Here is a 72,089-nt window from a genome sequence, read left to right as displayed (position 1 = left end):
TCTGCCCTAGCGTTTTCTTCTCTCGGTACCTGTGTAATACTAAATATTTCAATGGATTTCGACAATTCTTTCACAACATCTAAATATTTCATTAGTTTTTTACCTTTAACAGCGTAGGAGCCGTTAAAGTGGTTAGTTATCAATAAAGAATCTACATAAACTTGAAGATACCTGATCCTCATGTTTTTTGGCTAATTGCAAACCTGCGATTAAAGCTTCGTACTCTGCTTCATTGTTTGTTGCCTAGAACTCACAAGCTATAGACTGGGGTAATATGTCCCCCTGTGGCGATTTCAGTAGGATCCCCAATCCTCTCCTCTCACGTTGGATGCTCCATCAGTGAAGACTATCCAAGGATCCTTGATCTTCTCCAGTTATTGGACTTCCAAATTAGCTTCTTTTTGTAGATCGCTAGTGAAATCAGCCACAAAGTCCTCTAGTGCTTGAGATTTGATTGCTGTTCTCAGGCTCGTATTGGATATCATATGCACTTAAATTTACAGCCCACTTAGCCATTCTACCTGATAACTCTGGTTTTCTAAGAACATTCTTTACAGGATAGTTAGTTCTCAATATAATAGGGTGAGTTTCAAAATAATGTATCAGTTTAGTAGAAGCCATAATAAGTGCTAGAATTAGCTTTTCTAAATGAGAATACCTGGACTCCGCATCTAAAAGACTTTTACTTACATAGTATACCAGATGTTGTTCACCTTTATGATCCTTTACCAAAACGGCACTTACTGCATTTCCTGAGACAGCTAAATACAGATACAAGGATTCTCCATCCACAGGCTTCATCAGAGGCGGTGCTGAGGATAAGTAATCCTTCAAGGCTGTAAGCGCAGCCTCATGCTTTTCCGTCCACTCAAACTTCTTATTCTTCCTAAGGATGTCATAGAAGTCCTTGCACTTCTCAGAGGATCTTGAGATAAACCTATTGAGAGCGGCTATTCTTCCTGTCAGCCTTTGGACATCTTTAGCATTTGCAGGAGACTTCAAATTGAGTATGGCTTCAATTTTCTCGGGGCTTGCTTCAATTCCTCTTTTAGTCACCATATATCCCAAAAACTTTCCAGCCTTAGCACCAAAGTGGCATTTTGACGGATTCAGTTTCATGTTGTACTGATCAAGGATATTGAATGCTTCCTCGAGGTCTCTAAGGTGATCCTCAGCTTTCTTTGATTTTACCACCATATCATCTATGTATACCTCCATAGTCCCAACTGATCCTTGAACATCATATTGACCAATCTTTGATATGTTGCTCCTGCATTTCTTAGCCCGAAAGGCATAGCAGTATAACAGTATATGCCGGTAGGAGTCATGAATGTTGTATGCTCTTGATCAGATGGTTCCATCTGAATTTGTTGGAATCCAGAGGAAGCATCCATAAAGGTAAGCATTTCATGTCCTGCCGTTGCATCCACCATGGAATCTATATGTGCTAATGGGAAAGGATCCTTGGGGCATGCCTTGTTTAAATCAGTAAAATCGACATACACCCTCCACTTTCCATTCTTTTTAGAAACAACAACCACATTAGCTAACCATCGAGGATACTTAACCTCTCTGATCATAACCGGCCTTAAGAAGTTTTTCAGTTTCTTCTTGTATGATCGCGTTCCTCTCAGGAGCGAATTTTCTTCGCTTCTGATGGACGGGTTTAATAGATAAATCAAGGCCTAATTTATGAGTAATTACCTCCTTTGAAATACCTGTCATGTCTGAGTGCTTGAAGGCAAAGCTAGATTTTCTTCGCCCTAAGAAGGATATGAGATCCTCCTCGATCTTGCTAGGTATATTGGATCCTAGGAACACCTTTATCTCTGGATCCTAGGGGTCCAAAGATACTTCTTTAAGGTCTTTCTCCCGAGCTTCCAGCATCTTCCTAGGATGTTGCTGTAATTGCTATGCTATAGTTTGCTTGGTCGTTGGCTTCATCGATGAAGAATAATAGTTCTTGGCTTCTTCCTGATCACCAACTATCTTCACAACTCCCCATGGAGTAGGTAATTTGATGCATTGGTGGTAAGTTGAGGCCACCGCCTTCATTCCATGCAGCCATGGCCTGCCTAAAATAACATTGTAACAAGAAAGGTTATCAATAACACAAAACTTTTGATATGAATTTAACCCTTCAATATAGATTAGGAGGTTGATGTCCCCTAATGTCTTCTTGGTTTCTCCACTGAAACCGACTAGCACTAATGTTCTAGGAATGATCTCCGAATCCGGTATATTCATCTTCTCGAGGACATCATGCTGGATAATGTTGACCGAGCTCCCACCGTCAACTAGGATCCTGCGTACATAATGGTTAGCAATAAATAAAGTAATAATCAAACCGTCATGGTGAGGATCCTGGATGTTTAGTTTATCTTCCTCATTGAAGAAGATCCTTTTATCTGTTGTTAAGGTGGTTGACACTATTGGACGATCCCCGTTATCCATCTTGATCTCTTTGGCAAGTCGTTTTGCTGCAGAGAAAGAAGTTCCACATATGTCCGATCCTCCAGAGATGAAATTGACCGTTTGCATATCCAGCTTATCCTGATGAGGATCCTGGATCCTTGAATTGAAAAAGATTCTCTGATCAGTCACTTGAGTAGTGGGGATGAGCGGTCTTCTCTCATCGTCCAACTCGAATTCTTCTACGGGACTTTCTTCTATAGCACAAGAATCTTGAAATAATTCGTAGTCTCTGGAGACAAAGTTGATCACATGAGCATCTGGCGGTGGTGATGTCGCTTTCTGTGGAAGGTCTTCAGGATCCTGGATCTTGGATTTCTTCCTTCCCAAGAGTTCTTTAAAGTGACCCTTGCTCAGGAGGTATCCAATTTCCCTCCTTAAGCCAATGCACTCGTCTGTCATGTGGCCAAAATCTTCATGGAAGGCACACCACTTAGACTTGTCTTTGAAGCTAGTCGTCTTCTCATTCTTTCGAGGCCACCTTGCTTTTTCTCCCAGATCCTTCATGGCACAGATCAGGCCATGAGTATCCATAGAGAAGCAATAGTCGGAGATGCAAGGATAGTCTTCATCGTTGTTTCCTTCTTCAACCGCTCGTATGTTCTGATTGTTGAACTTGGTGTACGGCTTCGAATTGTTGTTCCTGTTCCAGGATCCTTTATTCTTTTCGGGGGTTTCTTGTTTCGTTTGCCCCCCAAGACGATCCTGGATCCTTTTATCATCTTCTAATCGGATGAATCTTAACGCCCTGTTCCTGACTTCATCTAAGGTCCTGCGCGGAGTCATCTCAAGATCGTCATAAAATGGGGAGCCCCTTTGAAGTCCCATCTTGAATGCTTCAACAGCCGTAGCCATATCAAGATTAGGTATTTCTAGGGCTTCCCTGCCAAACCTTGTAAAAAAATACCTTAAGGATTCATCACAAGGTTGGACAACTCTATATAAATCACTAGTTAACTTCTCAAATTTCCTACTACAAGAAAATTGGTTGTTGAACAAGTTAACTAAATGTGAAAAAGATGTAACAGAATAAGGAGGAAGACTTAGCAGCCATTTAAGTGCAGATCCTGTTAGTGTGGATCCAAAACCCTTGCATAGACAAGCTTCCTTGAGTCTTTCAGGAATTGGATTGATCTCTATCCTTTCCCTATACTGAGCCACGTGTTCTTCCGGATCAGTGGTCCCATCATACACCTTCATGTTGGGGGTTTGTAAGCGTTTCGGGATCTCCGCATCGCATATCGATGGAGCAAATCTGGACAGCTTGTGGCTCCCTTCTGGTATTTCAGGAATTGGACGGACCACTCCTAGCACGCTGGATATCATATCCTTAAGCTTCTGAAGTTCCCTAGCCATAGCCTGATTGATACCTGTATCCTGCATAGAGCCAAGGTTAGTGTCTGAGGATATGTGATTATAGGCGTTACCTCTTGGTTGGTTGAACGTTGGCATCCCAGAAGTGTAGTTAAGATAAGAGGCATCTGCTACAGTAGTAGGTCCATCAGAGGAGATGGTCTGCATGGGATTGGTGTCCCCTTCATGGACCTCAGAAGACCTTTGATGGTGAATTCCTGAGGATCCTTGATTCTGCCACAACGATCCTTGAGGTTGAGGGTTATAGGATCCTGGTTGAAGGATGGGTGATCCTTGTTGGAACAAAGAGAATCCTTGAGCTTGTGGACCCATGGACCCTTGTTGAAGGATAGATAATCCTGGCTGAAACAGTGAGGATCCTTGAGTCTGTGGACCCATGATCCTTGAGTTTGTTGACTCGCGGACCCTGGTTGAAGGATGGAAGATCCTTGCTGAAGGATCGGGGATCCTTGAGTATGTTGAGCCACGGATCCTGGAGTAGTGAAATCCAGTACCCTAGGCATCAAGGGAGTCTGATCCTCCGCTGGCCTCTTTCTTTTCTTGAGATCTTCAATTTCATGTAGGATCCTCTGGTTGGTTTTGTTCTGCTGCTCCATGTATGCCTTAACCTGTGAAAACATTGCAGAAACATCATTGTTAGATTTGACCACCGAAGTGGCAGCAGTGGTTTTTGAGCTCTGAAAGACTGGATTTTGTGTCTTGTTTCCAGTCGTGGTGGTCCTTGGTGCTCCCGTAATTAGAGGAGGCATCGGCGGCAAAGTTCTTGATGAGAGAGAAACCGAAGATGACATGGTTGATGAAGCAGAGGTTGATTGAGAGGCCATTGATGGTGATATGGGTATGAAAGGTTGAATATTGATATGGTATCTTCTTGATTATAGCACCAATTGCCCCACAGTGGGCGCCAAATTGTTTTGGACAAAAATATACTAAGGATCCAGTATCCAAATTCGTAAATGTGAGGTAAGGTGCTAACTCGACAATGATGAGTGTGTAATCGTAATCGGAGTGAACACAATGATTTAGTAACGAGGGAAAAAACCCTTAACCAAGATAGTCTTGCTTTTGGTCAAAACTTATCGAGGCAAACGTTGGTAAAATGACTCTGGTCAAGGATTAACAATATAATCTTTGGTCGAAGTATCTTAGTCAATGATCGACGGGATAACCTTTGGTCGGCAAGTATATGGTTATCTTGATCTCCGGCACAAAAAACCCCCGGACGGTGAAAACAATCACCGTCAAAGTTTATTGATATCGAAAAAAAGGTTACAAAGGTTGTGAGGTTGATGATCAACGAATACTATGTGTGTGAGTACAGGATATCTTAGCAGCTAGAATACGTGTGAATGTGTGTGTTCTAATGTTGATCACAGTCCCTATTTATACAAAAACATAATAACTCAATGGAGTTATTAATATTAAAGACTATTAACTAAAATCCCTAAAAATCCGCCATTGCCTCCAATAGAATCGTAACTTCCACTTTGACCACGTGCTCCATCACTCAGGCTGCGAAAAAGAGGATAGACCAGGTCTTCTAGCCGTTAATGTTGATAAATATCAACATTCATATGAGAAACAACCATTGTCAGCATCAAATATCGAGGATCCAAGATCCTGACATAGCTCTGGAACTCTTCAGAAGGATAATTGATTCAAACACGTTAATATCTCCTTGACTGCAAGTTAGTACATAGACTGAGTCTTATAATCGTTACACCTGCTAAATATAAGACTACACATGAGAACAACCGTTAATAAATAATAAGTATTGTGGATACAGGATCCTGACGAGATCTAGAACACACGATAAGGATAACAGATCCGAAACATATGCTAGGATAACATATCCACAGTGTCAAATTTCCGTGCACTAACAAGCATATTTCTCAAGGAAGAAGAGAAGATCAGGGAGAGTATGTTATCTGCCCAGATCTTGGTCTGTTTATGTTTGTGGTTAAGCCTTTCTTATATAGGAGAAGAGACTTAAGCCTTTCGTCCAGTTGTAACTAAACTAGTTCCCCTCCAGTTGGCCTAGAGAGTTGACCTTTGTGGGCGGGAAGGTTTGGACCGCTGGTCTATAATTAAAATAATAATACTTTGTCTTAGCATGTCCTTTGCTCAGAGGGGACAAGGATGTGAACAGTGATTTGACATCGTACTTAGCACGTGGGTACTTGTTTATATAAGTTTGGGCGGGAAATGAAGCTTTTAACCTTTTTAGCGCTAATGTGTTACAGCCATATTGTTATTTCATTGGTCTACCCCCGTCATCAACCCCTCAAGTCAGAGCTATTTGAGAGGTAAGCTCAAGGGCTTCTGAATTTTGTACACATTTTTTTATTGCTTAAAGGCTGCGAGGCTTGTAGGCTTCGAGGCTTTGTTCAGTTTTGGTTGTTTTTTGAATTTCTGACATGACAGTTGATGTGATGGTAACTGCCAGATTGTGGTTCCCAATAACTGCTTTTTCATAAATAGTTATTAATAAGATAACTACTCATTTTCTTCCCTTTTTTCTTTAAAGTTTCCACAATAAACATATTCAAGTTCCCTTCAATCCTCTATCAAGTTAGTTTCGATCCTTCATCTTTTCTTCAAAATTATGGTTGTCAAAAAGGATCTTTCGGTAAGTTTTTCTCGATTAACTCAAGAAGAGGTTGAATCGTTTTGTATTGAGTGGGGAATCGGTTTAAAGTATAAACCGGTCTCTTCGCCGGTCGATTCTTCGATCGATCGTTGTCCGGCGGGCTTCATTGCTCTATATTTCCGTCATTTTGAATTTTCTAATCTCCGGCACCCTTTTTCGGTTTTTGTTTTGAATGTTTTGGAGTATTGCCGTATATCGTTCAGTCAAATCCATCCTTTAGGGCTTGCTAGGGTTTTGCATTTTGAGGTTTTGTGTAGAGCCCTAGGTTATGACCCTTCATTGTTGAGTTTTCGCCGTTTCTTTCGCTTAGCAAAGAACGGCGATTGGTATACTTTTAAACATACTAAGGTCGATACGTGTTTGGTTTCCTCGGCGGTTACAACCCTTGGTTCATGGAAGGACCGTTTTTTCTTTGTTTCCGACTCTATCCTTCCATTTAAACCTGTTTGGCGACAACCCGAGGCTGTTTTAAATGAACCGGAGCCAGTCGAATCGGAGTTAAATGAGGCTTTCTTGAAATCGATTAGAAAATGTCCATCACGTCTTCGTCCTTTTCCCGAACACCTTCTTGTGTTGTTAGGAATTAGCAAACTTTGGGATAAGCCTAATCGAGATCCCGTGCTTATGAGGGATAATAAGGGTATGCATTTGTTTATCCCGTATTTGCTTTATCTTGTTGATATGTTTGTTAATGGGTTTCTTTTGTGTTTGCAGTCATGTCGGCTTTGGACTTTTGAAAGAGCGATGATACTTCTGATGTTGGTTTTACTGATGTTGCGGCTATTGTTGGGGATGATTCGGTGGCTCGGGGGAAGGATGGTCGGTTTGAGGATGCTGAGTATGTTGGGGTTGCAAACGTTAAAGGGTTCACCAAGACCGTTATTCTGAAATCTTCTACTTGTCGTTCCACACGATGTTTGCTGAAGTCTGTTGGCACCTCATCTTTTCATAAGCCAGTTGAGGTTAGTGATGACATTCAGGTTGCTGAAGACCAAGGTCCAACTATGGAGGGTGAAAAGGAGCAAGGGTTGGTGGTTTCCAAGAAGGGGAAATCGGCTGGGAAGAAAGCTGCCATGTCTATGGTTCAAGGGTTGGATGGGTATGCAGTTTATATGCCAGAGTGGAGTGTCAAGGTTGGGGATAGCTTCAAAGATCCCAAAGTTTGTGCTGATGTGTTAGCCAATTTCGCTCCTCCAGGGGTTCGTGATACTATCTCCAAGTTGGAGGGTGATTCCCTGTTGTCCAGGCTGATCTTGAATTCTTGTAACGTTTCTGCCCTTTTGGCAGAGGGTATCACTCGCTTTCGAAAAGGGATGGAGGAGTATGAGGAATTTATAAAGATGAAGGAAAAGATGAAGGCCTCTATGGCGGCCATGAAGAAGGAGGTTGAAGGTTTTTCGGAGAAGGAAAAGGTATATGAGAAGAGGATTAACGAGTTGTCTCGTGGCCATGAGATTGATATGGCAGGTTTGAAGAAAGCCATGGAGGCTGATAGGGTTAAGTTGGATGCTGACCGAGAAGCCTTTGAGGTGCAGAGGAGGGCCTTCGAGATGGAGAAAGAAGGCTTAAAGGCTTCAGTCTCCCAGACCTCTGATGACAACAAGTGGCTAATTGAGCATGGGTTTCAACAGGTTGTGACTTATTTGCTTCATTCTAACAAATTCAACTCGGTGTTGGGCGGTGTGTATACGAAGCTGTTGGCCCATGGTAAGCATTTGGGCTTCGTTGCAGGCTTTAGTCATCATGAGTCTGGCCAGCCTATAGAGAAGTCACCCTTGTTCAACCGTGAAGCTTACTAGCTTTTCATGGATTCAGCTCGTTCAATGGAAAGGCTCACTTACCCTTATGTGGGTGAAGTGTCATCATGCTTTGGTAAGCCTCTTTCTGTGTTGCAGGGTTTGAAACCAGCCGGTCTTGATAAGAAAGTTGCTAAAGAGGTGCTCGATTCCTTGTAGAAGAAACGCTCCCGTTCTGGTGACAGTGAAGAAACTATATCTGGGGGCAGCGACGGATCTCATGTTGCAGGCCTCGAAGGCTCGACTGTTTCTGATGTTGGCCCGCAAGTCAAGAAGTCCAAGAAGGCTAAGGGTGGTAAGACTAGTACTTCAAAGCATGTTTATGATGTTTAAACACTTGATTCGTAGCTTTCTTGGAACATTAAAACAATGTTATGTAATCCTTAAACAATGTAGGTTTGGCATGGAACTCTTAAAGTTTCTGCCTTGTGGTTGTGTTTGGCCTTTTTGGCCCTTTGAACATTTTCTTGGGAATCCTTGTGATTTCCTTGTTTAGCCTTAATTGGCTTATTATGTATGAATGCTGTTAGTTATGGCCTTGGAATGGGCTTGTTTATGAACTATGATGTTCTATGTATTTGTGTGTTGGTTGCTTGTCTTGTTAGTTTGATGTGATTTAGCTAACTTTCATTAAGAAGTTTTTGTGCTGCAGTCACTTTAGCTTCAAGGCTTCATTAGGTAAAAAGCACATGTTGACTATCCTTTGTATCACTACTTAGTGTATGTTTTTGTTTCGTAAACTTTTTCTAAGTTTAAGGAACGAGTTGGTGTAGGCTGTTCAGACCTGTCTATGAGACAAGTTTTAGTTGAAAAAATTTTCTAAGTCTCATGGAGTTGAATTGATATAGGTACCCCTTATATAGGTCCATTTAACCCTTGAACCTATTGAGTGATTTGGCCTGAGAGCTCATCCCCTTACATGGCCCTTGCCATGGAGTTTCTTGCTAAGTTCTCAACCTGATTATAGGATAGTAAAGACAAGTTATGACAAAAAGTTTATCATTCATTCAAGAGGTTGTTGTTCACAAAAAGGAGAATTATATATCTCTTGAAATAAATTTTTAGATTTTGACTAGGCATGGAACCTTTTAAGGGTCTTGTCGTTCCAGTGTCTTGGAAGCCTTTTGCCTTCTGCGTCGGCTAGCTTGTAGGATCCACCCTTGTGAGCTTCAAGGATCGTGTATGGTGCTTCCCACTTTGGGCCAAGTTTTCCTTGATTTTCTTTCTTGCTGGCCTCATTGTTTCAGAGTACGAGGTCTTTAGGCTTGAAACGTTCATGTTTCACTCTTGCATTGTAATAAGCTTCCATTTTTTGCTTGTACTTAGCCTCTTGTATTGTGACTTGATCACGAATTTCTTAGAGGAGTTGCAAATTCAACATGGTCTCATTGTTGTTTAATTCGAGGTCCATGTTGAGTGTTCTTTGAGTCACAACTCCGACATCGGCTGGGATTACAACTTCCGATCCGAACACTAGGCTGTAAGGTGTTCGTTTGTGGCTTGTCTTCTCGGTTGTTCTTATTGCACATAGAAGATTTGGGAGTTCTTCAAGCCAATTGTTGTTGTGCCTTCCCAGCCTTGTTTAGATTCCTTCCACGATGGTTCTGTTTGTTCTTTCAACTTGGCCGTTGGATTGTGGGTATGCGACTGAGCTGAACACTTGAGTGATTCTGAATTCTTTGCACCATGTGCTAAAAGGCTTCTCAGCAAATTGTTTCCCATTATCCGTGACCAACACTCCTAGAAACCCATAACGGCAAATGATGGTTTCCCATACGAAGTAGATGACTTGTTTGCCCGTTATTTTTGCAAGTGGTTTGACTTCAGGCCACTTGGTAAAGTAGTCCACGGCTACTAACAAAAATTTTACCCCACCCTTGGCTGGTGGGAATGGACCAACAATATCCATTCCCCACTTGTGAAAGGGCCAAGCCGAGGAGAAGTGGACTAGATCATGTTTAGGGCTTTTGGGAACCGGTGCATGAATTTGACAAGCTTCACATTTCTTGAGTTGTTCCGTTGCATCTCGGTGCATGGTGGGCCAGAAGTATCCGAGGTTCATTAATTTTGCAACCACCGTTATTGTCCCAAAATGAGCTCCACATATCCCCTCGTGAACCTCTTTGATCAGATATTGACTTTGTTCAGGGCCTACACATCTCAGTAGTGGTGCAAGGTAGGCCTTTTTATAAAGTGTTTCTCCTTGCAACACATACTGTCTTGATTTGATTCGAACCCTTTTAGCCTCAGTATGGTCCAAAGGTAACTCACCATTTTTGAGGAACCTTTCTATGGGAGTCATCCAATTGGGACCTTCTTCAGTGATTATATCTTGAACCTCCAATTCTTGAATTGAAGGAGTTTTCAGCACTCACCAGTACTTTCTTGGTGAGGTGTGCAAAAGTGAGGGATGCTAGTTTTCTCAGGGCATCGGCTCTTTTGTTTTGTAATTTTGGGACTTGTTTGATGGTACATTCTTGAAACGTGGTCATCAACCCTTTTGCCTTTTCACGGTACTTCTTCATGTTGGGCTCTTTGGCTACATAGCTGTCATTGACTTGACTTGAAACAGGCAACGAGTCTGTGAAGACTAGTAGCTTTTGGATCTTCATTTCTTTGGCAATCTTCAGACCATCGATCAATGCTTCGTATTCAGCTTCGTTGGTGGTGGTCTGAAATTCAAGTTGAAGAGCATATGTAAATTCTAACCCTTCAGGGTTGATTAAAACGAGCCCAGCTCCTGACCCTTCGATGCTGGAAGCTCCATCGGTAAAAAGCTTCCAGGCTTCAGGGTCAGAAGGTTTAGTGGCAGCTCTATGTATTTAAGGAATGACTTGCTTTGGAATTTCTACAATTAAGTCCGCCAAGACTTGAGCTTTGATAGCTTTTCTTGGGACATAGGTGATGTTATGTTCACCTAGTTCCACAGCCCATTTGGGCAATCGGCCTGAATTTTCTGGTTTTTCAAGCACACTTTTGATTGATTGGTCCGTAACCACTTGTATAGGGTGTGCTTGAAAGTACCTTCGAAGCCTTCTAGCCGTTTGAATTAAGACCAGAGCAAGTTTTTCCAAAGGAGGATATTTGACCTCTGCCAGTTTTAGTGTTTTACTAAAGAAATAAATGGGTACCTGAACTTTGTCTCGTTCGATGGTTAGAACCGCGCTTAGTGCTTCTTCAGCGATTGAGAGATAGACAAAGATCAGTTCTCCCATTTCAGGGGCTACAATAGCTGGAAGTGAAGCCAAGTGTTGCTTCATTTGGCTGAAGGCTTCTTCTGCTTCTTCTGTCCACCTGAAATCTTTCTTATTGGCGCAACCCTTTAGTGTTTTGAAAAAGGGTAGGGACTTCTCAGCAAGCTAGGAGGTAAAACGCTTTAAGGCTGCAAGCCTTACATTCAGACTTTCCACTTCTTTTTCTCTTTGTGGGGATTTTGTTTCAAGAACAGCCCTGACTTTGTTGGGATTAGCTTTTATGCTTTGTTTTCCCACGATGTGCCCCAAAAACTTGCCTTCTTCGAACCCGAATGAGCATTTTCCAAGGTTAAGCTTCATGTTGATCTTTCTTAAGTTTTGGAAGGTTTCTTGTATGTCTTCAAGCATTTGATGCTCGATTTTGCTTTTGATTACCAGATCATCAACATAAGCTTCTAGGTTTCTGCTAATTTGGCTAGCAAATGCTTTGTCGATCAAACGCTGATAGGTTGCACCGGCATTTCGTAGGCCAAAGGGCATCTTTTGATAACAGCAAATGCCCTTATCCATGTGAAAAGCGGTTTTTTCTTCGTCTTCCACTTTCATGAGAATTTGATGGTAACACTTGTAAGCATCGAAAAAACACTTAAAGGGATGGCCGGTTAAAGAGTCAACCTTGAGGTCCATCTCGGGTAAGGGATAGCAATCCTTTGGACATGCTTTGTTTAAGTCTTTGAAGTCAATGCACATCCTCCAAGACTTGTCAGGCTTTTGAACCATGACTGGATTAGCCACCCAAGATTGATACTTGACCTCACTTAGGATCCCAGCTTGTACAAGCTTCTCAACCTCTTGACATGCTGCCAAGTTTCTTTCATGAGCTAGGCTCCGTTTCTTTTGGACAGCAGGCTTAACATCGGGAGGTATTTTGAGCTCATGCTCTGCAATGCTTCGAGGGATGCCTGTCATGTCTTCCGGGCACCAAGCAAAGACATCGCTATAGTGTATCAACACCTTTTCAAGGTGTGAGAGAGTTTCTTTGGAAAGGCTTGTGTTAACCCGTACCTTTTGTTCGGGGTATTTGGGGTTTATGGTCAAGCCGTGCTCTTCGTCTTTGCTTTTTGAGCTTTCCCCTTCAACCTTGTAAACCTCTTGGGTGGGTTGAAGGGTTGCAATTCCCATGTTGTTGGGAAACTTCACAGCACCTTGACCAACCGAGACAGCCATGTTGAATACACATTGCCCTGGCCTTCCTATGATCACATCATAGTTGGAAGGTGTATTGATAACCACGAAAGTGAGTGGTTTGGTTTTCTTCATCTTGCCTTCACTATAACAGACATCAAGGGTTAGTTGGCCTAAAGGCTTCAAGGGTACGTCGACGATACCTGTTATAGATGACTCAGAGGGTTGAAGCCTTGAACGCTCTTCCTTGCTCAGCTGGTTGAAGAATCTTTCATACATGATCTCTGTGGCCGCCCCTATGTCAATGTAGGCTTTGTTTGTTCTGAGTGTTCCCACGTTCTCTTCCACCGTTAGAGGGTTTGAAAGTAAGTCACCTTGAGGTGGTGGGAAGCAGACGCATTGAAGCTTCCAAGCGTTGTCGTTTGTGGGGAACACCTTGGTCTATATTCACCATATTCACTTCTTTGCTTTTTCTTTCAGCCATCTTGTCTTTGACTCCTTTCACCAAATGAGCCAATTCTCCAGACTTGACAGCTTCCTCAATTCTTCTCTTCGGTTGAAAGCAATCGTTTGTGTGGTGACCTTTTTCTTCGTGGAACTCACTGAACTGGGTGGGGCTTTTGTTCTTCTTGCTTTTGGGCAAGGGTCGAGGAGGTCGGAAGTTGTGTTTCACTTCCTCAGTGGCAAGGATTTCCTAAGGGGTTTTGGTTAAGGCTGTGAAGTTCACAGTCTTCTCTCTGCTTGGAGGTTCCGGCCTTCAGGCCTTCGTTGATCTGAGCTCCTTGGATATTTGTCATAGGGATTGTAGTTCCCTTTCTTTCGGTTGGGGATGTTGTCTCGCCAACTAGGAGCTCTCTTTCTTTGCTCTTTGAAATCAACGGCCTCCTCGCCTCGGATATGAGCTTCAGCTCGTTCGAGAGCTTCTTCAAGGGTTTTCGGTAGGCACTTGTTAAAGTCCCTTGTGAGTTGTTTGAAGGTGATGACGTTCATGAAGCCTACCACCCTCATTTTTTCGTCAGCCCCCACATATTGTAACCCTTCTTTCTTGTACCTTTCGATGAAGTCTCGAAGGCTCTCGTAATCTTTTTTGCTTTATCTGAAAAATGATCGTGGCGTCCTTGACGTACCTTCTTTGTTGTGAGAAGTAAGCCAAGAAGCCCTTTCTCAGATCGTCGAAGCTTCGAATTCTTTGAGCAGGAAGGTCGTTGAACCATATCCTTGCTGATCCAACTAACGTTTGCATGAACATCAAACAACATTCAGCATGGGACCATTTTCACATCTGGCCGCCACAGTGAAGACCTGGAGGTGGTCTTCGGGATCTTCAGTCCTATCATACATTCTTATATGGGGTGGCATCTTGATTTTTGTTTGAAAGCCATAATCGGCGATTTGTTGAGAGAAACAAGATAGGTTACCGGGCTTGTAGGGTTTTGCAAGGTCTTCTTCTTGCCTGGTAACGGGATTATGACTTGATGTTCCTTGGTGAGTACCCAGTGCTTGGTTGATGAGCTGGGTCCAAGGGAAGTGTGCCATAATTTGAGCCATCATCTAAGGCATGAGGTTAAAGCCTTGAAGGCTTTAAGGGTTGCTGCTATTTGGTTTGTTCCCATGGGAGGGCTCATTGCTGCGCTTCGAGCCAAGGGCAAGACCGACATGGCCTGCTCCCAGGTGGTGGCTGTAGGAGGAACACTTGAAGCTGGTGACTGCCATATTTGGTCGAGAGTGGTCTCGTGACCAAGGGGTTGTGAAGTGAACAAAGGGAAAGCCGTTGGGCTTGGTCTCCCATAGGTGTAGGGAGATGGGTTAAAGGGTTGACAGGTTACACTTGGACCAGCTTCAAAAAGAGAAGCACCCGGTCGTGAGCTGGTTAGAGGGGAAGGTAGACGTCCGAGCGACAATGAGGGCTCTGATTCGTCATAATCTAGCCTTATTCTTACCCCATTTTCTCTTTCTTGGCTCACGTGTTGGTTAAGAAGATGTCTTAGTTGCAAGAAATGTCGTGATACCCCTTCCATCGTCAAGTCAACACGTTCCGGGGTGTTCGTGACTCCTGCATGAGGGGAAGGAACTCCGGATCGTGAAGGGGTTGGAGTTCGAAAAGGTGAAAACTCGAGGAACAAAGGTCCCGTCGAAGTTCCTCCCGGAGTGGAAAAAATCGAGGTTGTCGTCGGAGTTTCTTGGCCGGCACTTGGTGTCGGTGTTCTTGACACTTGATTGACTTCTTCGGGAGATTCACCTTCTGACATAGTGATTTTAGTGAAAATAAAGCTACACTACTGGTCTTTAAGATAAAGTAAGCGGCGTAGCCCCACGGTGGGCGCCAACTTGTTGCTACAACAAAGATAAGACCAACGATAGTGAATGGCCTGGTTAGGCTAACAGGCTTCAAGGGTTCCGATTATCCTAACGCAGGTCGTAGTGTCCCTCTACGTTTGCAAAACGTAAAAGGAAGTTCACTAGTTTGTTGTTAGTTGTTATAGTTCACCGAAGATCCAAGACCGAGATGTTTGGAATCGGTTTTTGTATGATGTTCTTGATGAAGCTATGAAGTTATTGAAGTAAGAAAGAAATAAGCTAAGAGCATATTTCTCAAGGAAGAAGAGAATATCATGGAGAGTATGTTATCTGCCTAGATCTTGGTCTGTTTATGTCTGTGGTTATGCCTTTCTTATATAGGAGAAGAGACTTAAGCCTTTCGTCCAGTTGTAACTAAACTAGTTCCCCTCCAGTTTGCCTAGAGAGTTGACCTTTGTGGGCGGGAAGGTTTGGACCGCTGGTCCATAATTAAAATAATAACACTTTGTCTGAGCATGTCCTTTGCTCAGAGGGGACAACGATGTGAACATTGATTTGACATCGTACTATAGCACGTGAGTACTTGCTTACATAAGTTTGGACGGGAAATAAAGTTTTTAACCTTTTTAGCGTTAATGTGTCCGGCCATTTTATTATTTAATTGGGCTACCCCCGTCATCATCCATAATCATAATTTGGAAAGGATGACCATTTGTTATAGGTTGGGACCGTTGGGTCACCTATAAGTTTAAATTATCTGACTTCAACAACCACATTATCTTTTGGGACAATTTTGGTGGATGTGCCTAACTCCTTCACGATTGTGTAGTCCCAACCAACTTGACACATCTTTCAAAATCAGTAACAAGCTACTAATCTTCGCGATGCAACTACCAATACACAAAAAATTAAACAATACACCCCATTTTCCTATCTTAAAATATTTCTTTTCACTAGTTGACAGAAACTTGAATTACCTCGAAGGCATAGCTGACCCACCTTTTGTTGCCTTCCGTCGAAAGCGTACACCACCTCTGCCGACCGTCAAAACCCTCTCTTCTACTATCTCATGCAAATTCCCTCCCCTCCATAAACGTGTGGTAAGAACACCAACTATTATAAGAAAACACCGCACCTTGATTCACAAATCTTCTCCACGTCAACACAACGCATGTCACTACCGTACTATAAGACGAAAAAGCTCTAATAAGTAAAATATTCTTTTGTACTATTTAATAAATTTTGAAAACCAAATTCTCTACTTAAAATCCATCGCATAAGAGTAAGGCTGTAAACGAACCGACAAACACGAACAAGGCCTTGTTCGTGTTCGTTCATTAAGAAAATAATGTGTTCATGAACGGTTCACGAACACTTACCGAACGAGATTTTATGTTCGTGTTCGTTCATTAAGAAAATAATGTGTTCATGAACGGTTTACGAACACTTACCGAACGATATTTTATGTCCGTGTTCGTTCATTAAGAAAATAATGTGTTCATGAACGGTTCACGAACACTTACCGAACGAGATTTTATGTTCGTGTTCATTCATTAAGGAAATTAATGTGTTCACGAACGGTTTACGAACACAAATAAAATCGGCAAGGCCTAGAGATTAAGATCGATGTATTCATCAATGTGAATAATGAAAACATGTAAACGAATTGAACGAACACGAACAAGGGCATGTTCATGTTCGTTCAACTAACTTTAAACAAACACGAACACTTAATCGAACAATTATTTATGTTCATGTTCATTTATTTAAAAAATGAACATTTGTGTTCTTTTAAGTTTGTTTGTTTAAAATCTAAACGAATATAACTAAACAAAGATAAAGAACATATATGAACATAAACAAACATAAACTAATATAACTAAACAAAGATAAAGAACATATATGAACACAAACGAACATAAATGAAAACACTTAAATGAACCCAGATTAACAAATATAAAACTTTAAGTAAATGACTCATTCAAATAATATTTAATTATTTTTTATTAAACAAACATAAATAAACAGACACAAATGAACATAAACGAACGTTCATGAACATAAATGAACGAAAGGAACATGTGTTCATGTTCGTTCGTTTAGTTAAACGAAAACAAACTTTGTGTTCATGTTCGTTCGTTTATTAAATAAACGAACATAAACGAACTTTTCGCCGAACATTTCACGAACAATTCACCGAACGTTCGGTTCGTTTACAGGCCTACATAAGAGGTCGGGGTCAAACCCCACATTATGCAAATATTTTGTAAAAATTTAGAAAAAACAACAATATTAATTTAGAAAAAAATTAAAAATCCTAGTTTTCATACCGCTTTAAACTTTAAAGTACACAATATAGGAAAAACAATAATATTAATTTATGGTTGTCAATATATAAAGAACCAATCAAAGAACTTCACTTCCAGTCCTAGGAAACTCAGAAAACACAAAACGAAAGCATGGAGATGGAATCTATGGCTTCGGCAATCGGAGTATCCGTTCCGGTACTCCGATTCCTTCTCTGCTTCGTCGCCACCATCCCCGTCAGCTTCTTCCACCGCCTCGTCCCCGGCGGCGCCACCGCCAGACACCTCTACGCCGCCCTCACCGGTGCCTTGCTCTCCTATGTTTCCTTCGGGTTCTCCTCGAACTTGCACTTCCTCGTACCTATGCTGGTCAGCTACGCCTCCATGATTGTTTATAGGAAACGTTGCGGCGTCATTTCCTTCGTGTCGGCCATGGGTTACCTCATTGGATGGTAAGTATGCTACCTCTTTAATTCATTACTTAATTAACTTGATGACTTTGTGAAACTAGGGTGGTTAGTCAGGTTCGGGTTGGCGGGTTAATGGGTTGAAATATGTGGCATGAACGAACTGATATTATTATTTGTGTCAACAAGTTCAACCCGAACATGACCCATTTAACCCATTTATCAGAAAAATAAAGACTTAAGAAAAAACAAAATCAATATAATTTAGAGTATGTGCAATATTAATAACCTTCTTTTTTTGTAAAATATTTAAAAAAAAACCTTGAAAATGGATTGGAAATTGCAAATGCATCTTCATAAAAAACAGAAAACGGAAAAAACAAAAATAAGATGCTGTTGTAATAAAAGTTTTTTGAAAATACTTAAGTGGGTTAACGGGTCAACCCAAACCTGCCCCCTTTAAACGGGTCATGTTAGTTGACCCAAAACCTTTTTTATAGGGTTCGGGTCGGGTCAATAATCGCTTCCCCTTGTGCTTGGCATGCATTTAAGTATTACTGTTTTTTTTTCTGCATGAATTTAATTAAAGTTAAGGTTATTATTATCTGTTAAATAATAATTAGTTGTTTAGGAATTTGTTGAATTTAAAATAATTGTGGAAAAGCACAGAGTTAGTTACTAACTTTATTCTGGTTTTAATGGTCAATTCAAGTGAAAACACATTAATTTCTAACCTAGTATCATTCAGTATTTGTCCTTTTGCCTATGTGGAACTCATAAAATGGAAACTCACAACTTTGGGGTGACCAGATATCTGTGGACCGTACAACCTAAGATTTGCCTAAGGTGCTACACATATACATAGGCTTGTATACAATTGAACATAAACATTAAATGAACGGATTTTTCTTATTCGTGTTCTTTAGTTAAGAAAATGAACTTGTTCATGTTCTTTCATTAACAGTATAAATGAACATGAATGGTTCACAAACGTAAACGAATGAACATAATTGAGCTAAAAACTAGTTAAAAGCAAATCTGAAGAACAATGTATTGGGCTTAAAAAGTTACTAAAACTACACTAAAATGTTATGGGGAAACAAAGGAAAAGAATGTATTAAGTTATTAACAAATGAACTTAAGCAATTTTAAAGTAACAAACATAAATGAATGCAAACGAACGTACATAAACAGATTTAAATGAACAAAAATACACGAACGTTTATGAACATAAATGAATGAACATGACAAGTGTTCATGTTCGTTCGTTTAACCAAATGAACAAAATTTTTGTTCATGCCCTTTCGTTACTACACGAACTTCCTACCAAACGGCTCATTGAACTTCCGTTTCATTTACATGCCTACATATACATTTCGAAGGGGTTGGCTGATCATATCATGTATGCTAAATGTATCCCTAGTGTAAAGTAGAGAGACAACCCATTCTGAATTATGATCATTTTGTGCGATCTTGGAAAGTCAAATGTTTTCTGGATTTGTAAGTTTTTGTTCAAAATGAAGATTAAGATTTTAGGATCTATGTTTTGTTTTTCTTTCGAGTCTAGGAATGCTCTTTTCTTTTTAAAAATAATAATCTGTAATCGGGAAACTAACTGCTAGTAAACGTGTAGCCATGTATACTATATGAGTGGAGACGCATGGAAGGAAGGAGGCATTGATGCTACAGGTAATTACTCTCATACTTATTAATTATCATATTTCATGCGTAATTCAGAGTATTCTTGTTTAAATTAAGGGTTAATGGCGTGACAAGTCATCGGGCTTTCAGTATTTTACGTCTGTAGTTTTAAGTTTTAACTAACCTTGTCTTAACTAGAGGTTGCAATTTCCAACTATTTGACTATGAATGTGCTAGTTTGGGTTTCGTTTGATTCTTAACGGATCAAATGGACCACACTAATCAAACGATTGGATATTACCATAAATGTATTTTTAATGCTTACAACCTCCTAAATTGTTCAGTTTTAATAAGTTAAAGTGTTATAATCCTAACAAAGTTCATATAATTTCATTAAGCACATTAAGTTATAAAACAAATGGAATAGGCTGTTTCCAAGTCACCTGTTTGACCAGTTTTGACTCGTACTAAAATAGCCCATTGATTTTTGCATGAAACAAGGAGCACCATGAGTATAAACATAAAAATAAATTAAAATATTGAGATTCAAATACAGTTTCTAACATTTTGAAGATCAAACATATGTTTGCATCATTTCTTATCCGATAAACACTCGTTTTTATGCAACTAATTTACATATAATGTTTTATACAGGATCTCTTATGGTGATAACATTGAAAGTTATTTCATGTGTGATTAATTATAATGACGGGTTATTAAAAGAGGAAGATCTTCGTGAGTCCCAAAAGAAAAATCGTTTACTTAAGTTGCCATCTTTAATCGAGTATATCGGATATTGTTTATGCTGCGGTAGTCATTTCGCTGGCCCGGTTTATGAAGTCAAAGATTACTTGGATTGGACCGAAAGAAAGGGGGTAATAATTAATATAAGATATAACCCTGTTTTATACTCTCTTTTTTTGCTATAATTAATAATCTAACAAAAAACATACTATTAATATTTCAGATTTGGGCAAAATCTGAAAAAGGTACACCATCACCACTCGTGCCCACACTAAAAGCTCTACTTCAAGCGGGCTTCTGTATGGGCTTGTACCTATATCTTGTGCCAAGTCATCCACTTTCACGATTCAGTGAGCCCGTATATCAAGAATGGGGATTTGTGAAGCGTTTGAGTTATCAATACATGGCGGGCTTTACGGCCCGTTGGAAATATTATTTCATTTGGTCCATTTCAGAAGCTTCTATTATTATTTCGGGCTTCGGGTTTAGTGGCTGGACCGATTCTTCCCCCCCCTAAGGCCCGTTGGGACCGTGCAAAAAATGTTGATGTTTTGGGTGTCGAGTTTGCAAAGAGTTCGGTTGAGTTACCGCTCGTGTGGAATATCCAAGTCAGCACATGGCTTCGTCATTGTGAGTAATTAACTAATTTGTTTTGTTATGTTTTTACAGTATGTTATATATTAATTTTTTTTATGTGTTATTAGATGTTTATGACCGACTAGTCCAAAAAGGAAAGAAGCCCGGGTTTTTCCAATTGCTAGCAACACAGACGGTTAGCGCTGTCTGGCATGTAAGTTTAAAGTTAAATTTATTTTTTATCAATTAATTTATTATGATTTTAACAAATCTGAAGTGAGTTTATTATAATGACAGGGATTATATCCAGGATACATGATATTCTTTGTTCAGTCTGCTTTGATGATAGCCGGGTCAAGAGGTAATAATGGAGTCAACCAGTGTCAATCGTGTCGGTTGGCAGGTTGATGAGTTGAGTTGTCCAACCCGAACACAGCCCGTATTTTTATTTGTGTCAGAAACATCGACCCTAATCCGTACACATTTAAAATTCTGTAACCCAAACACAACCTGTTTAATCCGATAGCCTAAGCATGTCAAATAGGTTGGCGGGTAAAAATAAGCTGTAAATGTGTTACTCGGGTTGGTGGGCTGTAAACAACGGGTTAGTGGGTTGACTATTATAACTAAACAAGTTGGCGGGTTGACTTGTTTAGTTAAACGGGCTAAACAGGTTTTGTCAAATCAAGACCCATTTAATTGAACAGGTCAACCTGAACACAACCTGTTTTTAACGGGTTAGACACGCCAACCCAAAATCTGGTTATTTCAAATGAATGCCACTTCATTTTCTTACAATTATTCTTATTTGTCTACGAGCAGCCATTTACAGATGGCAGCAGGCGGCCCCACCAATCGTGAAGAAGATATTAATGCTCATGAACTTCGCTTACACGCTTCTTGTTCTAAACTACTCATGCGTCGGTTTTATGGTTAGTCTGAATTTCAGTTTATTTGTATTACTTTTATTATATATCCAAAATCCAGACTGTTAAAATTCGAGCCGGGCTTTTATGTCACAGGTATTAAGCCTAAACGAAACACTCGCTGCATATGGAAGCGTATACTACATTGGAACCATCATCCCAATAGTTTTGATCCTCCTTGGTAACATAATCAAGCCCAAACCAGCTCGATCCAAAGCCCGGAAAGAACAATGAGCTTATTATTGTTGATCATTTTTTTTCCTTATTTTTGTTTTAGTTATCATGTAACGTTGTCACAATTTTGTTATGTGTACTGTATGATAATTAAAGATCATCATTATGAAACATATGTCATGTCGTCTCTTTCCTTTCGGCATGTTAAGTTCTTTCCCGGGGGGGCATTATTGTTTGACAAGGGGGGTGCACCCGACCGGTTATATGTGGCTCGTGGTCTGCTGGGGAGGCACATTCCCAAAATAAAAGGTGACTGGTTTGAAAACTTGTAGGGTCTTTATTCCTTGCTTATTTTTGGTCTTTTGGTTGCACTTATTATTATTATTAGTATTGAAGAAGGCAGCTGGAATACTGTGACCCAAATTATTGAGAAAATGCCATTTTTTTGGTCTCACTTCATTATGGGCAACAACCATCATGGTGTGGTTATATAGCCTGTTTTCATATCTTTTATGAGTTGTTAAGAGTTAAGACTACTTAAATCAAATATTTAGAGGTGCTAATATTGTTTTGAATCAATTGATTTGAGTTATTTGGTGCTTTTAAATCTCAACTTCGTTTTTTCTTTTTTAAACGAGCAACAAATTTTTTATTAAAACTATAGCAAGATGCTAGAAGTCACCAATTACAACCACCAAAAATGAAACGTGGACCAAAAAGAACACACCCAACCACCTATAACAAAACAAAAGGGCAACATACACCGAAAAGATTACAACACCCGAAAACTACACCAATCCTCCCAAGTTAACCTAACTGTCTTTGACCTATGTTTAACCCAAAGAAAGCCAAGCATTTTTATCTCTTTCAACAAACTATGTAGTTGTATCGGTGCCTCTTTATGTATTAACGCATTCTGCCTCTTCCAAAGACCCCATATCGTAATCAAGCAAACCACATGAAAAGCTTTAGCATTTTTTTAGTAAACATCAAAAACTTACATAACTCAACAAATTCGGAACACTAAAAGCATAAATAGAAGGTCTAATGCATGACCTTTTGTTAAATGAGCAAAATCATCTAAACTTAATGCATAATGCATGTAACCTTTTGAAATTATGCTTTTTAAAGATTTAGAAAATTGGTTTTTATTGGTCCCAACTATCGTCTTTTGGTCACTGTCGGTCCCAACTAACGAATTGGCTGCTGACGGTATCAACTATTGACGTATTTGTTCCTAACAGTCCACGACTAACAGAGTTCTAGCGTCGTTAGTTTCAGGTCGCCGGAAAAACATTTTTTTGCCTGAAAACACATAATTTTTCCCGAAAAATCAACAATTTTGTCTCAAACATCATGGTAGCTTTGTATCGTACATTTAGGAACCTTTTTCTAGTAAAAGCCTCAATTATTGAGGTCGCCAGAACCTTGGAACTATCGTCGGAATCAGTTGATGGTGCTTAAGTGATGGTGGTTGGTTGGCGGTGAGTCAATTGGTGGTGACGGCGGTGTTCAGGTGGTGTTTTCCGGCAAAAATTGACTTTCCCGGTCACAAATGTTTTTCGGCTCACTGAAACTAACGACGTTAGGATTCTGTTAGCCGCGGACCGTTAGAAACAAATTCATTAAAAGTTGGGACCATCAGTAACCAATTCGTTAGTTGAGACCAACAATAACTAAAAAGGTAATAGTTGTGACCAATAAAAATCAATTTTTCTAAAAATTTAGATTGTAATAATATAATATCAGGACGATTCAACTCATTTTTTCCAAGATTTTTATACTAGGCTTTGTTAATAATAAATTAAATATTTAGTATTAGGTTTGTCATCTTGCCAATAAAAAAATATAAACTTCAAAAACCTTTTTTTGAAAGATATCACATGTAACATTGATAAGGTAATGAATGTTAAAGAAATGAGTATACAAAGACGAAAGAAAATGATTTATGGTGCTTCTCTGTCACACTTGATGTTGCTCATAATTCTTTTGCTCCTTTTCGGTTATAAAAATATTTGTTACAATTATTACAAATATTTTAGAGCTTTTTTTCAAATGTAATGAGCACGGTCATGTGATTATAATTTGCAGATTTACTTAAAAAATCTATATCGACAAAAAAGAAAAGTTGTTATTGGACCAGAGAAACCAACATTGCATGTGTTGGTTGATCCGTACACAACCCTTTAACCTTGCTAATCTTGCAAAATTAACTAATTTTGTTAACTAATTAAATATTAGGCGCCTTTGGTTTGGAAGTAGGGATGAGATTAATACCGTACGGTACCGAATTTTTTAAAATAACAAATATCATAGTTACTCTATCGGTACGATATTGGTATGATACTGGTACTCGCTACAAAATATTCATCTCTATATGGTATGGGTACCATGCTGGTAGAGATAATACCGATATCAAATTTATGGAAAAGTGGACACCAAAGATTCGGTACGTACCGGTTTTTCGTAGTGTGAAGGAGCCGGTACCAGATGACAGATGTTCATCCCTATTTGGAAGTATCCTATTAAATGCATCTTTTAACAATACAGTTTGTTTGAAAACCAAAGAGATCAAAGGTTTCATGATACCTAAAAGAAGTTGCTTTCATAATGATGGTCAAAATCGAGTTCGGGTTTGGATTTGGATTTGGGTTTTTGTAATGAAGCAATTATTGTAGGTTAGGTCTCATTCTTGTTCGACTGTATATATGGTCCCATAGCCTAGAATCAATTGTAAACCCACATGTAGTGTTCCTCCTTACTCTATATAATGATCTACCATTTTCTTCACCAAAAGTCACCATTTTGGGGTGCCAATCATACACCTTCAATTCAATTTCTTCATAAATTATCTTCAATAATAATAATAATAATAATAATAATAATAATAATAATAATAATAATAATAATAAAGATCATTAATGTTCTTTAGTAATTTGAATGACCTAAGGAACTATACTATATATAAGTTATTATGCACAAGATGTTTTTAGTATGCAAAGTGTATAAAGAAGATAATTAATGTTTTTATATGCCTCAATGTAGATCCGTGCCATAGTAATCACGTACAAAATTATGCGACGCATATAAATCATTGCACAATTTATATAAAATATGCATATTCGCTAACGCTCTTCTTTTAATAAAACTTTATAATAATATTACATTCAAATTAAAGATGACTAAATTCTCGATTTAAAAAAAATGATAGAACTAAATAAAAATCAATAATACTTTTCTTAGTTCGCCTCTCCTATCCATTAAAATAGCCAAATAATTATAGGTGCACAAGTCATTTAAAACTCAAAATCTGTGTAGGTTGAAACTAGTTCTGTTTGATCAATAAAAATAAAAATCGGTTTATTATCGGTTTCAGTTCGGGTTAAAACCGGTTTCTTGACCATGTTATGGTTGGTTTCGGTAGAGTTTTGACCGGTTTTGCTCTGTTTTGGCCGGTTTCGGTTCAGTTAAGCACTTTGGAACCGATTTTGGTGGAGAAAAATACAAACAGACGGTTCCGAACATGTGGTTTCAATCGGTTCCAAACCGGTTTCTATATAATTAGTTTCAAACCGGTTTAATTTTCAAGCCGATTTGATTAACTGGTTTATTTGCCCATCTCGCTCATTAAATTCCTTAAATCAACTTAAATTAAAGAAAATAACCATTTATTTTTCCGATATTAAGATAAGATTAATGTTTTAAAATATAAAATGTTATCTTTTCATTTGTCTTTATTTAATTTCAATATATGAAAACGTAGTTTGGTTGTTCATTCTAAAAGTTTCATTTTCATGAATATAATTTACTATTGATGTAATTATTGGCATAATCTTTTAAAAGAGTAATTTGAGTATAGATTTTTCATATTCTTCTACAATTCAGAGTTTACTCACATATCAAGTAGGTTCAAAGACATATTCGAAAACATTTTGATCGCCGATCAGAATGGTTTGTCGGTTCCGAACAGCTAGAGTGGTTGAACCACCAAGATAGCAATTACAACCCAAGAAGTAATATCCACTTGGCCGTGACTTGAAAAAAAAACATATATGGTAGAATCATAACCCTTGAATACTACCCGAAAAGAAATATATACATTTCTCTTATACACTATAGGGATGGTGAGACGGGATATCTTTTACATCTCAATGGGCCTATAATTGAAGAGATCTCAATGTTTTTCATACGAAAGTTTTACAAAAATGGAAAATTCCCCATCTTTAAATGCGGTTAGAACTATTGATTTACGAATTATGAGCATAAAATTTCCAAACGACTGATAAAAAGGTGGGCATACCCCCACCCCAATCTCTCTCTCAAGTAGGTAGTTCAAATCACTCGTATTGATAAGATATTTATTTGCAACCAACTCTATATAAACATAACGCCATGCTTGCGTGCGCACATATAATGTACTTATGTGTGAACTCTTGGGTGGGCAAAAGTGAAATTGCACTAATTTTGACATTATTTTACTAATACGTGAAAATAACGTTAAAAGGGCGGAAGGTTAATCATGCATCGTGTGGTGGTGTTGATAGCCGAAAGACAATGGTACATGCACCAATCATCCGGTGTCCCGATGATTGAGTGCTGTGTCTTATGTCCAAGGCTTGATGCAAAACTACTATCGAGACGGGGGTCTCACCGAATGTACATCTCTATCCCTAGGGGGTAGAGGTAAGGCTGCCTACATCTTACCCTCCTCAGACCCTACTTAACGTTGTTATTGATGGGATATACTGAGTACGACGACGACGACGACGATGATGATGATGATGATGAACTCTATATAAACATAGTGGTTATACGTGAAAATATGGCACTCCATACCGGGGATCCAAAAGTTTATAAAACGTTACATGTGTAGGTAAATTATACAAATTTAAAATAATACATAAATAAATTGGTATGATTTTTATTCTATCTATACTATATATAATATATGAGATAGGGGTAAATTTAAACACTTGATTTTAAGAGTTTTATAACTTCTAGTGCATAAAATCAATGTTATTGAGACTGGACCGGACGGGATTCGGTCACCGACCGGTCCAGTTCTATACAATTCGCTCAGCTCCTAGGGTTCCAGCCGGTCCGAACCAGTTTGGCCAGTCAGACCGGTTGAACCGGCAGGCCGTCTGGTTCGGTTTCCGGTCCGGTTATAAAAACATAGCATAAAATACATGTGTGGAAAAAGTGTAAACTTTTCTTTTAAACATAATTCTCCATACTTACAAGTTCGAAGTTTGTCCTCATTATAACCATATCATGGTTCTAATTTGAATTTTAAACAATTTCCCACCCACGATTTTTGAACAACTATAACTTTTTATACGTTAATATTTTTGTAATAAAATTACATCATAAAAACGAGATTTTATTCTCTTTAGTTTGAGTATAATATTATTATATTTTTTTCAATTTAAAGAAATAATATGTAACGTAGGGGTGTCAATGCCAATTTTGATGGTTAGTGCCGATTTTTTTTGTCCAAAACAAAAACTAAACCATTGAAAATGGAAACCAAACCATTACTAACAGTTGCGTTCGGTTTAGTTTCACAGTTTAAATATTGATAATAAATTTTATTTAAAATGATTATTAATTTAATTATGCCATTAATTCTAACTAAGTATCAACAAAATATGACACTTGAGAGAATTATAACATGAAGAACAACAATTTTAGCTGCATAAATGGTTAAACATTAATGGAAGACTTATAAGGCGAAATAAGAATAAAGATAACAAAAACTCATACTGAAATTAAGCTAATTTAAAGTTGTAATAGTCAAGTTTTCTTGTATTAAAAAAATACCTTGTTTATTTATATTTTAACAATATTTCATATATATAACTGATGTATATAAAAATATACATCTTTTTAGCATCAAATAATCTCTAAAAACTGCAACTTCTATCGTATAATATAGTTAAAATAACTACTTATCATGTTAAAATGTATTTTCAGGTGAATCCAAGCCTCAAACGAAGAAACGAATGAAAAACCAAAGAAAACAGCAGAACATAGGGCTGTGCTTTAGGAAACATGGGGCTGTGCTTTCAGGAAACATGGGGCTATGCTTTTGGAAACACGGGGCTGTGCTTTCAGGAAACATGGGGCTATGCTTTTGGAAACATGGGGCTGTGCTTTCAGGAAACACGGGGATGTGCTTTTGGAAGCACGGGGCCGTGCTTACCTTTCAGAAACGACAAAAAGAATTAGCACATGTCACTAAAAAGCACGGGGGCGTGCCTCAGGAAGCAGGGGGCCGTGCTTACCTTTCAGAAACGACAAAAAGAATTAGCACATGTCACTAAAAAGCACGGAGGCGTGCCTCAGGAAGCACGGGGCTGTGCTTACCTTTCAGAAAAGACAAAACAAATCTGGCACATGTCATAAAAATGCACGGGGGCGTGCCCATCAAGCACGGGGCCGTGCCTCACACTCCAGATTGCCTATAAATAGCGGCTCATGTTGCACTCATTTGGGGTGCCTTGAAAAGAGTTTTATCCGGTTTTCTCTTATAAAAACACACACTAATACTCACAAAGAAGATTTAGTGAAGAGTTTGAAGGCTTGGAGATCATCACCTTCAACCATCATCATCAACCATCATCACCATCATTAAGAAGGAAGATTCATCTACATTTGGTTAGATCATTCCAAGTTTAATCATGTATTTGTTATCATCATTCATCTTAATGTTTATCATTATGCTCATTATGAGCTAAACTCCATTTACCATCTAAAATCTATGAAGAAGCTTTGTTTTACTTGATGATTATATAAAACATGTGGTTTAGTTTGGTAAATTACATGGTTATCTTACAATTATCTTTTGATGAGAAATGTTTCACCATCTTAAAATACTAATTCAAAGTTGGTGATTGTCAATTATATTGGCAATCGTTCATGATCGATTCATGTTCTTGAAAGATAGAAATACAATGATACATTATCGAAATATGGATCCTTATATTGTACTTAGAAATGATGAGATATAAGTTATGATGTATTTCTCTAAGTTTTGGTAATCCGAAAATGGCTTTGCTTAGGATATCATGCTAGTTAAAGAAATCATATGTTAACGGAATGTGTAATTATAACCTACATAAATCAACCAAGGGGAGGTTGTGTGAGTTAATTACAACCACTCGAAGTTGTTAGGATTGGTGTTTGAGAAATCGAAGTCAATTCTAATAATTCTACTTTACCAACTACTTGTCTACTTAAATTGACATTCTCGGGGTAGCATGCTATTAAGCATAGGATGGACTTGAAAATATGCATGCTATTATTCATTATATCATAGAATGTGTTCACTCAAAAATGAGGATCATAATTCTATCATATATTATTAGGACAAGTCTATCACATGTTTAACTATTAATCATCAAGGAACAATGGAGTGGATTCTAGATATTAGATGGTAACCTTCGCATAATTGAATAACTCGTTTAGAATTTCTTGTCTTGGTCACCTATATATTATATATAAGTATTTATATTTTATAAAAGTTCAAAAATTAACCCCAAAATGATTAAAACCTCCGATTAAAGTAAAGCAACGATTTATTATTAGAAACCTTTGTGTCCGCGGATCGATACTTGGTTCTAACCAATACTATTCTACATATACGATATATACACTTGCCTATTTTGTGTGTGTTAGTCTTTGTAGAAATCACTTTTATAAATTTAAAACACGATCTTGTGCAAAAGCAAATCATCCAATCCTTCTATATTTTATACGACACGCACACACGCATCAATAACAAAACATATCTAATAATAAATAATTAAAAAGATTCAAATGCATTCAACATTTACAATATGGTATGGTTTCATATATAGCTGGTTTTCGGTATACCAAACGATTTGCTATGGTTTGAAATTTTTGAAACCAATCAAGCGACCGAAAGTAAAAAAAACTAACCGTGGAACCAAACTGATGACCGATTTAAATTGTTTCAAGGCTTTAAACTGAACCATGAACACTCATAATTGTTATGCGATTAACAGTGCCTGCATTCGAATACCCGCCGTATCACGTGGAAACCTGTCTAGTTATATGCAAAACCTATGAAGTTTTAAAAATGTAAATTAACAATAAACATATTAAGCAATTGTTTTGATCTTACAATAATTTGGCCCGTTCACTCTAACCGGTTTTTGGCTAACTAGTATTTACATCTCTACTTCTCTAGTGACACTTGTGGATTAACAATTGGCGTCCGTCTTTGGAATTTGATTAACTCTCATCAATTATCTATTAGATATATAGATGGATATTATAAAAATGAGCATCGAATGTTATAATGCATAAACTTTCTTTTTAGGAGCGACTTCTTTATATTGGGATTTTAAGTGTCCTTAGAAATATCTAATCAGTCGAAGCCATGACATGCAATAGATCTGTGATTAGTCTTAGATGTCCCACTCGGGTTCAGTTACGAATAAGCAAGAAACACAGATTTCAACCATAGGGTGTTAGACCATGTGTAGTCATAACTTTCTACATGTGGATATTTTGTGTCATGTGGTGTCCAGTTAGCCTTTTCAAATTTTGCAAAAAGAGGGTGTAGTTATAGCTCTCCACCCTTGGACATTTTGCGCCATGTGGCGCCCAGTCACCTTTACATATTTTTGTTTTTTTATTAAAAGTAAACAAATAATAATAATATTTTATTAAATAAATATTACATTAAAATAAAAACAAAAACTACTTATCTCCATCGTAACCGTCGTCGTCTTCCTCATCGATCTCGTCTTCGTATTCATCGTTGCCCTCGTTTTGGTTTTCATCTTCACCTGGCAAACGCCGATTCATTTAAAGATGTTGGACCAAATCCCCTTTAAGTGCATCATGTATTTCTCTTGACCGCAAGAAATACGCGTTTTGAAGTCTTTGCTCCATACTTGCTGGAGTTCGTGGTGGATCCGAGTCCGGTATGAAAGTTGGACATATTGCTCTTCCCTCGTCTTTGATGATCATGTTATGCATTATGATACACTCATACGTAGCACTTTTCATTCTTTCCAAAGACCATAGACGACAAGGATTTTTAACAAAATGTCAGCGTTGTTGAAGAACCCCAAAACACCTCTCGGTATCCTTTCTCACAGACTCCTGTACTTTCTTAAAATACTGTCTTTTTTCATCCAACGGGTCTCTAAATGTTTTCATGATAATCGCATACTCTGGATATATGCCATCGCCCAGATGATACCTATGATTGTAGAAGTTATCGTTAGCCCAAAACGAAGCGACATGAACGGTCTCAGAGATGTAACTCTCCAACACAGGCGACTGTTCTAAGACGGTTATGTCATTGTTGGAACTGGGAGCACCAAAGAATGCCGATCAAATCCAAATGCCGTATGAAGCAATCGCTTGAAGGCTGACCGTTGGTCCCTTTTGTTTACCTTGTGTGTATTGACATCGCTATGCAGTTGGACAATTAGCCCATTCCCAATGCATACAATCTGCACTCCTGATCATGCCGGGTAAACCATGCACCCTTGCATGCGCCTTGTAAAGACGTTGTAGATCGTTTCAGTTGGGCTCTCTTAGATAATGTGGTCCATATAGTTTTAATAATCCTATATTTTATACAATTTGTAAAATAATTAATTAAAGTAAACAAGTGATATAATTATTTAAAAAAAATGAAATGTACCGTAACAAAAATAATCCAAGGTGTCCCGAGTTGTTTTATCGGCCAACTTTAAATACTCGTCGTTGATGTCGGTCGTGTTTCCGTAGGCGAGCACGCATATGGCTGCCGTAACCTTCTGAATAACTGTGAATCCTAGAGTCCCCCAACCATCCAGTTTTTGCTTAAAGTAATCAAGCTCACGCTCCAAATCATTGGTGATGTGCATAAATGAATTTTTAGACATCCGAAAGCGACGCCTAAAAGTCTTCGGGTTCTTATATCTCGGCGAGTCGTTGAAGTAATCCACCATCAACCGGTCGTTGGCTTCGATACGGCCTCGTTCGATATATGTTCTTTTTGAAACAAGGGGCGGAGGAGAGCTAATAGAATTCATATAAGTTGTCGTGAGCACAATAGCTATCGTAACCGCCTCTTCCTCCGCCTCGTCTTTGGCTTGACGGTTGGGCCTAAAAAATTGGTTTTATATAGAAGTGGGAGAATCCATAGATTAGGTTTTGTAGGGAATTTTGTGTGAGGAAATATAGAGTTAGGTTTAATAAATTTGGTGAGTTTTGATTGAGGATGAAGATTATATATAAAAAAATTGTTTTTTTTAACGGTAATGTGGCCGTTAGGAACGGTCAAATGGAGAATGTTTTAAAAGTTTGTGTCAAGCTAGCGTTTTGTAAAAATAAAGCCCATGGGGGCAGGGCGTTGGTGCTGTGCCCTCGACGTTTTAAGCCCTAAACGCCGCAACTTTCCTGAGTACGGATGGTTTTAAAGAGATTCATACCCACTGAAAAGCTTTGAACTTGATGAAATAGAAGAAACCTCACTAATCGGTACATTCTATTTGAATTGTTTAAATGGCTTTGCTATATTCAAAACTAGTGTTTTTCCCCGCGCGTTGCGCCGGGCAGGACGGTAAAATCCAGACGATGGTAAAATACAAGCGTTGATGCTGTACGTCGAAGCGAATTCGTTCGGTTTTAGTTACGTTGTTTATTGTACCATAACTAAAACAAAAAAATTATAGAAATTGGCGTAGACCAATGGCGTGACGTTGGTCAGCAAAACTCGATCATCAGTAAACCAACCGTTATCGATCTCGGACGTTGAGGCGGTGAATCTACACAAATCCGGTTGGTTTACTAATGATCTAGTTTTGCTGACCAACGCCACACCATTGTTCTACCCCAATTTCTATAGTTTTCTTGTATATTTTTGTTTTAGTTATGGTACAATAACACACGTAACCAAAACCGAACGAATACACAAATTCGGCCGATTACGTCATGTTTGTTATGGTATTGGAACTAAACAAACAGACGCAGCATCTGGTCGTTTTCGTTACGGTACCAGAACTAAAACAAAGCGCGGCAAGCCTACACGAATTCGGTTGGTTTCCATTACGGTATCGTGACTAAAAAAAATAATAAAAGATAACAAAAACATAACTGACATTCAGCCAATTTTCGTTACATTCATTACATGGTGAAACAAAAAAATACAATAATAATAATAATAATAATAATAATACAACGCAAAATACCACCAATCTGGTGCCGAAAAATGGTCCACTACGAGCTTTGCGGCACCAAACTCTTAAATTATTATATATAAATAATAATAGAGATATATATTAATTAATCTCAAATCTTATTAAAAAAAGTTTATAAACTTATGGATTTATTAAATACCTACGTGTCTTACTAGTTTGGGCATTTCATGGGATAAACATTTGATATTTCAGCCATATAGTTTGGAGATAATGATTAGAAACATAGAAGGTAAGGCATATAGCTGGCTTTCTTTTTCTTGTCCTTTTCAATATTTGCTGGTTGTTGGATTTTTTTTTTAAATATATTTATAAATTAAATTATGTTCATATGAAATGTATGCTGTTTGTTGAAGAAGCAATTAAGCATAGAAAATATAAAATACTTAGTAATTATACAAAATTATCTTCAATAGTGTTTGGTCCTTAGGGTACAAAATATTTGTTAATCGATTTAGGTAAAGAAGATAATATTGTCTTGTGTTACATGTTTGTTTATTTATTTATTAACAAAAGCATAAGATTTTGAGACATAATTATTCTAATTAACACTAAACTAATCAGGTCAAAGGAATCTTAACAAACAAAAACCTACTGAACCACACCAAAATGCAAGACTAATAGTATTTACCATTTATCGATTACTTTTATGGAACTTGTTTGACACAACCTAAATTAAAATTTAATGCCAAAGCCTTAACGAGATTTTGAGTAAGTTGCAAATAATTTATTGGTACAAGTTATAAAATTACATCACTTTTTGTCAGAATAGATATTGAATGCTTATAATTAAAACACGTATAATTTTTTTTAAAACGCCGTCTTTTTTGTATTTAGACTGCCGTACTCTTCAAATTTAAAGAGCCACATTGTCCCACTCCACACTGGCCAGATTATGTTCTAAACACCTATAATTAAGATAGAGTACTTTATTAAGTTGGACAAACTGTATTATAAATATAATCCTACTAAACCTTTTTATTTTGATAAGTTTATATATATAAACCTACTAAACCTTTTTATTTGATAAGTACATAGATTTCAAAAAATTATAGAAGAAATACACTTATACTCAAGTATGGATCACATTGCGCAAAAGAATAAAGAGAACTCTTCCCTACAACCTACTATATATAAAAAAAAGGTTTCTATCAATTCAGATAATTTTATTCTTGTTCTTTAGCAATTGACCATACTTTCATAAAGTTTTGAATCAACTCACTAAACGTGCATAATGTGATTCATTAAGTTAAAAATAATACTAAGAAGAAAAAGATACACATCCCTAGCTATCATTAAATTTTTTATTTAACAATCAAACTTTATTACATTTTGAAAACTATTTTGAAACAAATATTACAAGTTCTGCCATTCTATTGGAATATTAAAATGCATGTTAGTGTGGACACCCTTTCTTCCATGGCCATTCCTTTTATTCTTTCCATCCTCTTATATATACATGCATTTCAATATGTCTTTGTACATATATAATTGTATACAAAACACACACACTGAGTTTGAAACAAAACCGAAATCTAACCAAACCAAACCAAACCAAACCAAACACTTGATTTTGGTTGCTTTGTTCATCAGTTTTAGTAACACAAAACAAGAGGCAGTGTTGAAAAGTTGTCAGAATCTTTGTTCTTTCTTCAATCATGGTTTTCCTCCACCTTAAGTTTCCAAAAACTTCATGAACACTTCTCAAAATCCCTTCTTTCTTACATTGTGTGTGCATTGAAAAACTCATATATTAGCCTTGCAGTTTCAACTGAATTTTCACCAAGGATGTTGAATGTGAAATCAAGAAATGCTGGAACAGTTCCGGCCGTGAAAGGCGGGGCTTCGACCTCCGGTGGCGGTGGTATGAGTGCTTGGGAGCTCAGGCCATGTGGGATGTTAGTCCAGAAGAGGAATTCAGATGTAAATCAAAGTCAAAATGTGGTTCCAACCATTAAAGTCAAAGTCAAATATGGTTCATCTTATCATGAAGTCACCATCAAATCACAAGCAACTTTCGGTAACTTATAATCATATTTTCACCACTATTTTGATATCCATAATTTGTTGTTAACATAATCTTATTGGAGGCCTAAAACGATTTTAAAATTGGAGTTATTTTCATAGGAAAAAAATATTTTTGTCGGTTTTTAACACATGAGAATATGACGACACACACATTTTTGTATACATTCCTAAGAGGCGCGTATATAATCACAAGTAGACTGATCATTTGCTCTTTTTTTTATCAAGCCTAAACCTACAAATTAACCGAAGTTAAACCCTAATAATTGAAAGCAACTTATTTATTTATTTTTACAGACAAGCCGCCCCTTTTAAGTTTTAACATCCATCCATGTTGGCAATGATCTTATGTAGGTGAATTGAAGAAAATGTTAGCCGGCCGAACCGGATTAAACCCTTTGGATCAAAGGCTCGTATTTAAGGACAAGGAACGAGACTCGAAATCATATTTGGATGTAGCAGGAGTCAAAGACGGATCAAGAATGGTGTTGTTCATCGATATATTGAGTCAAGAGAAAAGACTTCTCGAAGATCTTAAATCCGCAAAAAATGATAAAGCTAAAGTGCCATTATTGGAGATCACTTCAGAAATTGATAAACTTGTTAAGCAGGTAATAAAGCACATGACCAAACTAGTCTTTTATAAAGATTTAAAATTTATGATGAACAAATTGAATTAACGATTTAATTCTGCAGGTTGGTAATTTGGAAAGAGAGATTTATGGCGGCAAGAAAGTCGACGAAAAAGTGTTGTTGAATTTGATCGAATTGTTGATGTCACAATTGATCAAACTGGATGGAATTGAAGCACATGGTGATGTCAAGTTGCAAAGAAGAATGCAGGTAGATTTTGAATCACATTTCATAAATCTTTATGAAATTAGTTGTTCATAAAATGTGTAATAAGTTTGTATAACTTATAGGTAAAAAGAGTGCAGAAGTATATAGAAAATCTGGATATGCTGAAGATTGAAAATGGCAAGATTGGTAAGATTTCATTTGAGCAAAAACTGGTGTCATCAATGGAAAAGCAACGTGACTCAATGAAGTGGCCAATCGTGGTGACAACTGAATGGGAGAAATTTTGATGATTTTATTATATTTTTGGTGTGAAATGTCAGAACTGTCCTTGGAGTTCATCTGGTATTCTGTTTCAGATGCATGTATGTGTTATATGTCTACTCTGTTGTTGGGGTTAGGAATGGTATTTTATATTTTGTATGTGTATATATGATATGGACCATATATGGTGGTGTATAAACAAGAATTAATGAGTTTAATAAATTTGTTGTCTGGCCACTTGACTTAACTATATTTTTATTGACATAATCCTAAAATTCAGTACAACCGGCCAGGGTATACAAGCTCTTATTAAAAAAGTTTAGACTCGTTAATTAAAAAAAAAAAGTTAAACTTAAAAAGACTGTAAAAAGTAATTACAAAGTTGAGTTGTACATGAAGTATTTTCTAAAACTTTACTGACATTAGGGGGTGTTTGTTGTAGTCGTTTTCTTCCCATCTTGCTTTGTCATTTGATGGGGTAGTTTATTGCTATGTATTGAGAGATTCATATTGTGAAATTGTTATAATGGAAGATAGTGGCACAACAACCGAGTCGACGTAGCTCAAGCAGACAAACGGTAGATTTTAAAGCCAACATGTATCAACTATTGTATTACCCACCCCTAGAAATTTAGCTTGCTAAGAGAATTCGTTGGCAAGTCATGAGAAATATACAACCTAGTGACAAGTAAACTATAGTCACTTAAGTTTTAATGATGCAAGTGATCCATAACATGTGGACATGTGGAACCCATTTCGAGTTCGTATCAACATTAAATGTGCATGACTTGCAGCCGCATATTATGATTAGGGGTGGTAATTCCTAACATGACCGAAATCCGACACAAAAAAATATAGGTTTTGGGTCGGTTGACATGACCCATATTTTTTAACAAGTCGATCCGAACTTGACCCGCTTAAAAATAGATCAAGGGTGAACCCGACCCGGTAAAAAACGGGTTGACCAGTTAATGTTCTCATATATCTATTCACTTCTAAAAGTAAAACTAATTTCTTTTAAATTACTTTTATCTGCTTTTCATTTCCAACATTTTTAATTTATTAGTATCAAATATCTATTCTCTAATTGTTATCATTCTCTTATGTTTGTCTTGAGCTAATATGTAAACCAAGTTTGATAGTTGAGAATGAGAGATAAATACACAAATACAATTAAATATATCATAAATTACTAAAATGTTTTATATAAATAAAAGAGCAGTTATTTATTTAAATTGTTACTAAGTCCACAGGTATTACTCATATTAGTGATCGTAAAATGGGTTGACCTGGTACACAACCCGAACATGACACAAATTACATGGGTCGACAAGACCCTGTTGGGTTTTAACAAGATTATCAAAGTGACAAAATCCCTATTTTATCAAAACGCAGCGGATATAAGTCTTGTTAATCTTGTTAATATGATATGTATAAAACCAATTTTAAACATGCAAAACCCAAACCCGGATCCAAATACGAAATACACACTATCGAGCACATGCATGTCACTATAAGTCCATGCATGTTAATATTACCTTTCAAATGTAAAACCCGGATGAAAAGGATGATGATTGAAAGGCTAGAACTTGAATGTCGAAGATCCTCAAGCTAGTATACCCCAAGCTCCAACAAAACACCCTTGATATGCTAGGATTTCACACTCTTGCACTTGAGAATTAAACCCTTGTGTTCATCTTCTTCTTGAATGATTTAGAGAGAAGAGAGAGAGAGATAGGAGAGAGTATGAAATGCATGTAAAATGGTTGGGTTATCTTTGGTGTGTCCCAAGAGATATTTATTAAGAGGGAAAATATGTTCAAACAAAAGGGTGGGAATTTTCCCCCCAAAAGTAAGCTGGTCCAACCAGAAATTATTTTTCTCTTTCTTTCTGGAAACAGACTATTACTCCATGTATTAGTCTAAGGACTAATATTGCACATACCAGTTGCAGGACTAATACTCCATGTATTAGTTCACAGGACTAATATTGCACATACCAGTCGCAGGACTAATACTCCATGTATTAGTCGCAGGTCTATTGAAACTTTGTGACATTTAACACTTTTAATATGTCATAAGTTTCATGCAACATACCACAACCATTATCATATATATATATATATATATATATTATTTAACCATCTTAAATAATATCATAAGATAATCTCTCTTAATAAATTATCCATATAATTTATTGATTCCTCAAGTGCAAATACTTAGAAACCCATTTTCTAAATATCATGAGTGCTAATATTTAGTTGTTAGATCATATCTACAATAAATATTATGGTGTTTGTCTAGCTTGTTATTGGGTATGACCCGACTTGGATCATAACGTACTAGCCACATCAACTCTAATATGTGTCTTGGGCAGACCGATTCCTACAATCTCTCACTTGCACAAGATACATAGAAGATTGATGCAAATAGCAAATACCGCCTAACAACGGTTTACTACCCCTAATACGTATGACGAAGTGCCATTCAATAACATCATCCCTTTTAAGTCCCATACTTGAAAATGATTTAGGTGAAACTATCATTTATCCTTTTGCCACAAATGTCATGTTAAATCCAGAGACACAGAGTGATCATTCTCTGTTGATTTAACTTTTCAGGCCTTAGACATTTAACTCTCAACGAATAAGAGGGACAAATCCCCTATTGACTACATACGTCTCTCACTATCACCTTGTACTATACTTGAGCTTAGCCTTATGTACTGACATATTTTAGAGCAGCGAAGAACTAAGTCAAAGCATAATAGTCGATGAATATCAAGACCCAATATGTATCTCAGGTCGGAGGATACTATGAAGTTCGCCTTTACTCAAATTTACTTATGATCACAAATCCCAAGGATTCCATGCAGTAAAATTGAGGGCGGGTCAGTCCAATATTTATCCCATAAATATCTATGAACATTGGCAGCAACCCTTTGCTTTATTCATACCTCATGAATATCTACCAATCCAAGTTCATAATAGTCTTACTTTCACATTTGTTCCCACAACTATGAACGACTACGGACGTTTAGAATAATACAAATTATTCACAGATTTAAACATACTAAAATGGAACATAACTCAAGAACATGACCATATGATTGAGTTAAAATAAAAATTGTTCCAATATCCAAATACAAATTTTTTGATCAAATCCAATCACTAGAATATCGAAGTCCTAAGGCGCAAGTATGACTTTCATGCTTCGGCCTTTCAAGGAGTTTCGTGAGTGGGTCCGCAATGTTTTGATCAGAGTGAACTTTGCGAATACATATCTTTCCTTTTTCAACTTCATCTCTTATGTAGTTGAATCTGCGCTCAATGTGCCTCGTCTTTTGATGAGCACGTGGTTCTTTGATTTGAGCAATCGCACCCTCGTTGTCACAAAAGATCTCTAGAGGGTCCTGAATGGTACGAACCACTCCTAGATCGGCAATGAACTTTCTAATCCATGCTGCTTCTTGAGCTGCCAGGGAGGCGGCGATGTATTCAGATTCAGTGGTGGATAAAGCTACCACGTCTTGTTTTGAACTCTTCCATGAGACAGCACCACCATTGAGAACGAAAACATATCCCGATTGTGATCGAGAATCATCTCGATCAGTTTGGAAGCTCGCATCCGTGTAACCCTTTACTACGAGTTCCTCCTCACCAGAGCCATATATTAGAAACATATCCTTAGTCCTCCTAAGGTATTTCAATATGCTCTTAACAGCCATCCAATGGCTAGTTCCCGGATTTTGTTGGTATCGACTTGTCATGCTCAAGGCGCATGACACATCCGGTCTAGTGCAAATCATGGCGTACATGATTGATCCTATAGCAGATGCATATGGGATTCCACTCATTTTGTCTTGCTCATCCTTTGAGCTTGGACATTGAGAAGCACTCAACATCGTTCCTCTTTGAATAGGTACCAAACCTTTCTTAGAGTTTTCCATCTTGAACCTTTTCAAGATCTTGTCAATGTATGCACTTTGATTCAAACCTATCAAACGCCTTGATCTATCCCTATAGATCCTTATTCCCAGAATATAGGCGGCCTCACCAAGATCCTTGATGGAAAAACAGCTTCCAAGCCAAGATTTTACACCTTCCAAGGTTGGAATGTCATTTCCAAACAGTAATATGTCATCGACATATAATACCAGAAAGGTAATGATGCTCCCACTAGCTTTCTTATACACACAAGCTTCATCAGTGTTTTTGATGAATCCAAATTTCTTAACTTCATCATCAAAACGGTGATTCCAACTCCTAGATGCTTGTTGCAATCCATAGATTCATTTCATCAACTTGCATACTTTGTTAGGATGTTGTGGATCGACAAAACCTTCAGGCTGAACCATACAGACATCTTCATGAAGATGTCCATTTAGAAAAGCAGTTTTGACATCCATTTTCCATATCTCATAGTCATAATATGCGGCTATGGCAAACAATATCCTTATAGACTTTAGCATCGCCACGGGCGAGAAAGTTTCATCATAATCAACCCCTTGAGTTTGAGTGAAACCCTTTGCTACAAGTCTAGCTTTATAATGTCACACCCTCAAAATCCACTAACGGAGTTTTACCGTCAGAGGGTGTGAACTGGCAGGATCAGAATCATTAGTTATAACCAAACCAAAGAAAACGTTTAAATGAAAAATAAGTGCGGAAGCGTAAAACCTTAATTCAAAAGTTGCGTCACGCAGGACGACTTAAAACCAAATGTAAATGTTAAAATTAAGTTTGCAGAGTAAGATGTTTAACAATTAATGCATGCTCCTAAACCGCGCGCCCGCCTCGGCTACCTGAGAATAACATACTAAAAGGGGTCAACACGAGGTTGGTGAGTTCACAAGTTATATAAGACAAATCGTTTAGCGTTTGAGTTCAGCGTTTTCGTTAAGTGTTTTGCGTAACCACGTTACGGCGTTTAAAAGTTTTGCGTAACCACGTTACGGCGTTTAAGTGTGTAACCACGTTACAGCGTTTAAGTGTGTAACCACGTTACAGCGTTTAAGTGTTACCAGATAATGTTATGTCAAATTATATATCGATAGGTAGCTAATCTATACAACAAGTATTACTAAGTGGTTCGAGACCGAAGCTGACTGTTTATCAAGTGCCCGTCACCAGGTCAACCCAGACCATGGTAAGTGTTAGCCAAAAATTACACCCACTCAACCTCCAGTTGAGCTTAGCGTCGGGTGGGGTTTGTCAAACCCAGTAGTACTACTCAACAGTGACTCGCTATTCCAAATATTAACCGGTTCGATGCGTGGGACTTCAAGGGTTACGTGCCGCTTAGCCTCTACAAGTGATATATATAATTTATAACAAAATCTTAAATATGTGTTTATCTCAAAAATGCGTTTATCGGAGTATGTTATCTCCCCCAAGTGAAAAACGTTTGAAAACAGTTCAAAGAGCGGGGTAAGTGAACTCACTGTTTGCGAAGAATATTCCAAATTAGATCACCGAGTGATGCGCGTCGTAGAAAACTCTCTAGCGTTCTAAAATAACAAAGAGATTTTCTAAGTATCGGAACGTTTAACGAGTCTCTAGACTCGGCACATAATACCTATGCACGTATCATGTTTCGTGTTTCGTTTGTGAACCGTGTGTGATTTAAACAAGTACAATTGTGATACGATACACGAGTGAGCAATTACTTTCGTGTCATGTATTAATAACATACTTACAAGCAATTATTCCCGTAAGGGCATTTTGGTCAACAAACAAAGACTAACTAACTATTATTCCCCATAAGGGCAATTTGGTCAATTCATGGCAATCAACTAGCAATTATTCCCCGCAAGGGTATTTTGGTCAAAATACCACAATTATATAAAAACTATCATATTTCATGCATTCCTATACAACTCAGCAGCTAGTTTCATTGTGACAGAATTTCTACTTGAAAGATTGTACTATTTCACCGATCATATCATCTCAATTAATTCACCAAAAATCACCACTGAAACATACATGTCTTAGGTTTCCAGAACATATTTTATATTATTTTTATTCCATATAGATTTCTCATAATGATCAAAACACTACAGTAAACTCATATCAGTCAGATTCATGCACAACAGAATGTTATTTGCAATTCCCGGTAAACGAAAAATCCAATAAATGCAAGACCACTTGGGTTTGGTTCCTAACTCAGTGAGTCAACTTCCAGAAGTGGAACCAACCCAATTGGCCTCGTAGTTCATGAGATATAGAATTTACAATATAACCTAACAGCAGGTCTAACAGCTCAGCTTTGCATCACGTTTTTGTAAAATCATAAAAGTATACTTCCACTTATCCAAAAATTACGAATTTATACTTTATAGAAACTAGACTCAACCTAGTTTACTGCAGTACTCACAATCTCAATCAATTTTCACGTTTACACTTCGTTACAGTCAGTTAAACATCGTATATATATTCTGTCCAGAATCTGTTCACATCAAAACTCAACATCATAACAATCTATGAACTATCATGCATCCATATAACCCTCTAGACACCATAACTACTATCCATGCATATAAATCACACCATACATACAAGATTAGGGTTTGTGTTTTAATTCAAATCAAGAACAACAATCAATCATGCAACAACATCAATCTAGTTATCAATCTATTATCCAACTAACAACTATCATATTGATCACATACATACATATAATCGGCTGAGTTAGGGTTTACATACAACCCCTTAAACATCAAAATTACACAACAAGGAGGTAAGAGATGATCAAGTATACCTTCCTAGCACCTAGTTCTTGGATTAATCTCTTGATTGATGTGTGTGTGTGTGATGAAGGTGGACGGCAGCCGTGGATCAAGAGAGGGAGAGAGAGCCGATTTAGGGTTGTAGGTTAATAATAAGTTAGGGTTTGTTTATTAGTGATGTATTTATAATAATACAAGTTACACTCTAGTCCCTCTTCTTTCCAAGTGTTGTTTTTCTAGAACATTCCATCATACTTGCCCAATAAGTTAACATGACCATAGTTTTATCACATAGCACATAATCCTAACACATAATAATCACATAATTATTGTTTTTACGTTTATCGTTTATTTATCAATCGTTTGCGTCAACTCGTTTGCGTTTCGGTGCAAATCCCGAAAGACTACACATGTAGTAAGTGTTACGCGTCATTTAAACCCTAGTTTAAATGTAATGAAGTGTACGTTATAGATTCAACGATCTTAAAGTTTGAATTGACGGAGTTGAGTTAACGGAGTTAACCTGAAATTGACGATTGTCACATCATTCCCATGTTAAAGAATTTTCGTCCCGAAAATTTGAGTCAAGTCGTGATGAGAGTCTGAAAGAGTAAGAAGAAAAATTTCAGTTTGTCATATCATCCCCTAGTAAAAAGAAATTTCGTCCCGAAATTTAATTCATACCTCCGGTGATGTTTGACGGTTTGCCGGGTTTCGCGGTTTTCGGTGTTTGGTTAGCCCTTCAAAAAGGTGGGGATACTTTTTCATCATTTGATCCTCGCGTTCCCACGTGAACTCCGGTCCACGTCTCGAGTTCCAACGAACTTTAACGATTGGAATTTTGCTGTGTTTGAGCGTTTTGGTTTCCCAATCCAAAACCTCGACTGGTTCCTCAATGAACCGTAACTGTTCATCGACTTGTAGTTCCTCCAAAGGGACTACTTGGGTTTCATCAGATAGGCATTTCTTCAAATTTGATACGTGGAATACATCGTGTACGCCACTGAGTTCTGTTGGTAGGTCCAGTCGGTACGCCACCGGACCAATGCGCTCAGTTATCCGGTACGGACCAACATACCGTGGGTTGAGTTTGTTTCGCTTACCAAAGCGAACTACACCTTTCCAAGGTGAGACTTTGAGTAACACCCGATCGTTCACTTTAAATTCGAGAGGTTTTCGGCGCTTGTCGGCGTAACTCTTTTGGCGATCCCGTGCTGCTGCCATGCGATTTCGGATTTGAACAATCTTTTCCGAGGTTTCGAGTACCAGTTCTGGACCAGTGATTTGGCTGTCACCCACCTCTGCCCAGCAGAGTGGTGATCGACACTTCCGTCCGTACAGCGCTTCAAACGGCGCTGCCTTAATACTTGCGTGGTAGCTGTTATTATACGAAAACTCTACCAAGGGTAAGTGGGGTTCCCAACTTTTTCCGAAATCTAAAACGCATGCACGCAACATATCCTCCAGGGTCTGAATAGTCCGTTCACTTTGCCCATCCGTCTGAGGATGGTATGCTGTACTCATATCGAGACGTGTGCCCAGTGCGCTTTGCAGCGACTTCCAAAAGTGTGAGGTAAAACGAGAATCTCGATCGGAAATGATCGAGACAGGCACTCCGTGTCTAGACACCACTTCTTTCATGTATACTCGAGTCAGTCTTCCCATTTTGTCCGTTTCCTTAATCGCTAGGAAATGTGCCGATTTAGTCAACCGGTCAACGATCACCCAGATGGTATCGCATCCCGTCGGTGTCTTAGGCAAACCCGTAATAAAATCCATTGAGATGTGCTCCCATTTCCACATTGGGAGTTCCGGTTGTTGCAGTAGACCAGATGGTTTCTGGTATTCAATCTTGACTCTGGCACAAGTCAAGCATTTGCTCACGTAGGTGGCAATGTCGGCTTTCATGTTCGGCCACCAGTAAAGTGCCTTTAAATCATGATACATTTTATCTGAGCCAGGGTGGATAGAATATCGGGACTTGTGAGCTTCGTCCATCACTAGAGTTCTCAACTCTCCGTATCGTGGAACCCAAATCCGGTTCTCAAAATATCGGACCCCGTCCGATCTGGTTTCAAGTTGCTTGTTCATGCCCCGCATGAGTTCCGATGGAAGATTTTCATCTTTCAAAGCTTCCAGTTGCGCATCGCGAATCTGATCGGGTAAGCTGGCATGAATCGTAAGTTGCAATGCTCTTACTCGTCTGGGTTTTTCTGTTTCTTTTCTGCTGAGGGCGTCGGCCACCACATTGGCCTTGCCAGGGTGGTACTTGATGGCACAATCATAATCTTTAAGCAGCTCGACCCAACGACGCTGTCGCATGTTCAGCTCTTTCTGATCGTAGATATGTTGGAGACTCTTGTGGTCGGTGTAAATGGTAAACTTGGTACCGTACAAGTAATGCCTCCATATCTTAAGAGCAAACACCACAGCTCCGAGTTCCAAATCATGGGTCGTGTAGTTCTTCTCGTGAACCCGTAGTTGTCTAGAGGCGTAGGCTATAACCTTCTCGAGTTGCATCAGCACACAACCGAGACCTTGTATAGATGCGTCACAGTGTACCTCAAAGTTTTCCGTTCCCTCGGGGAGGGCTAAAATAGGGGCGCTACAAAGCTTGGTTTTCAATAGTTGGAAAGCGGATTCTTGCGCGTCACCCCAGTTGTACTTAGTGCCCTTGTGAGTCAAAGCGGTGAGGGGTTGAGCAATCTTTGAAAATCCCTCGATGAAACGCCGATAGTAGCCGGCCAGTCCTAGGAATTGTCGCACTTCAGTCGGAGTCTTAGGTGCTTCCCAGTTTTTGATGGCCTCTACCTTACCGGGATCGACATGGATACCATTTTCGTTGATCACATGTCCTAAAAAGTGAACCTCGCGAAGCCAAAATTCACATTTCGAGACTTTAGCATACAGTTGTTCCTTCTTCAGTAGTTCCAGAATTATCCTTAAGTGCTCTTCGTGGTCAGTCTCGTTCTTGGAGTAGACAAGAATATCATCGATGAAAACAATCACGAACTTGTCGAGGTACGCCTTGCATACTCGATTCATGAGATCCATAAATACGGCTGGCGCGTTGGTTAGGCCAAAAGGCATAACCGAGAACTCGTAGTGACCATACCGTGTTCTGAAAGCCGTCTTTGAAATATCTTCTTCGCGCACTCTCAACTGGTGGTAACCGGATCGTAGATCGATCTTCGAGTAGTAACTCGATCCCTGAAGCTGGTCAAATAAATCATCAATTCGGGGTAAAGGATAACGGTTCTTGACCGTCACCTTGTTCAACTCCCGGTAGTCGATGCACATCCGAAAAGTCCCGTCTTTCTTTCGGACAAACAAGACAGGGGCTCCCCATGGCGATGAGCTAGGTCGGATAAAACCCTTATCCAACAAATCTTGCAACTGAGTGGACAACTCCTGAAGTTCCGCCGGTGCGAGCCGATACGGGGCTCGTGCTATGGGTGCTGCACCGGGTGTCAACTCGATTTGGAATTCGACTTGACGAATAGGAGGGAGTCCGGGCAAATCCTCCGGGAAAACTTCCGGAAAGTCTCGCACAACCGGTATGTCTTCAATTCGTTTCTCCTCCGCGGGTTTCTCAACAATCTGCGCCAAAATTGCCGGATGACCCTTTCGTAGATACTTCTGTGCTTTCATAAGGGTGATAACGCTGGTGGTCATGCCGCTTCTCTCGCCTCGGACCGAAATGATCTTGCCAGAAGGGGTGGTAATATGGACTATCTTATCATGGCATATAATCTCCGCTCGGTTCTCGGATAACCAGTCCATGCCGACAACGACATCGAAACTACTAAGCGTAAAAGGAATAAGGTCGATGTCAAAGACATGACCTGACAGTTTCAACTTACATCCCGCAAGTATATGAGTTGTTATTACAGTTTTACCGTTAGCTAATTCAACAGGAAACTTAGCGTCTAACGGGGTTGGAGTAAGGTCTAAAAGTTGGCTAAAGGCTTTCGACACAAAACTCCTATCAGCTCCAGTGTCAAACAAAATGGAAGCAAAATAATCGTTTACAGGGAACTTACCGGACACCACATGCGGATCATTGCGGGCTTGACCCGATCCAACCACAAACGCTCTTCCTTTGCCATTTCCTCCACCGTTAGTGCCACTTCCATTGCCCCCATTGTTGTCATTATGTTTCAGCTTGGGGCAATCCTTCCGGAAATGACCTTCCTGTCCACATTCAAAACATCCCTTAGTCGTCATCGGTTGCTTAGGAGCACCCTTTGCCGCAAGGTCTCCTCTACATTCTTTCGCTTGGTGACCTATCTTTCCGCATCTTTGACACTTGACACGGTCACACTGGCCAACATGATGATAGTTGCACCTGTTGCACTTTGGATACTTCCCAGCATATCCGCTCGAAACCTGCCCGCTACCGTTGTTGTTGGAGTTGTTGTTGTTGTGATTCTGAGTGTTAAAGCTCCGGGTGAACTCGGGTTTACGGTAGTGTTGTTGCGGTGGGAGGTTCGAGGATGAAGATCTGGTGTTGTCGAACTTTCTCTTCCCGCTGTTCGGGTTGCTGTTGTTGTTACTGTTGCTGGCGTGGTCATTACTCGGGTTGTCACGGGCTTTAACAGTCGAACCCCTCGGTGGTAACGCACCCTGGGTCACAGCCTGATCCGTCAGTTTGTGAGCCAAACGGATCGCTTGTTGGATCGTGGCTGGTCTGGAAGACGTCACCATACCCTGAATCTGTGGTGCTAACCCATCAATGTACATCTCTATTCTCTTGCTCGGCGGATCCACCATCCGCGGACACATCACTGCCAACTCGTGCGAACGAGTAGTGTAGGCTTCAATCTCTGAACCCACCATTTTCAACGACCAAAACTCCGACTCTAACTTCGAAATTTCTTCCCTCGGACAGTACTCCTCTCGCATCATGTTTTTGAACTCCTCCCAGTTCATCGCGTTAGCCAGTTCCAATCCAAGAATTTGCACATCTGCACATCGTCTGGGGACACCTCTGAGTATGCCTCTGGCTCAGCCAGTTCTTCCTCCGGTTCTCCTTCGGGTTCCTCCTCGGGATCCTCCTCAGGCTCCTCTTCGGGATCTTCTTCAGGTTCTACTTCAGGCTCTGCCTCGGGCTCGGCCTCAGGTTCTGCTGCGTTCTGAGCAAGTTGCATTTGTAGGTCATCGCAACGCTCGAGTGCTATTTCGGTTCGGGTCCTTGCTTCTTGGAGTTGCTCATGCAAGTCTATCATCTCGGCTTGCATCTTCATCATAACCTTCGTTTGTTGCTTACTAGTCTCTTGTATTTCTTTCATTGCCGCTGCCATGCGGGCAATCTCCTCCTGAGTCTCGGTTCCGTCTTTAAACAGTCTGGAAACATTCTCTCTCGTGTAGCGCATGTAACCCACATCACGCTCCAAACATGAAACAACGGCTGCGAGAACTCTCTCTACAGGTTCGGTTATGGGTGGTAGGGTGTTGGGATAAGCAGGGTGGTTCGGGTGTGGCAACGGGGGAACTTGTTCACGGTAGACCATACGTCTGATCATGTTAGGGTACCAATCCCAGCTAACGTTGTTTTCGTAAAGGCTTCCGGATAGGCGGTACCTCTTCGGTGCAGGAGCTTCGAGTTCCGGGACTACGTGGGGTGGCGAGGCAGTAGGTAACTGCGGTTCCTTCCCGTGAGCATGCATCATCGAATCGGATGATGATGAGGGTGGCGTCGACATTCCTACAGGTAAGCCGTGTATGCGCGCGCGTATGAGCGAAAGAGGTAAGAGATAAGATTACAAGACTACACAAACCTATGCAGTGCGTATTATTATAACTAATGGGTCGTCGCGGTTATAGTCTAGTATGCATGCAGTTTCTAGTTCGCTATAACCAATGGCTCTGATACCAATCTGTCACACCCTCAAAATCCACTAACGGAGTTTTACCGTCAGAGGGTGTGAACTGGCAGGATCAGAATCATTAGTTATAACCAAACCAAAGAAAACGTTTAAATGAAAAATAAGTGCGGAAGCGTAAAACCTTAATTCAAAAGTTGCGTCACGCAGGACGACTTAAAACCAAATGTAAATGTTAAAATTAAGTTTGCAGAGTAAGATGTTTAACAATTAATGCATGCTCCTAAACCGCGCGCCCGCCTCGGCTACCTGAGAATAACATACTAAAAGGGGTCAACACGAGGTTGGTGAGTTCACAAGTTATATAAGACAAATCGTTTAGCGTTTGAGTTCAGCGTTTTCGTTAAGTGTTTTGCGTAACCACGTTACGGCGTTTAAAAGTTTTGCGTAACCACGTTACGGCGTTTAAGTGTGTAACCACGTTACAGCGTTTAAGTGTGTAACCACGTTACAGCGTTTAAGTGTTACCAGATAATGTTATGTCAAATTAATATCGATAGGTAGCTAATCTATACAACAAGTATTACTAAGTGGTTCGAGACCGAAGCTGACTGTTTATCAAGTGCCCGTCACCAGGTCAACCCAGACCATGGTAAGTGTTAGCCAAAAATTACACCCACTCAACCTCCAGTTGAGCTTAGCGTCGGGTGGGGTTTGTCAAACCCAGTAGTACTACTCAACAGTGACTCGCTATTCCAAATATTAACCGGTTCGATGCGTGGGACTTCAAGGGTTACGTGCCGCTTAGCCTCTACAAGTGATATATATAATTTATAACAAAATCTTAAATATGTGTTTATCTCAAAAATGCGTTTATCGGAGTATGTTATCTCCCCCAAGTGAAAAACGTTTGAAAACAGTTCAAAGAGCGGGGTAAGTGAACTCACTGTTTGCGAAGAATATTCCAAATTAGATCACCGAGTGATGCGCGTCGTAGAAAACTCTCTAGCGTTCTAAAATAACAAAGAGATTTTCTAAGTATCGGAACGTTTAACGAGTCTCTAGACTCGGCACATAATACCTATGCACGTATCATGTTTCGTGTTTCGTTTGTGAACCGTGTGTGATTTAAACAAGTACAATTGTGATACGATACACGAGTGAGCAATTACTTTCGTGTCATGTATTAATAACATACTTACAAGCAATTATTCCCGTAAGGGCATTTTGGTCAACAAACAAAGACTAACTAACTATTATTCCCCATAAGGGCAATTTGGTCAATTCATGGCAATCAACTAGCAATTATTCCCCGCAAGGGTATTTTGGTCAAAATACCACAATTATATAAAAACTATCATATTTCATGCATTCCTATACAACTCAGCAGCTAGTTTCATTGTGACAGAATTTCTACTTGAAAGATTGTACTATTTCACCGATCATATCATCTCAATTAATTCACCAAAAATCACCACTGAAACATACATGTCTTAGGTTTCCAGAACATATTTTATATTATTTTTATTCCATATAGATTTCTCATAATGATCAAAACACTACAGTAAACTCATATCAGTCAGATTCATGCACAACAGAATGTTATTTGCAATTCCCGGTAAACGAAAAATCCAATAAATGCAAGACCACTTGGGTTTGGTTCCTAACTCAGTGAGTCAACTTCCAGAAGTGTAACCAACCCAATTGGCCTCGTAGTTCATGAGATATAGAATTTACAATATAACCTAACAGCAGGTCTAACAGCTCAGCTTTGCATCACGTTTTTGTAAAATCATAAAAGTATACTTCCACTTATCCAAAAATTACGAATTTATACTTTATAGAAACTAGACTCAACCTAGTTTACTGCAGTACTCACAATCTCAATCAATTTTCACGTTTACACTTCGTTACAGTCAGTTAAACATCGTATATATATTCTGTCCAGAATCTGTTCACATCAAAACTCAACATCATAACAATCTATGAACTATCATGCATCCATATAACCCTCTAGACACCATAACTACTATCCATGCATATAAATCACACCATACATACAAGATTAGGGTTTGTGTTTTAATTCAAATCAAGAACAACAATCAATCATGCAACAACATCAATCTAGTTATCAATCTATTATCCAACTAACAACTATCATATTGATCACATACATACATATAATCGGCTGAGTTAGGGTTTACATACAACCCCTTAAACATCAAAATTACACAACAAGGAGGTAAGAGATGATCAAGTATACCTTCCTAGCACCTAGTTCTTGGATTAATCTCTTGATTGATGTGTGTGTGTGTGATGAAGGTGGACGGCAGCCGTGGATCAAGAGAGGGAGAGAGAGCCGATTTAGGGTTGTAGGTTAATAATAAGTTAGGGTTTGTTTATTAGTGATGTATTTATAATAATACAAGTTACACTCTAGTCCCTCTTCTTTCCAAGTGTTGTTTTTCTAGAACATTCCATCATACTTGCCCAATAAGTTAACATGACCATAGTTTTATCACATAGCACATAATCCTAACACATAATAATCACATAATTATTGTTTTTACGTTTATCGTTTATTTATCAATCGTTTGCGTCAACTCGTTTGCGTTTCGGTGCAAATCCCGAAAGACTACACATGTAGTAAGTGTTACGCGTCATTTAAACCCTAGTTTAAATGTAATGAAGTGTACGTTATAGATTCAACGATCTTAAAGTTTGAATTGACGGAGTTGAGTTAACGGAGTTAACCTGAAATTGACGATTGTCACATATAAGTATCCAAGTTTCCATGCATATCAGTTTTCTTCTTGAAAACCCACTTACTTCCAACCAGTTTGGAATTTAGAGGTGGACCAACCAAGACCTATACTTGATTGTCATGCATGGATTGCATCTCAACATTCATGGCTTCTAGCCATTTGTCACAATCAGATTGCGACATTGCATCTCGGTATGTGGTGGGTTCATCCGAATCTACCACGTAGCATCCATCCATGAAAAATCCATATCTCTCAGGTGGGGTGCTAATTCTACCAGATTTGCGAATGTTTTGTGTGTTTTGATCAACCATTTGATCATCCTCAACAACCTCTTGTTGATTGCTAGTGTCAACCAAACGTGTATCGGTTTGTAGTTCTTGATCCTCTTCGAGTTCTACAGTTTTGTTAGTTCCTTCCATAAGGAACCTTCTTTCCAAGAACTTAGCCTTCCGAGCTATAAACACTTTATGCTCGCTTGGATTGTAGAAATAATATCCCATCGAATCCGTGGGATATCCTACAAATATACACTTAGTGGATCGACATTCAAGTTTGTCAGGGGTGTAGATCTTAACATAAGCCTCACAACCCCATACATTTAAATATGATAATGATGGAGCCTTTCCATGCCATATTTCAAAAGGTGTCCTATCCACTTTCTTGGTTGGTGCCATATTTAAAATACGGGCAGCGAAGATCACAACGAAACCCCAAAATGATAGAGGTAATGAGATTCTAGCCATCATGGTTCGAACCATATCCAATAAAGTTCGATTTCTCTTCTCGGACACACCATTATGTTGTGGTGTTCCGGGTGGAGTAAGTTGTGAGACAATCCCACAACTCCTTAGATGTTCTAGAAACACATCATTGAGGTATTCACCTCCTCTATCGGATCGTAGTACTTTGATTGTTTTGTTGAGTTGATTTTGTACTTCATTTTGGAAGACTTTGAACATTTCAAAGGCCTCATTTTTGTGTCTTAACAAGAACACATACCCATAGCGACTATAATCGTCGGTAAAGGTAATGAAGTATCTTTCACCATTTCTTGTCATTGTCCTAAAAGGTCCACATACATCCGAATGTATGATACCTAATAAGTCTTTCGCCCTTTCATTTGTTCCATTAAAGGGCTCTTTGGTCATCTTTCCCAATAAACAAGATTCACATTCATCAAAAGAATCAACACTTGATTTCAAAAGACCATTCTTTTGAAGTGTATGAATGCGATCCTTGTTTATGTGACCAAGGCGACAATGCCAAAGAAAAGTTTTACTCAAATCCAATTTGAGTCTTTTGGTGCTAGATTGGTACAACGAGTTATCAATGGATGTGTTATCATGAACTAATTCATAAATTCCATTAGACGGCATCGCTTTAAAATAAAAGACATTATTCATGAAAACATAAATATCATTGTTAACAAACTTAAATTCATAACCACATTGTCTTAAAAGAGAAACAGAGATAATGTTCCTAGTCAAACTAGGAGCATACAAAATGTTTTTAAATACAACTTCCAAACCATTTGGGAGCTTCAAAATATAGTCTCCTTGAGCTTCGACAACAACCTTTGCTCCGTTGCCCATGAAGAGACTTGTATCTCCTTTCTTGAAATGCTTATTTCTTTTGAACTCCTGCAACAAATTGCAAATATGAGTTCCACATCCGGTATCCAATACCCATGTGTTAGAAGAAATAAGATTAAGATCAATATGAATCATGAAAGTCGTACCCGAGGTTTGCCCCGCATCCCTCTTTGCTTTCAACTCTTTGAGAAGGGTTGGACAATTCCTCATCCAATGTCCTTTCTCACCACAACCAAAGCACGGATCTTCCGAGCTAATTTTTTGCTTCTTTTCCTTTGGTTTGGTTGGTTCCGCTTTAGTCTTTCCTTTGAACTTGCTCTTGACGTGTCCCTTACCTTTGGCAACCTTTGCCTTAGGTTCCGAGTGATGCCTCTTCTTATTGCCACCTTCATTGATCGTGAGAACCGGTAAAACCTTTTTACCCATTCCCGCTTCGGCCGTTTTGAGCATTGCGTGAAGCTCACCAATGCTCTTGTCCCATCCATTCATGTTATAATTCATGACAAAAGTCTCAAACCTTTTAGTTAGGCCATTAAGGATCAAATCCGTGGCTAACTCTTTTGAGACGGGACAATTAAGCCGTTCAAGTCGATCAATGTGGCTTTTCATCTTAAGCACATAAGATGAAACGGATTGGGTTTCTTCCATATGACATGCATGGAGCGCTCGAACCGTTTCGAAGCGTTCCACCCTAGCTTGAGTAAGGAACATTTCCTTAAGTTGGGTAATCATGTCATACGCCCCATGATTCTCGAAATCCTTTTGGATCTCGGGAATCATTGTTCCCAACATGAGGCAAGAAACTTGCACCGAATCCTCGGTGTATTTTAACCAATTCGCATAGGCATCTAAATCGTCAACGTTTGGTTCATCGGGAATATGATCATCTAAAATATAAGACTTCTTTTCTTGCTTGAGAACAATTCTCAAGTTTCGATACCAGTCCATGAAGTTGTTAAAGTTTAGAAGATCCTTATCCAGAATGGATCTTAGTGATAGATTATGCACGTGTGGGATAATTGCGTTCGGTGCGTTGTTTGCGGCCATCTAAAAGAATTTTAACAAAGTTCAAATTAGTATTTTCGATATCAATAAAATTTTAATCTTTTAATACCCTTTAATGTCTCCAAGACAATTATTGATTAAAATCTAGAATCCAACGTTTCATTCAAATAGTAGTTAGGTGACCCTTACCCTACTATTCAAATTAACAAGGTAGTCAACGTTTGACAATTGCAACCCTTTGCAACTTCTAGTTTTATGGGATCGGTTAAACATCATATGTTTAGTTGGTATGTTTAATCTCATCAACACCTTTGAACGCCATGTTAAGGTGACCCTATAGTCATGGTTTCCAAATCAAGTCGTCCTACTTACAGAGTTTACTCATACAAGTGGTTAGGTGATCCTAATGCCAAAAGTATTTGTAAAATCACCTTAAGATCACAAGTTTTCTTATAAGTGCTTAGGTGACCCTAACCCACTATCAAGTCTACAAGTGACTTAAGTGTCGTATAAAAGGATGGTGTTCAACTTGTTTATAAAAGGGATTTTAGTTTTCTAAATTCTAGATTGGAAAACTATTTATTGTACCTTTTATTTGCATGCATTCAAATGTATGGTACTTAGTTGAAAAACCCATTTTCAAAGTTCCTATTGATAAAACCCATTTTATTATGAAATCATTAGCTATTAATAAAACCAATTTTTATTACCTAACCATTTCTAAGGAACCAATTTTATGCTAGTTGATTTTAAGTTGTTAAGCAAACCATATTGCAAATAATACAAACATAAGTAAATCAACCATGCAAGCATAAAATATACACAACCACAAGTTCATAACCATAGCCTCCTAATGTTGACCAAACTTGTTGACCGAAGACAAGTGTGTCAAAAAGTCTCTCCTAAGGGACCAAAAAGAACATGCACTTGTGTCGGTGAACTCCCACTTGATTCCGCATCCATATGCTCCAAGTGTTTACTCCCGTGTTGTGGTCTCCATCATTTTATTTGGGCTTCCATCCATGCATCTTCTTTTACAAAATATATCCTAATACATTTTTCTAGTAAAAGAATACATCTAATCTACTTATTATTACAAACCATATGAATGAATAAATAGATTACAAACCCAAATAAATATTACAACCAAATCGAATGAACAAACAACCAACACAATCATTCAACCAAACACAAGGCCATGGCTAGGTTATGAACATCTATTACACATCCAAATATGCAATAATACAAGATCAAAATGGTTCCCCTTTTGCCTCAAAACTTTCGGCCAAAGCTTAAGCAAACCGAAAGTTTCGGGTTTTGTCCAAACAATCATCCAAATGACTTGGTTTTTCAAGATTACCACATACATGTAAAGTATAACCTTGAAAAACCATGGGGTAACCAAAACCCCAAAAGTTTCGGCCAAATGGTGAAACCCACCATAAACCCGAAAAATTTGGGGTCTAATGAAGCATGCATTCGTATAAGCGGCTCTTGATGCCATTGTTGGGTTTTAACAAGATTATCAAAGTGACAAAATCCCTATTTTATCAAAACACAGCGGATATAAGTTTTAAATCTTGTTAATATGATATGTATAAAACCAATTTTAAACATGTAAAACCCAAACCCGGATCCAAATACGAAATACACAATATCGAGCACATGCATGTCACTATAAGTCCATGCATGTTAATATTACCTTTCAAATGTAAAACCCGGATGAAAAGGATGATGATTGAAAGGCTAGAACTTGAATGTCGAAGCTCCTCAAGCTAGTATACCCCAAGCTCCAAAAAAACACCCTTGATATGCTAGGATTTCACACTCTTGCACTTGAGAATTAAACCCTTGTGTTCATCTTTTTCTTGAATGATTTAGAGAGAAGAGAGAGATAGGAGAGAGAGTATGAAATGCATGTAATATGGTTGGGTTATCTTTGGTGTGTCCCAAGAGATATTTATTAAGAGAGAAAATATGTTCAAACAAAAGGGTGGGAATTTCCCCCCCAAAAGTAAGCTGGTCCTACCAGAAATTATTTTTCTCTTTCTTCCTGGAAACAGACTATTTCTCCATGTATTAGTCTAAGGACTAATATTGCACATACCAGTCGCAGGACTAATACTCCATGTATTAGTTCACATGACTAATATTGCACATACCAGTCGCAGGACTAATACTCCATGTATTAGTCGCAGGTCTATTGAAACTTTGTGACATTTAACACTTTTAATATGTCATAAGTTTCATGCAACATACCACAACCATTATCATATATATATATATATATATTATTTAACCATCTTAAATAATGTCATAAGATAATCTCTCTTAATAAATTATCCTTATAATTTATTGATTCCTCAAGTGCAAATACTTAAAAACCCATTTTCTAAATATCATGAGTGCTAATATTTAGTTGTTAGATCATATCTACAATAAATATTATGGTGTTTGTCTAGCTTGTTATTGGGTATGACCTGACTTGGATCATAACGTACTAGCCACATCAACTCTAATATGTGTCTTGGGCAGACCGATTCCTACAGACCCGACATGAGTTTATATTAGGGTTGGGTTATGGTTAAAGAATCTGGCAACCCACCAACCCGAAACCTATCAACCCACTAACACGACACGATTAACACCCCTATTTAAGATCAATCCAAAATCTCATATGCGTATCCCACACACAGCAAATTAGAGGCTCTACCATTCCCTTATAGATAACCAAATAATGGTGAGTTAAACATTGGCATTATAAAACCAATGGAACCATGTATGAGGCAAAACATTGATTTCAGGGATAATGGTTTTTAATACTCTTAACTTTCACTCATTTGTTGATACCGCTTTCAATTTTCGATTTGTTACCTACCAGTCCCAACTTTCATTCTATTTGTTTTTAGCACTCCACAAATTTACGAACCTTAACTCCGTTAGTTTTCTTGCTAGCGTGACATTTATTTAATAATTAAAAGCAAATTTGTGGGACCCACACCACCACATCATCCCCCTTCTTTTATATAAAACCGTAACCTTCTCTATAACCACCACCATCCACCTCCCACCTTTACCACTACCACCAGCCACCTCCCACCTGCACCACCACCACCAGTTACCTCCCACCCTAAACCACCAGCCACCTCCCATCACCTACAGCCGCCAACCACCATCTACAACAACCGTATAGCTTGATATTACTACATCTCTCTTCGCATATATGCACATCATGTTATGATAAGTTCGTCATACTCAATCAATAGCCTCCTAATTCCGCATTAACATGAAGCACCATGGCTAGTTCAGTCCGCAAGAGCCACCTATCCTGCGACTCTCAGATGACGACAAAAGACACTACTCCGATGGAACTCCAAGTAAACGACAACACTATTGGTGTAACATCCCGAAATTTCTAAAAATAATATTTAATATATTATTTAATTATGATGGAAAAGTTTACTTGGGTTAGTAGAGAAATAATAATAAAATAATAAAAATGGAAGGATAAGTAGGCTATTAGATGGAATTAATTATGAACCAAAAAAGAAAGATGAACCTAAGTTTCATGGGCTTCAGGGAGTATAAATACCCCTTAAACCCTAATCATTTCCATTTCCATCCATTCTACACCATAGCCTAAACCATCAAAAACACACGCTTAAGCCAAACACTCTCCACTCTACTATATTCAACGATCTGAGACCAACCAAAGATAAGAAATGATTTTTCTCAGCTGTACCAACCGTAGAAGCCGTTTGGATCTATATTTAGCTTTATTCGGGTGTTTAATCAACTGAAAACGAACTTAAGGACCACCTTAGCTCAGATCTGGACAACCAGAAGCTACCTAGACTATAAACGATCAAACCCCGATCAACAATGGTGGTTAACGACGGCTGATGGCTCCGGAATCGAAGAAAAATCCCAAAAACGCGTATATAAACGCTGAACAAGGCTTATACTACGTATAAGTATATACGCCGTATATGTATAGCAGCGTGTATGCATAGGAGCGTGCATGTATGTACGTGTCGTGTATGTCTGTAGTGCATATGTATATCTGTATATGTATGTAGTGCTTATGTATATGGCCGTGTATGTATGGCTTATACGTTATAGACTTACACGCTGGAAGTGCTTACACGTTGGCAAGAGTTATACGCTGGACAAATTATACTCCCAAAATGAATTATGCACCTAAAATAACTTATACGCCCATGAAGACTTATACGTTGGATTGAATGATTTTGCGAATAAACGAAAGATAAACAATGTATACGTACGCAAACGACAGACATGGACTTATATGATATATTAACTAAAGATAAGTAATTAATTATAATGAAACGTAACGTTTAAAATGAAGATTTGATTTGATTAAATAATTAAACTTCAGTTTTCTGATGAGGTTTTTAGAAGGGAACCGAGCCTTAATAACACTCGAGGAAGAAGGGAACCGGATCCTAATAATATCCGCGGAAGAAAAGGGAACCAGACCCTAATAATACTCGAGGAAGTAGGGTGTAATGCTCTTTAAAATGTGTAAGTAAGTAAAGTAAGTATTAAAATTTAAAAGAATGAGAGAAGTAAAGAATGAAAGAAAGAAATAAGGTATATACCTATGTATGTACAAAAGAAAGATAAACAGGTAAGTAATATGTATCTTCGGATGCGAATGAGTAAGCAAGTGAATGTATTGTATGTTGCCTGATTAACTAGAAGTCATTCAGCGTAGCTGACTTTTAGTATGCACGCAGGTAAATAGACTGAAGCAGCTAGCTTGAGGAAGACACATGACATGAACTGAGGAAGCTGACATCTGAAGATTTGTCATGATATTTAAACAAAATACTTTTCATGTTATGTTTTTAAAAGACCGGTTTGAATGTTTTGTAACAAATTATTGAAGTCTTATTTTTTCCAAATCGGGCCACTTAATCTTCAATTAGAGTCTCACCGTTTTTTTTGTGCGTCATGAAATAAATGGATGATAAGATGTGCGGGTCGGAATTTTCAATATATGTAGTTAAATTTAGAAAATATAAAAAACTTTAATTATTGAAATTCAAAAACTAAAAATAAAATTAACGTCGCCACCCAACATAAATATAAAAAAAAAGTTAAAAAAAATTTCCTATGTGAAACAAAAATGAAAAAGGCTAAAAGCATGTTAAAACATTTAGTTTAATAAAATATAAAAGTTGAGTGACTTAATTGGAACACTTTTTAAAGTTAAGTGACATAATTGAAACACTTTTGAAACTTAGTTACTATTATATGAAAGTGCCCCGATAACCAAATTATGAATGTTACGAACAGTGGTCGATCAAGTATACGTATTGGTTTTGTTTTCATAACTATCAACTTCAGGCACATGCCATTGTTGTGTCTTTTTATTACTTTGATATGTTTATTGATTGTTATTGTTAAGGTTGAAAACATGAAACTACATATCTATAAGTTTAACTGAAACTACATATCTATAAGTTTAACGGTTTTGATGTCGGTTGATGGAATTGCAAATAAAAGCTTTGCTACACGAATTGATATTTGATACAATTTAATGTCATGGTTTCTTCACTTGCATGTATCTTAAATCCATGGATGGTTGTTTGTTCACAAGTGACATACTTACCCATTTACAAATAATTTAAGATACTCGTTTTAACTACATAAATTTCAAGCTCGAGAAAAGGTTGATGTGAATTACATTATACTATAGATAAAAATCAACTAGTCGGTGCCACATAAAATTGACGTACTATTTTTTTAGTTTTTTATGGTTTTATTTAAGTCATTGTGATTTTCAGTAAATTGTATTTGTGTGATGTGTTGGTTGTTGTATTGTTTCTTTAGACTTAGGCTAAATTTTCAACGCAAGTTCGAGGCTTGTATGAATGAGGCATAGATTTTTTTTTTTGCTTCGCTTAGTATGTTATAGAAACATGATCAAATACATTTTATTCTTAACATGAAAACGGTGAGAACCAATTTGTTGTTATGATTAGGTTTATTATTATAGGTATATGCTGCTATTTTATGTTCGTATTTGCTAATTTCCGATTACGAGACGTTATAAGTATTTGCTGATTTATATTTTGTTGTTATTATTAAATGTTTTCCGTTGATGTTATAACTATTTGTTGGTATATGCTGTTATCATTTTGTTCTTGATTTTGATTCTTTTGTTGTAATTTTTAGGTTCTTTTCTTTGTTATTATAAGTCATTGTTTCTGTAGATTGGTGTTGTAGTTGGTATTGTTTCTTACGTTCTCATTTTTTAATAAATTGGCATTATTTCCTACGTTCTTATGTTAAGATCAAAATGTACATGAACCTTCCCTTATGTTATATATATATATATATATATATCTTATTTTATGTGTTTTTCTTGTTTTAAATATTTTAATTTGTCGAATTTGTTATTTGGGTTTAATATTTTTTATTTATAATTTGTTTTTTCTTTATTTTTGTCATTGATAATATCGTTTTCTATTACATTATGTTATATTTTGCTCGGCATTATGTTATATTTTACGATATATTGTGTCTTTTTTATTCATAATTGTGTTTTTTATTTATTTTCATCATTGTGTCTTTTTTCCTCGACATTGAGTATTTTTTGTCTTTTTTACGAGAAAGACGGGGGAAACATTTTATTGAAACAAGATCAAATACATTTTATTCTTAACATGAAAACAGTGAGAACGTACTTGTTGTTATTATTAGGTTTACTTTTATAGGTGTTTGCTGTTATTTTTTGTTCATATTTGCTAATTTTCGAGTATGAGACGTTATAAGTATATGCTGATTTATATTTTGTTGTTATTATTAGATTTTTTCTTTTGCTGTTATGTTGGTATATGCTGTTATTACTTTGTTTTTGATTCTTTTATTGTAATTTTTAAGTTTTTTTCTTTGTTATTACAAATCATTGTTTATGTATATTGGTATTGTAGTTGTTATTGAATCTTACGTTCTCATTTTTTTTATAAATTGGTATCATTTCCTACGTTCTCATGTTAAGATTAAAATGTACATGAACCTTCTCCACATTTTATCTTATTTTTCTTAATTCTTTAGTTTTTTTATTTATATTTTAAATTATGATTTTTGTAATATTTTTCTTAAATTAATTTTTAAGGGTCTTCTTTAGGCTACAAATTTTCTCACACTCCTATTTTTATCCTTTTTTATATTTTACCTTTTTTCTTTTAGTAAATACTTCTTATAAACTCCGACAAAGTTTAATTCATGTGGAAGGTAGTTGTAATCAAAAGTCAAAATAAAACAAATATCTTATACTTCAATGATTGATTTGTGAATAAGTATCCTTCTTAGCCCATAAACAGAATACTAAGATCTAAATATTCTCAAATATAAATTTTATTACTTTTCATTAAAAAATTAGTAATCAGAAAATATTAATAAAAATTGTTAGAAAATAAACAATAAACCAACCTAACTAGATGATGAAAGCGTCCAGAAATTTAAAATGACGTTGCTTATAATTAACTAAGTTATAACATTGAAGAAACACGGGTCCACTCTCCGGGTATGGGTCCTGGATCCAATGAGTCCACAAGGTATTATACGATAACTAGAACCACGATATGAGTACAACTTCCCAAAGTTCAGTGACTAGAACCTGCAAAACAGACACCGTGAGTCTTGTTACAGGAAGGACAAGAGGGGGGGTCTTCCTGTAACCACCCTCCGACGTGAGAATCACTAACGTTCGTAATGAAGCTAGTACTGAAGTATAAAGACCAAGTGTAGTCAGAATATGTGAGAGTGAATGAATACCTCATACCGTTTGACAAGGTATTTATAGCCGAGGGATGGTGGAAGGTAATTGGGGCAGCTGCCCTCTTCTAGAAGATCTTTGTAACTGCCTGGACACGTGTCCGCTTTTGATAGGTTGAGCTATATATCCCATGTGCATGGGTATAACAACCTGGACACGTGTCGCCCAATGATAGGACGAAACATACCCTGTCCATGTGCACGGTTATAACAACATGGACAGGTTCCTTCGTTCATTGGTTAGCATATCACATACTCTCCAAGTAAAGGTTGTGAACCTTCCTCCGGATGGTACTTGAATGATGACAGCTGTCCACTGGCGTCCTCCGGACGCTTTAGGCGGACGGATGCTCTGTCCTGCGGGCGACCTTTGAGGATGCCAAGGTGTTTCCGCGTGCATTATGGGGACGCTCTTCCTCATTTATGATATGCGGGTGACCCATATGTCCCGCGGGTATCTCTTTATGGCCCGCGGGAGGAACTTAAGGGTATTTGGGTCTTTTTGGTACCCTACCTCTACAAGTCCCCCCAGTCCAGTGTTTCTTCCGTGTGAAGTCTTTATGCGGGTGAAATTATGGACTTAATGTGTTTTGGGGATTTTTGTTATCCGGAAGTTAGGTAGAAAATATCTTTTGTTGGTGTGGATAATCATGAAAAAGGACAAGTTGACCACTCGCAGGCGCGTGAACAGGTGATGGAACGTTTTTGACGGCTGTCACTGTACCCGACTGTTCAACTTTTTCTCTTTTTCGAATTTCCCGCGTGACGTGGCGCTTACTGGTTGGGTGCAACTTTTTCTCTCCACTGTCGTATATCCCATCGCATTAAATGTGATGGGTATAAATAGGAAAAAACTTCTCATTTTCGAAGTTTTATCACCCCTTTTGTCTTCTGATTATCTTTCAATATATCTTTGATTAATATACCTCTGATAAAGATACTATAACCTCTTTATATGTCTTCTCAATATCCTTCTAAAATGTCGAAAGTTCAAACTGAAGTTGACGAAATAGAGATTTCTTGGGATTATCCAGAGTATGAAAAGCTCTTGAAAACGTATGGTATTCCACATGAGTGGGAACCAGAGTTTCCTGCTCCTGGTTCCATAGCTAGTTTCCCTCCACCCGGGAAAATGGCTTTATATTCTGATTACTTTGTTTATGGAAACTTCCGTTTACCCATAACAAAATTTCTTGAGAAGCTGTTAATTGCCTACGGGATTCATTTATCCCAACTGCATCCACGTTCTATGATGCGAATTCGTCACTATGAATTCATGTGTAAAGCTCGTGATTTAATACCACATGTTGACCGATTCCCGGTGTTTTACCGTCTTGCCATGCGTAATGGCTGGTATACGTGTCAGGGGTTCTCTGACCGAAGCATCGGCTACGAAGTAGAGAAGGCGTCCAAAGACTGGCGGAACAAATTCTTTTGGATTTCTGAGGACGTGGTTCCGTTAGACATGGTACGCCGTCCGGTGAATTCCGCCCTCCCTGATGTCGTTACTAATAACCAAGAGGGTCAAGAATGGTATCGTATACTTACGATGGAACCAACTCCCATGCGAGCTTTACCTGAGGAAGCTTTAGTATGGGCGGGCATGAGCCGCTTGTGGCCGACCGAATTCATGGAGCCTATCTTCGTAGGCTTGGACGATCGTAAGTTCACTCTGTGTTTTCTTTATTTTTCTAGAAAATTTTAGTGATTACTCTTTTGTGTTTTTTAGGTCGAAGTCCCATGCTTAATGTTCTCTATGGGGATCGAGGTTGCGTCCGCAAGAGTATTCGTGAAGCGGGGGACCTACCGATACTGGACAAGACTAAATCCCGATTTTTGTTTCCCAAGAAGGTCCGAGCGGAACCTATAGTTTCTGATGCCACCTTTGAAACAGGTGCGTACGTTCTGAACCCTCCTCCTCTTTCTACTATTACTTCTGATGGAATGATCGCCATTCTGTCATCAAGTGATGGAGATGGTGATTCTTCTGATTTTTCTTCTTCGGAAGAAAAAGAAGATTCTGATGAGGGTGCTTCTGAAATGTCCTCTGTGTCACCTTTGTTAGCAGAACTGGAGAAGAATAGGCTCTTTGCGTCTTCTCAAATGAGTGGTTCAAAGAAGAAGGCCGCTGATGCCGGGGCCGGTCCGTTAAAGAAAAACGGAAGGTAAATCGCCCCAAGAAGCCGCAGTTCAATCTCTTTGACCGTATTGAGACTATTGATGGTATGTCAATTCTTAGATGCTTGTATTTGTTTATTCATATTTGACTAAGAATAACTTTTGATGTGCAGATCCACTGATTGCTAGTGAAGAGGGGTCTGAGAAGTTGCCAACGCCTACTCCTCATGCTGACAAACCAGTATCTCCTCCTCTTAATAAGGGAGGTGCTGAGGATAGGCAGGACACCCCGCCCAGTGGTCATAATATCGCGGGTCGATCGACCCCTCTGCCGACTGATCCTCCAACGGAAGAAAGGGTGCCAACGCCACCGACTAGTGTTCCGGCTGGAGGTGCGGGTGACCAGTCTGAAACAGATGATCGTTTTGCTTATCTCTTTCAGGCTGGGGGTGGTACTAGTGGTCCGCAGGTCGATAATCCTGCTGTTACCGACGAAGAGATCCGGACTCGGGAGTCTCCACCTCGTGCTCTTGTGCAACCACATTTTTCCACCCCAGCCCGTCTTAAACCTTCGGGTTCCCGTTATTATGGGGATACGGGTTTGGGGGACAAACATTAATTGTTTGTTCCTCCATGGGGTATTACCAATGGTTCTCGCTTTTCCCATGCTGGAACGTGCATGGATTTTGTCGAACACTGTACGCCGCCTACTGAAATGTCCCATCAACGTGACCTTTCTCGTCATGACCTTCACACTAACGTGGCTTATCATCTGGCTAACGCTTTGGCTTGTAGCTAGGAGGTCTTGAGTGAATGGCGTACGTTGAGTGGGAAAGTAGTGGAGGCTTGTCGGGCGACGGAGATCGCCCAAAAAGAGGCCGAGGAGCACCAACTTGCCTCCCAGACTACCAAGTGGAAGTTGGTTGATATGGAGAAGACCCTCAAGAGCGAGCAGGACCGAAGTGCTGAGGCTGCTCGTCAATGGAAAGAAGCCTGTGAGAGGAAAAATACTAGTCGTGAAGCTGATCAGGTGAGGGCCCAAAAAGATAAGGACGAGTTGGTCCGTGTTAAGGAGGCCAATTCATCGCTGGAAAGTCAAGCCCAAAAAGATAAGGACGAATTCATGAACTTGAAGCGGAGCTTAAGTTACAAAAAGATCAGGCCAACCTTAAGGATCAAAGTGCTGCTGAGATTCAAGGTGCCTATGATGCTCTTCTTCAAGCTCATGAGGAAGCTATCAAGGATTCGACGGAATTCTGTGACCGAGCGGAGCGGTTGGAACGCGATCGCCAATGGTTCCTCACTCGTGGAGTGGATGCTGTAAGTTATTTTTTTTAAAAACTTTGTGTTACACTTATTCCTTGATAATTTTGGGGAACTTATGTGTTTGTTTTGACAGGTCGTCCGCCATATCAAAGGAAGTAAGGAGCTAACTGAGAGCTTTACGAATGTGATGGCTGCTTCCACATCTATTGGGCGTGTTGCTGGTTTCCACGAGGGAGTGAACTATTCCCAAAGTGGCCGCTCCTTTAAAGACCATCCGCTCTATGGTGTGAACGTTAAATAAAACCGTGTTGACCGAGTTAGGGAGCATGCCGCGTTGGTCTTCCCCTTGCAAAATTTGCTTCCAGAATTCACTTCCGCGTATGATGGTGTGCATCTTTTGAAGGAGTATCTCGGGGAAGAATCTGAGGACGAATCCTCTGAGGATACATCTGTTAAGGATCCTGAAGGCCCATCCGCTTCAAACCCCTAGACTAGGCCCATATATTTTGTTATATGTAACTTGTAACTTGTATTTTTCCCTTTTTGTAATTATTTTTGGATAATTAATGGAAAAAATCTTTTGTGGATATTCCCTTGTGTGTAGAAAATATCTTTTTTAGGAGATATTTTTAAAATCTTCAACTTCTTGAAATTTTTAAGAATCTCGGATAGCTATGCTGACGTGGCGGAGAGAGGTTTATCTTAAAGGTGACTGACAAGACGTGTGTGACGTCCGTGACAGCCTGTTATCATTATCTTGAATCTCCCGCCTGACGTGTCAGTTATCTGATGGTCCGCTTTTTCTCTCTCTTCTGGTACTTTATGTGTCGCATTAATTGCGATGGGTATAAATATAACCCCTTGGTTTTCTATTTGGACTTTATCACTCTAAGATTTCTCTCACAAACTTGAATCTTTTCATCATTAACTGAAATTTCTTGTACCTTTCTGAGACTATTTCATCTTCTTATTCTTCTTTTTCTTTTAATGGCGAAAGATAAAGAGAAAAAGAAGAAAAGTACCCCCACCATTAATGATGTTGAAGTATGCCTTAAGGTGGAGGATTATAACGATGTGGTCAACGTCTATGGACTGCGACCGGAGTGGGAACCGAAGCATCCTGCGAGTGGTGCTATTGCCACGAAACCTCCTCCGAATAAGATGGCTGTTTATGTGGACCACTTCACCACTGGGAACTTCCGGATCCCAATTACCAAGTTCGTTCAGTCAATCTTGACGACTTATGAAGTTCATCTTTCCCAGATTCATCCTTTTGGGATGTTAAGGATTCGTCATTTCGAATTCTGCTGTCAGGCTCATAATCTTGAGCCAACCGTTGGCATGTTTGCGTTTTTTACAAGATGACCTTCCGTGATGGATGGTACGGTTTTGCTTCCATCGAAAAAAAGAGGGTCGTTGGCACGGAATGGCTCCGGAGTCTTCATGGCTGGAAGCCAAAGTTTTTCTGGATCCGGGAGGACGTCATACCTTTCCAGATGACGAAACGTAAGGCGGAGGATATCATGCCGGTGATTACGGCCTCTGCTTTTAAGAATAAGGCGTGGTATCAAACGCTAACCGCCACGCCTACTCCTATGCGCCCGATTCATGAAGGTGCAATGGTGTGTGTGAGAATGAGTCGCCTATGGCCATTTCCGGACCTGGAACCGTATTATGAAAAAACCGATAAAGGTGAGTGTGCTATGACTTGTACTTTATTGCTGAATTTTTTCTAACGTTTTTCCCTTGCCTCGTACAGGTGAAGGTTCTGTCTTTAATACTCTCCTGGATAAGGAGGGTGGGATGATGGTGCGTCGCCCCATCGATCCGCGCGACAAACCTTTCTTAGATCGGATGAGCAGTAACTTCTTGTTTCCTGCAGCCCTTCTTCCGGAGCCATTGGTTTCCGAACCAATGTACTCTAAAGGTGAGAAGTACGTTGAAGACATCATATTTAAAGGTGAGGGCATTCTGCAACCCCAACCTTTAACTGCTATTACCTCTAGCGGGGTGATTGTACTTCTTTCATCTAGTGAGGAGTCATCCCCCCGCGAAGGAGTTTATTCAGCTATTGCTAGTAAGGCTATGGACTCAACTGCAGGTCTCCTGCGTCAACGTGCTGCGATTGTTCCTGAAACGAGTCAAGATGACGTCGACCCAACTGCGGATGTTGAGGGTCCCAAGCCCGATGATACTACTGCTGAGTTTAAACAACCAGCAGCTGACGCCGGTGCCTTCAAGGTGGCGGGAAAACGAAAGGTTCATCCTTTTAAGGATGTTCCTAAGAAGAAAAAACTGAAAAAGATTCAACCCTCCGCCTTAGAAGCGCGACTGGATCAGCTGGATGCGGAGGACCCTTCACTTTGTATGCAATGTTCAATGTTTCTCTACATTCTTGATCGCTTATGCGAAGTACTTTTCTGAATATTTTCTTCTGTTTTTTTAGTGAACGTGGAGAAACTTACGGAGGATGTCTCCGGATTGAAGGACTCTTCAGTTCGTCCGCCATCACCGCCTCCTAACACTGCCGAGGATCCGGTGATTGTGGTGGACGATTCCCCGTTAAAGAACAAGGAGACGAGTGCCATTGAACACGATCGGGCGTCGCCTTCTGACAACGTCCATCATTTCCGGGACCAAGGGGGTGAGAGCGTGTTTCCTTACTCTTCTCGGACTTCTCCCCATCCTCAAGAGGAAGATCCTACCCCTCACCAGCCCAACTGGACTCTTCACAGGGATTCGACATTTTGTGATACAGACACGTGTTTCAAATTTTTGGAAGAATGTCTCCCTCATGGTGAAAAGGAGAGGCGGCGCCTGAGTGTTCGTCAGGAATTATTGAATTCCCATTCTTATTATCTGGCCAATTCTTGGTCCACCACCCAAGAAATAACTCGTGACTGGTTGGCCATGAATAAGGAGTGGGATGAGTTGGCGGCTTTCGCGGCTGATGCCAAAAAGGAAGGCCTTAAGGCCACCAAAGAGGCTCAGGAGGCCCGCCAAGCTCTGGAGGCGGAGAAGATTGCCCGATCTGCAGCCGAAGAGACAAGTGCTATTCTCCGGGCACAGCTGGCAGATCAAGCCAAGCTGGTTGAGACCCTCCGAGCTGAATCTGCTGCCAAGGATAAACGTCTATCCGTTCTGAGTGCCAAAAACCGCGATCAGGCCTTGGAATGTGGCAGACATAAGATGGAAATTGTCCAGGCCCAAGCGGACAAGAAATGGTTATTGGCCGAAGCCATTCCCAAGGTATTTATTGTATTCTTCTCGTAAGTACATTAAGTGTTTGTAGGAGTACTAATAGATGATTTCTTTAACAGGTCATAGCCGATGTTCGGGCTAGCGAGGAGCTTGGGAACTGTGTGGCTGTACTTCTCAAAGCTTCAAAACAAGCTGGGCGCCAGCTAGGCATTAAAGAGGGTTTCGAGTTTGGCTCGACATCTAAGCGTCCTGAAGAATATGTCTCAGCAGGGACGGATACTGTTGGTATTTTGAAGAAGAAATCCCAGGATTTTGATTCTTTGAAATTTCCTCTGACAGAACAAATATCTAGCCTGGCGGACAAGGAGAATAGCATTCCTCAGTTGAAGGCTCTTCTTGGCCTCGATGGAGCAAATAATGAGGAAGAGGAGGATGAAGAAGAGGAAGAGGAAGAAGAAAACGCGGAGCAAGAAGATGCTGCGGCGTAGATTAGATTTTCCTTTCTTTTCTTGTAATTCCCAATCTCCCTTTGTAACCCCATTTGTGTATATAAAGAAGTGTTTGTTATTGTATCCGGTACACTTTTTTTTATCTCTTTTTGTAATATAAGTGTTTTTGTCGGTTCTTCTTTGTGTGCCAATAAAGGGTTATACAAAATTACAAGTCTCAAGTGACCAAAATGAAAATTTTCATAACTAAGGCATAAGCCAAATTACATGGAAAGAGATTACAAAGATCTTAATATCTAGGTTGACACGCAGGTCAAAAGATAAATTTATTAGATGTAACATTTCCTTAGTTGAGCCCCATTCCTGGTTCTAGGGATCTCCGTCCCGTCCAACCGTTCAAGTTTATAAACACCCTTAGATAAGACTTTTTGAATCTTATATGGTCCTTCCCATGTTGGAGCTAACTTGCCCGGAGGCTCTTGCCCAGAGGCTTCGTTGCTGCCGAAGACAAAATCTCCCGCATCGAAGTCACATCTTTGGATCCAAGAGTTATAATACTTTTCCAACTGTCGTTTGTAGTTGTGCTCTCGGATTGATGCCAATTCACTCATTTCCTCTAGGAGGTTAAGGTTCATCCGGAGTTCCTGATCATTATCTTCGATCATGAGGACTCTGGCGGATGGGATTCCGATTTCGGCTAGAATCATGGCCTCAGTGCCATAAGTTAAGCTGAAGAGGGTTTCAGAATTGCTAGAATTCTTCTGGGTGCGGAAAGCCCATAGCACATGGGGCAGTTCATCGACCCAACCCGTCCTTTTAGTGCCTAGTCTGGCTTTGATTCCTTCTTTAATGGTCCGGTTGGTTCATTCCACCTGACCATTCGCTTGTGGGTGGGCTACAGAGGTGAATGTCTGAGAAATGTGTAATTCTTTTAACCATTCTTGTAACCCACTATCCGCAAATTGTGTCCCGTTGTCACTAACGAGCTCTAGGGGGAGACCAAATCGGCATATAATTAATTCCCATAGGATTTTTTTGACACTTGCTGCAGTTATAGAAGCTACTGGTTTGGCCTCCACCCATTTTGTAAAGTAGTCGATGGCTACTATCAAAAATTTGACCCGTCCAGGGGCTTCTGGGAAAGGTCCCATTATATCAATTGCCCATTTCTGGAACGGCCAAGCTGAAGTGACAGGGACTAAGTCATTCTTTGGCCGTAATGTATTGGGGGCATGACGCTGACATGAATCACACTTCCGGACTTCATTTATGACGTCCGCGTACATCCCCGGCCAGTAATACCCGACGTTCATCACCTTTGCCACAACCATTCGAGGACCAGCATGGAGACCACAAATCCCTTCATGAACTTCTCTGATCAGATAATTCGCGTCCTCGGCGTCCGCACATCGCAGTAGTGGTCCGAGGATAGAGCGGCGGTATAAGACACAGTTGATCACCTGGTAGTTCAGGGCTTTGTGTTTGATCTTTCTGGCTGCTGACTTCCCTTCTGGGAGTGCTCCGGACGACAGATATGCGACAATAGGTGTCATCCAGGACTCGACTCCTGTTTGAATTACTAACACTTGGTGTTGTGGAACAGATGGGCGATCCAATATCTCGATGCGGATGTCTTTGGCAAAATGTTCAAAATTTGTCAAGGCCAATTTGCTAAGAGCATCCGCCGATTTGTTTTCACTTCTCTTAATATGAATGACTTTGCATGAAGAGAACTGGAGCAATAAATCTTTCGCCTGTGACACATATGAGGCCATGATGTCATTTTTTGCCTCATATGTGCACTCGGGCTTCCAGATGTTTAACCCCTAGCTTTTTGACTATCCTTAGACCCGCCAAGAAAGCTTCGTATTCAGCCTTGTTATTGGTGCTCTTAAAATCTAGTTTTATAGCATATGTGAACTCGTGGCCCTCATGATTAACCAACCTGAGGCCTGCACCACATCCTTCGCTGTTTGAGGCTCCGTCCGTAAATAAGGACCAAACTTGTCCTAACTCCGGAGGCACTTGTGGTTGTTGCTCGATCAAACATTCCTTTTCTTTGTGGTGCGGGACCTCTGTCACGAAGTCCGCCAGCACTTGCCCCTTGATTGAAGGTCTAGGTTTATACTCTATTGCGTTTCGCCTAACTCGATAGCCCATTTGGCCAATCGTCCAGATAATTCGGGCTTGCTGAGAACGTTTTTGAGCTTATATCAGGTTAATACGTTGATGGGATGCCCCTGGAAGTATCTGCAGAGGCGTCGGGCAGCATAGACTAGTGCCAAAATTAGTTTTTCCAACATGGAATACCTTGTTTCAGGGTCCGACAATGTTCTACTGACGTAATAGATCGACATTTGAACATTCTTGCGATCTGTCAAGAGGACGGCCCCAATGGCAATGTCTGAAGTTGATAGATATAGTGTTAAAGGTTCTCCAGCAGATGGTGCTGTCAAAGTGGGCAGCTCCATCAGGCATTTTTTAACTTCCAAGAAAGCTTGTTCTGCTTCTGCACCAATTGAAGTATGCTTTCTTAAGACAATTTCTCAGAGTTGAGATGAACGGATGAGATTTAGCTGCATGGTTTGCCAAGAAACGGTTCAAGGCCACTAAACGACCATTTAATGTCTGAACCTCCTTGAGGGAAGATGGAGAAGGCATGCGGGCTATCGCTTGGACTTTGTCTGGGTTAGCTTTGAAGCCCTCGCCCGTAACAATTACCCCTAAGAATTTTCCTTCTTCCATTCCGAATGAACATTTGGCTGGATTCAGCTTCATGTTGATACTTCTCAAGGTTTTGAACGTTTCCTCAATGTCTCTCAACATTTGGTCTTCCTCAACACTCTTGATTACCAGATCGTCCATATAAACTTCTAAATTTCGACCAATTTGACTTTTAAACGCGATGTCCATCAACCGCTGGTACGTGGCTCCCGCATTCTTTAATCCGAAAGGCATCATTTTGTAACAATAAGTGCCTTGATCGGTGCGAAATGCTGTTTTGTTCTCATCGCCCGCTGCCATGCGGATCTGATGGTAGCCCTTGTAAGCGTCCAGAAAACATTTGAACTTAAATGGTGCCACAACATCGACTTTGAGTTCTATTTCCAGAAGGGGATAACAATCTTTAGGACATGCTTTATTTAGGTCTTTGAAGTCTATGCACATCCGCCAAGTTCTGTTACTTTTTGGAACGATCACTGGATTAGCGACCCAGGTCTGGTAACGGATCGGGCGGATGATCCCAGATTGTAGGAGATCCTGGACTTGTTCGTTC

At 39.0% G+C, this 72,089-nt stretch overlaps 1 protein-coding gene, 1 long non-coding RNA gene and 1 pseudogene across 3 annotated transcripts; all 3 read left to right on the top strand.

Moving 5' to 3' along the window:
• The first annotated feature begins 17,392 nt into the window (after nt 1-17,392).
• On the top strand, nt 17,393-21,916 carry LOC143588165 (lysophospholipid acyltransferase 1-like; annotated as a pseudogene). Its single transcript, XR_013145052.1, has 8 exons — nt 17,393-17,727; nt 19,316-19,371; nt 19,978-20,198; nt 20,291-20,697; nt 20,772-20,857; nt 20,941-21,004; nt 21,466-21,575; nt 21,666-21,916. The product of XR_013145052.1 is annotated as a lysophospholipid acyltransferase 1-like (transcript).
• Nucleotides 21,917-34,466: 12,550 nt separating this feature from the next.
• On the top strand, nt 34,467-36,384 carry LOC143588166 (BAG family molecular chaperone regulator 3-like). Its single transcript, XM_077069248.1, has 4 exons — nt 34,467-34,988; nt 35,348-35,604; nt 35,690-35,836; nt 35,917-36,384. The coding sequence occupies exons 1-4, from the start codon at nt 34,757-34,759 to the stop codon at nt 36,079-36,081; spliced, it is 801 nt and encodes a 266-aa protein (XP_076925363.1). The 5' UTR covers nt 34,467-34,756; the 3' UTR covers nt 36,082-36,384.
• Nucleotides 36,385-37,934: 1,550 nt separating this feature from the next.
• Nucleotides 37,935-38,168, top strand: LOC143588164 (uncharacterized). Its single transcript, XR_013145051.1, has 2 exons — nt 37,935-37,975; nt 38,031-38,168. It is a non-coding gene; the product is annotated as an uncharacterized LOC143588164 (long non-coding RNA).
• The last annotated feature ends 33,921 nt before the right edge of the window (nt 38,169-72,089 follow it).

The sequence above is a fragment of the Bidens hawaiensis genome, unplaced genomic scaffold (genome assembly GCF_021521415.1).
Source record: "Bidens hawaiensis isolate Kalapana, Puna unplaced genomic scaffold, B.hawaiensis_p1.1 tig00036080_1, whole genome shotgun sequence".
Taxonomy (NCBI): Eukaryota; Viridiplantae; Streptophyta; class Magnoliopsida; order Asterales; family Asteraceae; genus Bidens; species Bidens hawaiensis.
The sequence above is the reverse complement of the archived record's forward strand: the minus strand, read 5'-3'. Positions and strand labels throughout refer to the sequence as shown.

What these genes read in the sequence shown, in the direction of transcription:
- LOC143588166 (XM_077069248.1), top strand. Translation starts at nt 34,757, where the DNA reads ATGTTGAATGTGAAATCAAGAAATGCTGGAACAGTTCCGGCCGTGAAA. An exon ending in TTGATAAACTTGTTAAGCAG is followed by an intron (nt 35,605 to 35,689) that starts GTAATAAAGCAC and finishes TTAATTCTGCAG; the next exon opens with GTTGGTAATTTGGAAAGAGA. An exon ending in AGTTGCAAAGAAGAATGCAG is followed by an intron (nt 35,837 to 35,916) that starts GTAGATTTTGAA and finishes TATAACTTATAG; the next exon opens with GTAAAAAGAGTGCAGAAGTA.